Source organism: Gossypium hirsutum, chromosome D07 (assembly GCF_007990345.1).
Source record: "Gossypium hirsutum isolate 1008001.06 chromosome D07, Gossypium_hirsutum_v2.1, whole genome shotgun sequence".
NCBI lineage: Eukaryota > Viridiplantae > Streptophyta > Magnoliopsida > Malvales > Malvaceae > Gossypium > Gossypium hirsutum.
Genome location: NC_053443.1, coordinates 49,525,327 through 49,597,415, shown reverse-complemented (window position 1 = coordinate 49,597,415; position 72,089 = coordinate 49,525,327). Strand labels below are relative to the sequence as shown.

Sequence of the window (72,089 nt, the reverse complement as noted above, 5' to 3'; positions counted from 1 at the left end):
AATTGGGGTTAAAAGAATTAAGGTTCGCATATGAGTCAGTGGTTTCATATAGACTCTTATGTTTTTGTTTGCGTTTTAGAAGTAGATTTAGCTTAGTGGTTTAGTGGTTATCGTCAGTTTCTCTTAGGTCTTGAGTTCAAGTCTTTGTGTGCGCTAAGTGGGAATTATTTTATTTTACTTTTGGTTTTACCTTTAAAATATATATTTATAAAATCTGAAAGGTTTTGATAAATTTGATCTTATTTATTTTTATTTTGGAATTTTAAAAAATATATAATAAAATAAATCCTAAAACTCCTCTCACATTCCCATTTCTTTCTCACGTCAGTAGTTTTTGATTTTTTTTCAATATCTGTTTATTAGAATTTTCTTGCTGCTGTGTTATTTTTGTTTATCATCATTTTCATTTCGTAATTCTTCTTTGATTTTCAATTTCTTTCATTTGATTCACTGTTGATAGTCGCATAAATTTGAGCAATTTTGTGTTGATTCCCCATTGCATTAAAGCTTTCGTATTTGCCGGTTCTTTAGAGTTTGACTGTCTTCTGTGTATTCGCTCGACATAGAATTGAATCGGGTGTACTGTAAGTATTGCTTTTTTAGTTTGAAGATTAATTTTATTCGATTCTTTTTACCGAAATGGTTAAATACTTATAGGTTAGTATGTTGATTAAATTGAGTTTACAGATTGGTGAAGTGGAAGCGAACTTGTTGATCTTTGGTGCTGGAAATTGTGCTTTAAGGTGTGTTTCTTAAACTTATGTAATTTAAGGATCATTTTGGTGTAGAAATTTGTGAGTCAAGCAAATTTTGGGGTGGTTTATGAACCACACGAGTGTGTGCCACACACGGGCAGTTCACACGACCGTGTGTCGCTTAGAGATTAGGTAAATTTACGAGTCACATGGCCTAGGGTGCGTCATACAGGCTACCCACACGGTCGTGTGACCCCTGTTGATCGTGCACGGGCGTGTCTTCCAGTCACACGATCATGTGCCTCTGTCACACAGGCATGTCATTCAACCACACAGCTGTGTCTCCCCTTCTCTTAAATTATGAAATTTTAACAGTCGAAGTTAGAGAGTTACATGGTTTTCCCACACAGCCGCGTACCTCAGTTACACGAGCGTGTTTCTCAGCCACACGGGCGTATGCCCCCAGTCCAGAAATAACAACAATGGCGTCTCTATCCTCACGACGTTTAGTAGCAGAAACCAACGTAGACTGCCTCATCTCAATCTAATTAGCACCACTGCCATGTGCTCTCAGCCCTCTTCCCATACCATTACCACCCTGGGCTGGACCATGACCCCTAGACGGATGTTGAACTACTCGTTGTGGTTGAACATATCCCGAAGCTGAAGCTTGCATCTGATTAGAACATTGTGGGCAATCCTTGATATGGTGATCCATTGACCTACAATGCAAACACACTCCCAACCTCCTCCAACATTCACTCGAATGGCGTCTACCACAATCCCCATACAGCTGAGTCACAGTAGGAGTAACTGAAACCCTAATCCTCGATGTCCTACCAAATCTTGCTCGTTTCTTAAGCCTTTAAGCAAAACTAGAGGGATCTGAATCCCTCTTATTCTTACTCCTCTTACGCTCTCTATTTTCGCTTTCAATGCACTTAACCTCCTCAACGATCTTCGCCTTGTCCATCAAGATGGAAAATTCCCGCTCCCTCTATGGACCTATCAAAACCCTTAGGTTATCCCTTAACCCTTTTTCGAAGCGAATACACTTCTCATACTCAGTTGACACCATCCTACGAGAATAACGACTCAGTCTCAAAAATTTAGCCTCATATTCGGCCACAGTCCTGTCCCCTTGGGTAAGGTTCATAAACTCACGTCTACGAGCATCCAAATAACTCACCCCCACATATTTATTCTAGAAGGCACTCTTGAACTAATCCCAAGTAATCCGATCCAACTAAGTACCCTCCTCAATCATTAACCACCACTGATACGCCTCATCGTGAAGCAGAGATACTGTACCCTTCAATTTCTACTCAGGGGTGCAGTCAATGTTATTCATGATCCTCTCGGTGGCCTCCAACCAATATTCGGCCACAGTCGAGGCAGCTCTAGTGACGCCCCTAAAAAACTTAGCGCTATTAGACCGTAGTCATTTAGTTACTTACCCACGACTCCCAGAACTAGAATGGGGCCCAACAGCCCTCTCCAACACTCTAAGCATGGCTTGGGACAATGCATCATACCTAGTCGAGCAACTTTGAGACCCAATCTCAATAGTAGGTGTAGTTAGTGTCTCACTCTATCAATATTAGGCAACTACCTATCAAGGACAACTCAGCTCGAACCCCTTTACGGCACCCGTGGCACCCACAAGTACCGCGTCCACGTGATCCATGAGTACTTATTGTATTTACAGATTATCTACATTATGAAGTTTTATGTATCAGCTTCAGTATTTATTAGCAAGTATTTTATGCTTCAAATAATTATCAAAAGATATTTCAGGAATCTCAAAAATGTTTCAACCTCTAACTATATTATTAAGAATTTAATCGTTTCAGAGTTTTCTAAACTAAAGTATTTCTAAGTCAGAAGTTCTGACAAGATCAGCGCCGAAGACTTGATATTCCACAAACTTACTTTTCAGATTCATTTAAAAGTAAACTTTACTCAGAAAAATAGTATTTTTCAAATACAATTTTGAACCCAAAATTTTACAGCCCGAGTTTTGCAACCTAGCTCTAATAGCACTAAATGTAACACCCCAAATCCGGCCTAGATGCTATGTTTGTATCTAAAGTGATTACATAAAATGGTTGAAAATTTAGCTTTTTAGAAACGTTAAAAATCAGCACAAATTTCGTTACTAAAGAAAACTCCAATTCAGTAGAAATTATTCTTAGTTAGCTTTTCAATTGAATCCATGTTCAAGTATGTTTTCAAAAAAAAACTCAATTACTTTGCAGCGGAAATTTTTAGACCATTATATTTTAAAAAACCAAATTTGTTTTCTTGAAATCGATTGTTTGTAGAAAAATAAACATTTTTGATAAATCGTTTTATCAGTATCACGCGAAAATCGAAAACAAAATCCAAAACGAAAAATAGTCACAAATGTCCAGAGAGTCCAAAATTTTGAATAAGTCAAATTTAAATAAATTGACTTTACGAAAATATGGGTATAAACGAGCTCTCGTCGCAATGACCGCCTAAGTCTGAGGGTTACCTGAAAGTGACAGACAAATAGAAAATGAGTTTTCGTAACTCAGTGTGTAACTTAAAAGAAAACAGAATCACAGATTTATTACATAGTAGAGCAGATACAGATGTATGTCTCATATAGAATCAGAATCATATGAAAATTTACAATCCTACCCCCATCTGTTACACACCATCTCCGACCATCCCTACACACCATGTAGGGTCTTAAAGACCCATCCAGCCCTACACACCACTTAGTGTCGATATGACACATTTCAAAATTTTCGCAGCAGTGCTGCCAGTATAATGGGTGAGAAATCACCTCTCTAAGAAGCACTTCCTCCACATAATATATATACCACCCCAGAATGAGATATAGACAGAACAAAAATCATGCATAACATTTCAGATGCAAATCATGTACGTATTTAACGTCACACTCAGTTTGAATTATCATATGACATCTCAAATATACTTACTGATATCAAGATTCATAATAAAAGATGATCAAATTTCATGTTTTATAGTATATTTAATCACATACCGACCCCACGGAAGGTTTACGGTTGATTGGGACGACGTGTACGACCCTAGGGAAAAATTCTAAATTTTGGGGCCACACGCCCTAGCACATAGCCCACACATGCCCGTGTGGTCCACACGGTTATCACATGGCCGTGTGTCACACACAGCCTATCACACAGCCTGACACATGGTCGTGTGACATCAACAGTGCCCAATTTTAGCTTTTCTCGTTCGATGTTTTCTGGGTTTCTCGTTACACACCTAATCGATTTTTTATGTGAATCTAAAGACGAATACTCCCGCACTTATAATAACTATTCCAATGAATTAATTAACTGGTAACCACTAAAACCCAAATGCTAATATGTACACCAACAACAGCACTTAAGCCTCAACTCAAAGAATTAACCTTAATAGCAGCGAACCCAATAATTTACCCTAAAAAACAACAACTAATAGCAACTAAAACGCTGCAAGAGCACCTCCCGATTCACTGTTCTCCCTTAATCTAGCATTAAGACGAACAACACTATCAACAAAACTTTTCGTTACAAGAATAACAAAAGCCCCCAAATTATTCCACAACCATAAAAATAAAATAGAACTACACTTACTCCAATTACTTACTGAATCAAACCACAGCTAGAAATTGGAAACCAAAAATAGATTATGAGTGCAACAACAGTGATGATTGAAAGGAAATGATAACACTTGGATTTGGTTTGGAGCAAAAGAATAGAGGGAAAGAAGAAAGAAGGAAAAAAAACACAAGGGAGAATCCAACAAAAAAAAGAATGTGGGAACAAGGGTAGCAGATTTTGGGAAAAACAAATTAAAATTAAAATTTTTAAAAAAATAAAGGATAATTTTTCAAATTAAGAAAAAAAACCAACCCCCACATCTTAAGCAGCCACCCATCTGATAACTCACCCACTTATCCAGAATTTTAATCCAATTCAAACACAATTCCCCGGGTAGCCCAAACATAATTAAAAAATATAATACCCATCCGCTCACGCAAGGACTCAAACACTCAATCTCAACACATTTAGAGCACTTAACCACTAAAGCATACACTTACTTGTGATAGATTTTAACAAATAACAATTCATATTTTGTGGATATTACATACACATTCGTGTGGCTTTATTTTTGCAGTATTGGCACAGTTTTTTCAAATTGATTCGTTTTAGTCCTTGGTTGAATTTTTGCATGTTTAAGCCTCTGTAGACGTGTTTGGAACACCATTATAGCTTGAATTGATTTATGTATGTATGCATGCTTATAAGATTAAATTTTATTTTTTACTTAACTATTTATATGAGGTGATAAATGGAAAATTGTTTGGATGCAATTTACGGTAATTGTTTGCTATTGCTCTGTAATTTGAAAATTGCATACAAGTAAGTCTGATTCTATTTCAGTTAAATTAGAAAAATTTACATATATGGTTATTTAATATGGAAACTAAAAATGAGTAAGTTTATTCTGTGAATCCGTGTGTATTTTTTATATGGTTTGCAATTGCATCTGCATTTGGGATTGGGATTTGTTTTTGAAGAGAATGAAGTTTGTTGTGGCAATTAAACTGGATTGATACTATTGGGCAGTTAAACCACAATAATGTTAGCAGCTTGACTACTTAATAATATCGAGGCAATGACCTCCTCATGGTGTGAATTTTATGGATGAGTCTACCATAACCCAATATAGTTTGTAGAGGTTGGAAAGGGTCTAGTATACCCTTATTGGCGTGTATGTAGGATTGTAGAGATGGTGTGTTGTAGTTGGTAGGGTGGGATTTTGTATCATTCCTTATCTAATTTCGTTATACATATATGTTATGTGTATTACTGATTTATACGTTATCCTGTGATGATTTTTTTTAAGTTTTGGGTTTCGATAATGTAAGTTTGTTTGGTTAGTTAACTTGCAATCAAGGTGTTATTCCATTACTATTTAATTGATCTTGTTTTAGACTCACACTGAGCTTTCATAGTTCACTCCCCTAGTTTCTCCTTTTCAGGTATTTCTCGACGTTAGACTGTGGATCTAACAAGTCGGAGGTCTCAGGATTTTTCTTACTTTGGTTTGGTTTTGAATAAGTTTCATAAGACATAACTAATGGTTTTTATTTGGATTTGTAATTAAGTTTATATGAACTATGGTATGAGTTTTGCTTTTGGAACTTTCGTTAAGTTTTGAGTTTTTGGTTTTGAACAAAAAATTTTGAATTCCATGCAAGGTTTTAGCTAATTGGTTTGCTAATTTCTTCAATAATCACTTGGTTTTTCTTAAGGAATAACTTATGGTTTTCTGTTATGACATGAACAACAGATTTTTTCGTAGTCATATTGATTTTGAAACTTTGATTAACGTAAGCAAGATTTTGAGGAAACTGCAAACCGAACAAGGAAACAATAAATTAGATTATTTTAATTTTAATGGTAATTAAATCACGATTAGCAAAATGAAAATTAAGTTTGTATTGAATTTAGTAAAACTTGAGATGGAAATGCTTTTTGAAAAGGAATTTAGTAATTGAAACGTCGTTTTGTTCTGGGTCATTTCGGTGGCCAATGTGACCTCTAGAATCTGATCAAAAATTTTGGGTTAGGTTTTTGGGTATTACACTGCACCTCTCACTGCGTAAAGCACCCCTGATGTTAAGAGGGATTTTGAGATATGAGATCGTTCAAATCGTATGAGTCTAGTGATCATTAAGCACAACATTCCAGAAGCCTTTAGGGGCACAAAATCTGAAGAGATTACTTAGGCCAAATGTTTCCTTGATGAAATTGAAAAACTTTTTGCCAAAAATGATAAGTTTAAGATGACATCACTTTTGACTTCTTTGATGTCTATAAAGTGTAAAGGTCAAGGAAACATGAGGGAGTGCATTATAGAGATGTTCCATGTTGCTTCAAGACTTAAGGCACTTAAGATCGACCTTTTTGAGGAATTGCTTGGTCTTATGGTTTTAGTATCATTTCCTACACAGTTTAACCAATATAAAATTAGTTACAACTCTCAAAAGGAGAAATGGACTCTAAATAAGCTCATTTTTCATTGTGTGTAAAAGGAAGAAAGGTTGAAACATGATAAGTATGAAATTGCTCATTTGGTCAGTGTCTCTAAAGACAATGCTTACATTTTGAATAAAATACCCACTAAAGCAGTTGCCAAAAAAAACACCTTATGAGCTTTGGACAGGTCGAAAGCCTAGTCTAAAGCTCTTTCAATTTGAGGATGTCCAGTTGAAGTAAGGCCCTATAGGCCATATGAAAAAAAATTGGACACTAAAATAATAAAACAACTACTTTATTAGTTATTCTGAGTGATCTAAGGGCTATGAGTTTTATGATCCCACAATTAGAAATATTTTTGAGATGATAATTGCAACATTTTTTAGGATGTTGAGTTTGGAGGGAGAAATAAGGTTAGATATATTACTTTTGAGGAGGAATTGGATTCTAACGTAGTTCCTGCTATCACTTTTGACAATGCTCAGGTTCTCATACCTATCATTGATCAAGAAGTGAATCCAGAACATCAACAACACAATGTTGAACAACTCCCTATTCAAGATGAGGTAATTGTTCCAGAAGAACAAACTCAACAACCTCAAGAATGAATGCCATTAAAAAGGTCCAATAGAGATAGGGTTATAATGGCTTTAGTGGAATATTTTGACCTTAAGCTGCATCAGATGAATTTTAAGTTAATGGTTTCTCAATGGTAACATTGATCATACATTTATATAGTGAAACTAGAAAAATTTGTGTTTGATGATGCAAAGTTAATGAATTGCAAATTAAAGAACTCCATCTATGGGCTTAAGCAGACTTCTCGTCAATAATAAGATAAGTCTCGACCAGTACCTCAAGAATGATTTTGAGATTAAGGAAATGCATAAGATTCCCTACGTCTCAAGAGTGGAGAGTTTAATTTGTGCTCAAGTATGTACGTGTCCAAACATTGTGTACATTGTTGGGATGTTAGACAAATATTTAAGCAACCCTAGTATGGTTCATTGGATAGCCGCTAAGTGGGTTTTGAGGTATCTTTAGAAAAATGATTACATGTTCACATATCAGATGTTTGATAAGTTAGAGATCATCAGGTATACAAACACCAATTTTGATGGAATATTGATGCAAAATTGTCACTAGGGTGCGAATTGTGACAATAATTGTTAAAGCACATAGAATTTAAGTTCCTAGTTGTTAAAGTAAAAGTTTAGAGTGGTTAAGTGTCTATAAAGCATATTAGGACAAACTTCATGATTGCGGATCCGCTTACTAAGGGACGAAACCCAAGGTTTTTTCATGAGTACACTATTCATATGAGTGTAGTGTCATTTAAGGATATTTTGTTTTAGTGGGAGTTTGTACTTTTAAATGCTTTTACGTTATACCAGACACTGATTTTGGTAAGGTTTGATCTCACTAAGGTTTAAGGAATACCAGTTGGAAATAGATATGTTTAGATCATATTGCATGTAATTTCCATGCTACATATCCATACTTGATCTATGTCATTTGGTTGTTTTAATATATGTGATCAGGGATGGATTTAGTTACGAATATGTAATGAAAATTGCCTTGGTTCTTTGTTAACATAAGTAATGGACGAGATTGTTCGGAATACCTTTTGGATATGATAGTAAAGTTTTGAGCTCATAAGGTTATATAATGACATGTAATTATAGAATTATTAGCATATATATATATGGTCCAAGTGGGAGATTGTTAGAAAATATGGACATCACATATATAATAAGGGTAATTACATGTTATTATTTACTATTATAATAGGTTAGCCCAAATTAAAAGTGATATAATTTGGTTAAAGTTTATTGGGCTTTAATTATTAAATAAAGTATACGTCAAATCTGTGTAGATACTATAGTAATTAATTTCTAATTGATGATGGGCTGATTAGAAATTAAGGCTAATGTGTCACAGTTATATATTAGGGTTATGGTCCCCAAATTACACAACAAGGTAAATTTTCTAAAATCCCTTTTTTAGAAAAGAGAGAGCCACCTTCTCAAGATTTCTTGTATGCTAATTGGAAAGATCAAATCCCCAAGATCCGAAAAATTTCAAGGAACCCATGGATTCAGGTAAGCTTCTGCATCTAGTTTTGTTATCGTTTTGTTCTTGATGATTTGACATGATAAATCCTAATTTATGATTCATTAAGTTTTATATTATATCTTGATTTACGATTCTATCATTTTTATATTTAATTCTTCATTTTAAATTATATCAGCTATAAATTAATTAATAACAAGTTGTTTGTTTAAATTTTGTATATTTATTTAACAAAAATAACATCAACATATCATGGAGAGATGCAAAAAGAAAATGTTTGCATTTTCTCAATTTACCCTTTTTTAAATGTAAGAATTGTAAATATCACCCATTTTTCAATTGTTGAACTCAAATGGATTTATGGATTTGAGATTTTATTTTTTATTATTGAACGAATTGATATATGAGAGTTATTGGATTCCTAAAAAAATTAGAAGTTATATAACTCAAGAAAATGAATAAAAAATATAGAATGAAATTGTAACATCTCAAAATATAGGGGTTGCATTGTAAAAAATAACCAAAAAATAAACTTTAGTCTTTATGGTTAAAAGCTTAGTATATTAATTAAAAAACCAAGGTTCAAGCTACACTTCTTTCATTTTCTTCTATTTGTTTTCAGCAACCAAGGAATAAAATCCAACTACTTTATATATTAAATGTGGTAGAAATAAGTTAAGATTAGCTAGTAGCCCAAATGATAATGCCTTGCATTCCCCTTGATACTTAGGTTTAAGTCACTCCACTCTCTCTCTCCATTTTTATCTTGGACGGCAAGAAGGGCTAATTGCCCAATCAGCCCTTTCAATTTTGAAACCCTAAGTATTTAAGTACATTTCCTAATTATACATTAATTTTAATTCTTTTACAACCCTAAATTGAACTATTTTCTTTTCTCCTATTTCTTCCCTATTCTTCTTCATCTTCCCCTTTGCAATTACTTTTTTTTACGTTGCTGGACATTTTATTTTGACCCTGATTTGAAATCGAGCCCTATTGAGCCGATTTTCTAATTGATTTAGCGTAACATTGTCAAATTTTGTCTCTAACGTGCCAAGATCGGTAAGAACATTCCAAATCTTGATGATTAGATCTCAAATATCTGTAGAATTCCTGTTCTCAACAATTTCAAGATTGATTAAACGATATTTTACGAATCTTGTCGACTTTTCTCGAAATATTGACTTTTCGTGAAAATCGGTATTAATTCTTACGTATTTGTTTGTAACGACCCGAAAGTCAGTGGTGCCAGAAAATATAGTTTTAGGACTCTATTACCGTAAACCGAAGTCGTAAATATTTTTATTAAATATTTACGGAGTTATATTAGAGGTGAATTAAATTTTGGATAAATAATTTTCATGGGTTAGGATTTGTTAGGGTACAGGGACTAAATCGCATTAAATTCAAAAGGTTGAATTATAATTAAATCATAAAGTAAAATAGAAATAAAGGACTTAAAAAGAAATTATACCTTTGCTTAGTTGTAGTGGACGGTCTTTAATGATATGATTTATATATATTATATCTATAAGTTGTATGTATTATGTCAACCTTAATAAATATTATATCAAATTATAATGAAATATAATATAATAAATAAATAAATGAAAAATAAAATAAAGGAAATTGGAAGATAATGGAATGAAAGAGAATTCTTTCATGCAACTATTTTGTTCGAAGCTAAAAAGAAGAAAAGAAAGAAACGCACGGCTTAAGGGATTTAGGTTTAATTTCAAAATTGGTCAGTAAAATTTAGTTTTTTTCTTGTAATTTTTACGTTTTTGGAATCTCGGTATTTAGAGCTAGTCGACCCATATTATAAATTTTAGTATTGTTTAAGATTGAAGATGTTGCCATTGTTTATTAGTTACAGTTTTAGAGATTAAATTCATAGATTTTTAAGTTAGAAGTGAAAAAGGACTAAATTGTGGAGTTAATTATTAATTTTGAGTAATAGGAACAAATTGTGAAAATTTTGAAACTAAGGGGTAGAATTAAGAAATAGGGAGCTAAACTTGGCTTAGAGTGAAATTAGTATAAAAATCTGAGGCTAAATGTAGAGGTTAAATTAGTCTTGGTTTAGGGACTAAACTAAAGTTTAAGCAAATGAGTATAAAATTTGAAATTTAATGAGTATTGAATTGTGTATTATTAATTTATTTTAATTGTTTTATTCAGTAGCCAACGTCATTCTGAAATCCTCGAGTAAGAAGGGGAAAGACTAGGTCGATATCGAGTACCTCAAAATATACGGTTTTGTTTCTATAATCTGAACTAAATTATAAATTGTTGCATAATAATTTAATTGTCATGGTAAGCATTTAAGGCGAGAATTTTATTCAACTAGACTTATTTGAATCGATGGTTGATTATGAAGACTCAATTGTGCATATTTGAGATATATATATATAATTGTATAAATGTATGAGTTAGAGTATATATGTTGGAATAAATAAGGTTGTTACTAAGTTGAATAATGTATATATACATGTAAATATTGAAAATATATGTGAATTTAATATGTTGGTTGGTATTGAGAATACAAAATAAGAACCTTATTAATTGTTTCGGGCTAAGTCGGAAATAGATGGCATGCCACAGGATAGGATGAGTTCAGGGATTACTTCGACTTTGAGTCGATGAGGCATTGGGTGCCAATTTGCTTTGGTTTAACCGATGAGACATCGGATGTCAACTTATTACAACATTGGACACAGTCATGAATTTGAATTTATCTGATGAGGCACTGGGTGCCAACTGGTGTGTTGGTTAGATCCGCATATCCATCTAACTTCGAGTTGTGTTAATAGGGAAATAATTGTGAATGGAGAAATTTAAATATGTGAAATGGAAATGTAATATACGAAATGAAATGAAATGAAATGAAATGGAATCTTTGATTGAGCTATGAACATAGATTATTTATGTTCAATTGGAATATAGATCTATAATGTGAATTGGATTGTGCCATTACATGATTAAATTATCAAATGATTTATGAAAGGCTATTGATATAGTAAGGGTTGTGATTTGATATGTATGTTAAAACCAAATTGGAAATGGATATTTAAATAAAGTAAAATAGGGTTACCATGAAATTGCACATTTAAATTGATAGAAAAATTTAATTTGAGCATTTACATGTATTTATATCTTGTTTTTAAATCTTTGAATTATTTAATTACCACTGTGTTTTATTCAGCGTACGATTTTATATTTCGTACACAGGTTAGGTACATTTTGTTATGGTATGTACCTAAAAGGTCTTTTAGTTGATAGTAACTTAGTAATGGAATGACATTTTGAATACTAAGTGTTTAAATGTATATATTCATATAGTTGAGGTTTTTAGCCGTGTTTTGGAATGTATAATTAAGCTTTTTGTTTTGCATGTGATTAACTCTAAATTTTTGGTAAGCTAAGTAGCTAGAGTAATGGTTTAAGTATGGCAATTTAATATAAATGAGGGTTTGCATGGTTGGTTGTTTGTTTTAGGTTGGTTAAATATTTGAATTGTAGTGTGGTGTCAATTAGGGCTCATTGGTTAGTCATTAGGTGTTTGAATAGGTAATATCATTGTCTTTGATTGGTTGGTAAATTTGGCATGGTATAAACTCTTAAAAGATGATATTTTACCATTTTGAAACTAGGTATCGATATCTTGGCATTTGGTATCGATACCTGACCTTATGAACAGTTTTAAAACAAACAGAATGCCAAAATGGAATCGATTTTTATTTAAGTATCGATACATTTTCATAAAATATCAATACCATAAAATAAATATTGATGCCATTGATTTTCAAGTAAATTGAATTGAATTTTGGTATCGATTTTCAGAAGCTATCGATTTAGTATCGATACCATCTGTGAATTTCTATTATTGACTTTTAGCTTCAAAATTTTACAATCCAATCTTACTATATGCTTGTATTTTGTAATTTGGTCATTGTAGAATTCTAATTATTTAATATATTTCTTTATATCCATAATTTATTGAGAAATAATTGAATTTTCATTAAGTAAGGTATTTATTGAATTGTTGAATTATGTCGATGCATCTTATTACTCGGGTCCAGTGACCGAGACGGGTAAGGGGTGTTACATTGTCGATTGAAAGACTCGATGTAGGTGACCCGGATTAGATTTTTACATGAGGATTGACATTTGAGACCCCGAAACTCAGGTGTGTATTTTTTACGAGAAAATTGGGTAAAATCGAGCCTAGAACAGGGCTACACGGCCAGCCACACGTGTGTGTGGGCCGCCCGATTGGACCACACGGCCCATTCACACGGCCAAGTTCCTCCTGAAACCCTAGGTTTACAGTTTTCACATGAACAATGACCCTCCACATGGCTTGCCACACGGTAGTGTCTCCCTTGCACCTCGATTTTTCAATTTCCATACGGCCTCATTCTATTACATGGCCATGCAACCCCTCCACACGGTCCAGTCACACCGCCATATGCCCCTATTTTTTAAAAATTATAGTTTTAACCCAGAATTTTATATCGTGTTCAGTTTAGTCCATGATTGATTCCAGAACTATTTTTAGTGTTTTATTTTATTCAAATAAGTCCCTATCAGAATGATTTAGGCTAGAATAAATGATTAATAAATTGAAATTATTAATATTATGTAAAATTATGAAGTGTTCAATTTAATCCTTGTACATTCCCTAAATTATTTTTAGAGTTTATCTTTACTCAGTTAGGTCCCTGATATTGGGTGAATTATGAAATTTGGGTTTAATGCCTTAAGTTCCCTTATTACATCGCATGATATGTGAACATTATGTGTTTTCTGATAAAGTGAAACTGTTAAATTTAAAGTGATAATATTGTTACCGTTGTGCGAAGAACATGAAAAACATGTTAAGTGTTAGTGATAAATTGAGTACATGTTACATATCTACTACTAGTGATGATTTCTTACATAGCATGATATAGTGTATTGCATGGGGCGGGACATTGTATGAAGAAAGAGTGACAGTTATTAAATCTGCAAACAAGTGGTGGCTCATCCACAAAATTTAGTGGCAGTTTGTTTAATTTGCGAATATGTTGTGCACTCACAATAAGTGGCAGTAACTGCAAATATGTGGCTCGTCCACAAACCAATGGTAGTTTGTTTAATTGATTGAATTTATTAATATTATTTAGAAGTATGAAATGTTTAGTTTAATCCTTGTACATTCCCTAAATTGTTTTTACAATTTATCCTTGCTCAGTTAGGTCCCTGATATTGGGTGAATTTTGAAATTTGTGTTTAATGCCTAAGTGCCCTTATTACTTCGCATGAATTAATAAAAATCAACATATCATGGTCAAATGCAAAAATATATAAATAAATACCTGTGCTATTGAAATGTATCTCATGTAATTTATTTGAAAATGTTTTTAATTTTCAAATATCAAAAAAGTAAATTCTATCTCTATATGTTTTTTTTGGAACCCCGCCTATTGGTCATGAATATTCTCATAATCCATGTTACAGATTCAAGTTGTGGTTTGTGTGAGAAGACATGTTATTTTTGAGAATTTAAATATGCATCTATTAAATAATAAATAAATTTCAACATAGTTAAAAGTGAAAAATAAAAAAATTTATACAAAAATAAAAACCTTCCAAAATGTTTAAATTATAATCCCATTATTTTTTATATCTAAATAATTAAATTATGAAATTAAATTTAAAGAGTCAGTTTAAAAATATAATTTTAAAATTATTTTAAATTGCTAAATAATTTTATTAATTTATTTTCCTTTTAAATAATATATAAATAAGGTGAAAAAAGGAATTCATAAAAGGAGAGAGACGATGCTATAAAACTAAAATTAAAGTAAAAATGAATTATAAAAACATTCAAGTTTTTTTTGAGTCTTTCTATAAAATAATTTTCTCCTTCCTCACACAAACAACCTTAAATTTTCCTCCGTTTCATTTCATTCTAAAAATTTTATTCTTTGAGCATTAAATTTTTTACCAATATTTTATTTCTATCAAAATTTTTTAATCACATGAACTTTGATTTAATGTGCAATTTGATACATAAAATTCGATCTTGTGTAATTATATACAATGAAGTTTGATTTTAGTTGAAATGTATACATAAAATTTTGATTTTTATTCAATTGTACACATTTAAATAAATGAATACATCAATTTATTTTTATATTAGACAAGTATAATTATTTTGGTATAAAAAGTGTTATATCAATAAGGATGTTAATGATTTGTGATAAATGGATCAAATTAAAATATCAAGTATAAAATTGTACAAAATTAAAATTCATGTATAACAATACACATTGGACCAAAGTTATGTGTAATTTTGAGATTTATCCCTAAAATTTTTAATTTTGATTTTTTTAATTATAGTTTCCCAACAAATTTAGATTAAAGATTTTTTTCCCAAATTATAGGCCGCATTCATTAAGCAATTTCCTTTTTAACTTTTTTATTCTCTTTTGTGTAAAGTTATTAATCTTTAAAATTTTCAATTTCTTTATATATAAATATATATACTATTTTTAACGCACACATATGAGATCTAATATATGGTAGCTCAAGGAGCACTATTGTGGCACTTAGAGTGCAATTAAATGTGAACTCGATAAGCATGTATTGTGTATGAGATTGTGGTGTGATTGGATGAATATGAACAAAGGTTATGTGCATTGAAATAGTAATAAAATATGGGTAATTCTGGATATTCTAGCCTTGTGATATTTTGAAACTGTAGGATGTAATTGACATGTCAATAAAGATTATATGTGCTTTTTGTTTTGGAGGGATGTGGTATGATGCCTTAGGACAACACTTTTGTGCTCTCTAGTGTTTTGGATGGTTTTCGTGTATCTAAGCCATTTTACTAAAGTTTACTAAGGGTTAAATGAATTAAAATATTAATAATGAGACTTGACTATGAGTATTAATAAATTAAAGTGGAATGTGCTAAGAACTATAAGCTAAATAAGTTAAAAAAAATTTGAGTAAATATGTAAGCTAATAAAGAATATGTAAGTTTTCTTCTAAGATAAATAAACATTTTAAAATGACTGCTTTATAAACTCTAATAGTTTACTGGGCCATTTCAGTGGCTAATTTAATCTTCCAAATTCGAGCCTAACGTCTAGGTCAGACTGGAGAGATTACAATATTGGGATGATCCTAAAAAGTTACTTTTTAAGCCTTCAATAAAAATGTGCTCCTTCATTTTTTTGTAAATTCTAATTAATATCGTGCCGTTTTTAATACTAGATCAAATCTCTTAAACAATATCTTAACATTAATTAGTTTTAATAAATTAAATAATAATAATATTAGCAACGCAAGGTTTATAATTTTTTTATGTTCAACTAGATTTATAATTTATGATATGATGGGTTTAGAATTTTAAATTTTAAGAATGATGCTTTTAGAGGAAAGGTTAGATTATGGTAGGGGTTAAGATTTAAGGATGGATAAGATTTAGGGTTTAATATTGAAAGTTTAGGGTTTAGAGGTCTAAAATTGTAAGGTTTTAGGGATTTTGCAATCTTATTAAAAAATAAATTAATTTTTATTAAACTTCAATTTTAAAAATCACACACAAAACATATAAAGTTAAAAAATTGAGTTGTAACTCCTCTTGGGACTTTATGAACCCTGAGGGTTGACAAACCCTTCTGGGCATTTGATTTTGTTTGCTTGTTTATTAGAATTACAAGATAGTAATAAAAGTTAGTTTGGTGCTACTTGATATATTACAGTCTAAAAAATGTTATGGCATGTTATTAATGGGTGTCTAAAATGTTACTTCTTAAGATCATATTAATCTAATTTAAACTATTTTATTGAATCACATTATTAAATCTCCAACACAATATTAGAAATATATAGTTAAAATTTGATTGTGAGTCCTCTTAAGACTTATAGGACTTACAAGCCATGAGGGTAGACAAACCCTTTGGGTATTTAATTTTGTTTATTTTTCTATTTATTAATATGAGTCATTTTTTTGCTTCTTAATTTATTATATTATTCATATACTTTAAAATAATAAGATTTGGTATTTAATTATTGGGTGTCTAAAATATGACCTCTTGGATCATTTTAGTCTAAATCAAACTATTTTTTATTGGTTTTCATGAAGTTGATGATGGTTTGGATCTTAAATAATTACTTTTTTTCGAATCTCAAGATATAATTAGTCATTCAATTAAAATGATTATTATAACTTTTCAAATTTAAAACTTATTATTTATGACTTTGTTAATTGCATAAAATTAAATTTATAATAATTTAATATATAAAATATTTTTTATATTTAAAAATAATTAATTAAATTATTAAAAATCAAACCCTGCAACGCGAAGTTATATTCCTAGTTAAATATAAAACCAATTGTTAAGGGAGTCTTAACAATAAATAGGATTAGTTTGATCTTTTAATTAATTATATAAGGTTAGTTTAGTCTTTTAACTAAATAAAGATAAAAATGGATATTTTAGTGTGTATTCTCATTTAATAAAATAATGTCTGACTAATTAACTCAATTAATTTTGCATGTTTCATCTTCTAGGTTTTTTTCCTATAGATTTTTTAATATATATTTCTTTAAAAAATATTATTTCTTATTTTTCTCCAAACATTTCCTTTTATTTTTTAACCCTTTTTATATAATTCTAATTCATCTACAACTCTCCATATTTAAAAAGTATATTAGCTAATTTATTACAAATTTTTATGCCACTAATTTTTATATTATATTAATAATTTTTAATTGAATTATTATATTTTAATTAATCTATATCTATATATTATATAAAATCAGCTCTTAAGAAGCCCTTAAGAGTTAATAGAAGTATTTTAGGTAGTATAAAAATCAATAAAGGTACTTTAGATTATAAAAAATCAATCAAATTAATTTAGGCATTGAAACTTAGGGAAATTTAAGTATTTTGTAATAAAAGTTAATTAGTCTTATGAGTAAATAGGTATATAATAGCTTTTCCCTTTTTTTTATACTTTTTATTATTAGTCTATATTTATATATATATATATATATATTCAACTCCTTTTTAAGCCATTTAAAGTTATCTAATTAGTTTATTTCATTTAACTCCATTTGAATTTTTAGAAAAATAAGTTATAATAATCATTTCAATTTCTTTCTTAGTTTAAATCTAAATAAAATAACTTTCATTTTCTTTCTTAATTTCATTATAAAAGTAAATTAATATAATTACAATTGAATATTTAATTCTAATAATTTGCCAACATATTACTTCATATTTTAGATTTAATTTAACTATTTATTTAAGTCTTTTAACATTTTTATGTTTTCTTTAAATAAATAATATATTTTTCAGAAAATGTATAATCTAAATCATATATATTATATTACAATATACATAAGTATATATGGTAAGAATTTTAGGAGGACAGTTTCTTTAGTTGAGTTTGACTTCCTATTTGTTTGACACATGTCATATTGATTATATGTATCCAATTTGTTAATTATAAATTTAATCATCTTTAATACTTTTATATTAAATTAATATGACCTATTGTTTCCTTAAACACACCACATTATATCAATTAAATGTCAAACAATATTTTTATCATAATAATATACATAATTGTTATATAATACTCCACAAATCAGAAATCCAGTCCATTTGGGTGATTCGGAATCCGACCCAATCAAGGAATCTCTGCTAGCTCGCTAATTCCTTATTTGTACACCCACAAGGATACCTCTTCAAGGAACCTCTCAGAGGATACATGTCAGGTCTAAGGGGGATTACGTGTCCTCATGCATGGCGCCTTAGTTATCCTCTAACACGTCCCATTAAAGAACCATGCCTTATAAATACAACGAGTAATCCTATGAAAAGGGGAGGAAGAGAGAACCATCAACAGTTGGTACGGTGAGTGTAGAAACATTTTCGACCATCAAAGTAACCAAAAGTCAACATGGCTCACCCAACCATCTTCACACCAAAACATAAGAGATGAGACTGATAACTTCTCGTAAGAGCTTGATATTTTTGCCGGTTGGTTTGCTAACCGGCTAGAAAATTGAGGCAACTCGGGTCAGTAGGATACTTACCAGGATTTTAACCTTAAATTCCTTTCGGATCAAGAAACTTTTAATCCTTTCGACCAAGGGACCTCCCAGCAATGGTTTACAAATTTGCAAGACCAAGTGCGCATATTGAAGGAACAAATGTCGCTATAAAGTGTTAGTTATGAGCAAGAATAACTTTTTCATCAAGAGTAGCTCAGACACAACAAGGAGATGATGTGAAAGATGCAATCAGACCATTCTAGTCATCATGATAACAACATACCCTTGCAGGAGGAGGGCTATAGTGTACATACATGCAAGGTCATGGCAACAGGAAATGGATGCCTTGCGTCGAGACTTCCAGGCGCTACATCCTCACGTCGAGGACATGGATTGGGTCTTTTTTTCTAACAATTGTTTAGCTTCAAAAATTACAATAGTGGGCTTACCTTCGGAGTTTAAAGTGCCAAAAGAGGTCTTCAAGGGAAGAAGGGACCTACAACCACATCTGATGCTACAACACCCCACACCCAGCCTAAACGTTATGGCCAAATCTTGAGGAATTACATGAACTCATTTTAAACCCAAACTTTGAATTCAAGAACGTACGTTTTGACAATGTTAATTTTAGTAAATCGCTTTCTAATTTTTAGAAAAAGATACTTGTTAAAAGTATCTATTTCATTATAGAAAAACACTTAAGTGATTACCTTATTTTGCAGAGAAAATTTTTAAGTTGTTATATTTTTTAAACCGTAACTTGAATTGTAAAAATAAATAGTTTCACTATTTAAAAATAATAATTACTAAATCTGACAGAAGTAAATCAAAAATGAAAAATAAAGTCTAAAATAGTTTACAGTAAAAGAAAACCCGAAAAGTCCAAAATATTTTAAAAGCATAAACCATCTTATTTATAAATTGGAATATCAATCCGAGCTCCCATGTGCCACCCGATCCTATGTTTGTTGATCACCTGAGGAGTCAAAAATAAAGGTGAGCTAACAAGCTTAGTGTGTAACTCAGCCTATAAAAGCAGAATAGATAGCACAATTCATATAGAACTCAGATATTATACAAAATACACAGAATGGCACATGATGCAATGCAATGCAACATAATTATCAAATTAGATATGGATAGCATAGCATATCATACAATGCAGCACTTAATACAGAAAAGATACAGATCCTACCCCCATCCACTACACACCATCTCTATCCATCCTTACACACCAATTAGGGTAATAAATACCCATCCAACCCCACACACCTATAAGTGAGCGTATGTCACTTTTCAGAATAGTGCAGTCATGTTGTCAGAAATCGTGCGATAATCCGCCAGAATCAGATAGTGTGGTTAAGCCACCAAAAAATATATGTGGTTAAAACCACCAGATAAGGCAGATCATTAAACTAACAACACTTCCTCTGTCACATCATAATCCCACCCCAATGCACATGCAAACACTATTCAGATATCCAGATGCACACATATCATACATGTTTTACACATCAAAACATACTAACTTGCTATCAAAAGTTGTACATACAGAGGCAAAGTATCAGATTTCATATACAGATGTCATACATATCACACAATAGACCCTATGAAGTGACTAACCTCGATTCGCACTTTGACAGCGGCCCTAACCCAAATTTACAAAAAAATGGGCCCACATGCCAGTGTAGCCCACAACGTCTGACACACAGCCTAAGACATGCCTATGAGTCCCTCACAGCCATGTGACATCGATAGTGGGTTTTTTGGCTATGCGTTGTACACTATTTTTGAGACAAAAGGTACACACATTGTTGTTTTTTGGTGCCAACACAATAGTTGTAATTTTAGCACCTAAAAACAACATTCAACTTAACAAATTAGTAAACAAAACGAGAATTTATTAAGAGGAAATAACCTTTGCTTCCTAAAATTTTAGCCAAAACAATAGGGCATTTAGCCCTAACAACCAAACAACCCCTAATTTGCATTCGATTACTCACCCTTGAACGAACAATAGCCTGAAGCACCTAATTTGCTAGAGAAACGTCATACGCCTCACAATCTGCTTCCAACATTGCATCAAAAAAATTAGATTAAGTACCAAGAACCAATTGAAAGATTAGTTCTTCACCTTAAAAACTTAATAACCTAAAATACTACATCACTCACAGGAATTCATACTCTTACCCGACACCTCAATAATGCATAGCCAATACCAGAACAAGGAAGAGCGCCCACAACACACTTAAATTAGATTCGAAATCAATTAAAGGGAAAAAGGCCAGAAAAATTATGAAAAGGAAGCAATTTCGGCAAAAGAAAGAAAAAAAATGATGAAAATTGAAACAAGGGAAAAATTGAGGAAGTGGGGAAATGGACAACAAATTGAGAGAGTATGGGAACGTGGGAGAGATTTTTGGGGAAATCTTTTTAATTCTTTTTTAAAAAATAATATACTAACCAAATCGATTTTCTGACAACTTATCAGATTATCCAGAGTTCGAATTTAACTTAACTACTAACACATGATCAACGCATTTAAAGAGGAACAAAAATATTTTTCACTTTGCACATAGGAGGATTCGAACACAAGCCTTCTAGGTAAGTTGAAGCCTTATCACTAAACCAACAAGCTCATTCTTGCCAACAATTAAGAAAAACTAATATATAAGCTAAATGTTCAAAGATAAGGGGTTGGAACAAAATTAATAAAAAATTAAATGGAAGGTATTTAAACACAGGACCTCAAAACTCATAATTAACACTTAACCACTGAACCAAATCAATTCACAGGACATGTTTTAACAATTCAAAAACATGAATTTCGGGACGTTATAGATGCAGTATAACAACTACATAAATGTTCTAGGAGCTTCGGATGTTACGAACTGCAAGGCTTTCTCCACGACTTTGAAGGGAAGAGCTAAGGATTGGTATTTTTCTTTGCCACGGGTCTCTATTAGGAGCTTCGCGTAGCTAGGTCAGTTGTTTCAGGAAAGATTTCGTGCCCACAAAACAATCATGAGTACTCCAAAAAGCTTAATGTTGGTCAAGCAGAAGGAATGAGAGTCTTTGCATGAGTATATAAAATGTTTTCATATGGCGACCTTGAAAACAAAAAACTTAGAAGATTAATAGGAAATTGATGCTTTCATCATAGGGGTGTTGAGTGAGCATGTTCAGTATTCGTTCACAGGTAACAGACCGCAAAACCTGGTAGACCTTTATGAAAGAGCTTACAAGTTCGCTAAAGTGAAGGAAGTCAAAAGGTCAACTCATTCTTTTCACCAAGAAGATAAGCAACCTAGGGAGCGACCAAATACTCGTAGGCAACCAGGGTACGCCTGTAGAGTTTACGAATACAAAGTGGGGAACAATACAAGAACTATTGACAGGGTGGTTCCCCATTAAGTTTTTAAAAGCCTTAGCACGTGTAACACCCTAAAACTGGCCTAAACGTCCAGTCCAAGTTTAGAGAGTTACATCATCGATACTCAAATACCACGCATATAACACAATAATACTAAACCATACTTTGCATAATATTCATCACAAATATTAGTTAAGTATATAATCTTTCAAAGTCCCACAATCATAGTTTACCGAAATTCCTAAAGTAGTAATTAAAAGAAAGATAAAAGCATGTCTGAGCTTCCGTGGTGCCGACCCATACAAGACTAAGAACCACCTAAAATCCAACCAACTATAATGTGAGTTGTAAACTCAATACATAAAGAAGTTTTTCCACATAAACACATTTACCAAATAGTGTTTGTATTCAAAGATTCGATCTGATAACAGAAACACTTCTAGTTCAGATCCAAGACAGAGTGATTTTAGATGCAGAAACAAATTTCAGTTTCGAATACAGAATAGAACAGAGTCAGATGCAGATATTCCTAACCCCCATCCGCTACATACCATCTTCGTCTATCCAACACACCGTTAAGGGCATTCAATGCCCAACCAACCCTACACACCATAGAGTGTCTGCCTGACACGTGTACAGAAACGTAACTTAGCTGCTAGATCTTAATACGATGAAACACCAGAATCAAAGTGATACAGATAGTGGCCTAGCCATTGATTTAGAACAGATCACTTCATTCTTCTTAATGTCCCAACCCATGCATATGCAGAGAACCATTATCAACAATATGTATTAAGTTATTCTAGTTTGTTCCACAAGTAAATAGCATAATTCAATATCAAACTAAGCATCACAGTGCACATACAAGTATAGAACTCATGCAAAGGTCATAGGGTGTCAGAGAGTTATCATTCAGTCAAATTCAAACCATTCATACCATGGGGACATCAAAATCAGTCTTAAGTAATATTTACAGCCTCAAAAACGTTTTTGGGAACTTTTTATATACGCCACATGACCTGGACACATAATCATGTCATTGCCCATATGGTTCACACGGCCTGAGCACACACCCATATGGTCTTATAGCATAAATCAGAGAGTTACACAGCCTGGACACATGGTCGTGTCCTTTCTCGTGTGGTTCACACGGCCTGGGCACACACCCATGTGCTTACTCGTTTTGTCCTAAGTTACAAACAGTGAGTTACACGGCCTAGACACACGCTCGTGTCCCTTACCCATATGAACCTTACACTAATATTGTCACACACGGCCTGGACATACGCCCGCGTACCTTGCTTGTGTGACTCCCAATTGATGAACAGTGAGTTACACGGTGACCTACACAGCTTGCCATATGGTCATGTGGCTCATAAGGCCTGGACACACGCCGGAGTACCTAATCGTATGGCGTCAACAGCCACCATTTTTTGCAATTAAAACTTGCAAAATTTAAGGTTTTTGGTACACATCTAATTTCGCTTTGACGGAAAAATAATGTGGAGACTACCCGAAACCTAATTAACCATTCGACAATCAATCATTTAACTAAAATAACTAAATAACACAACATTAATACACAATCAATTATGTCGAATAAATCGACACGAGAAAACTTTCAACAAACGATTATCGACGATTCAACTGTGCTGAGTCAGCACAACACGCGAAGGATCACTTCCTTCCAAACTCACACCTAAGGGAACAAAACAGCTAGTTATCAGAGAGTTTAAGTAAAACAATTAGAGAATTCCCAATTTAACAATGCAACAGAAATCCTAAAGAATACGATAAGATTTGAGATCGGGACTAGACATAATATAGACAGATGCTTAACCAGTGAACCAACAAGCTCATTCTTGACATAGATTCTTATAGAACTACACTTAACCATATATTGCATGGATAGGGGTTATTCTAAAAGAATAAAACTTTTAACGATACAAATCGAACTCAAGATCTTAAAACAATAGCAGAATACAGAACCACAAATACAATTAATTTTTTTAATTTATGGGACATTACAACTCTCTCCCCTAAAGGAAATTTCGGCTTCAAAATTTACCTAACTCAAACAGATACGGATAAAGCCGTCGGATTGATTCTTTAAGTTCCCATGTGGCCTCCTCAGTACCATGGTCCCGCCACAGAATTTTTACTAGAGGAATAGTTTTCTTCTTCAATACCTAAATATTACGCTCCAAGATTTGGACAGGTTCCTCTTCGAATGTTAAATCTGGTTACAATTCAATCTCGTCGACAGGAAGAATATGTGACGGATCTAATCGATACTATCTCAACATCGAGACATGAAACGTATTATGAATTTTTTTAATTCTAACAGTAATTCTAACTGATACGCAACAGGTTCGACATGCTTCAGAATATGGTAAGGTCTAATGAACATCAGGCTCATCTTGCCTTTGCGTCCAAATTGGAGAACTTTTTTCCACGGTGATACATTTAGAAACACTTGATCGCCTATAGAAAACTCAAGATCCTTTATTTTTAAATCTGCATAAGAGAGGCTACTTTCAAGCGATCACGAATCACTTTTACAGTACTTTTAGTCTCAAAAACTAGCTCAGGGCCCAATATCCAGTGTTCATTTAATTCTGTCCAACATAATGGAGTACGACACTTACGACCATACAAGGCCTCGTAGGGTGCCACCTGAATACTAGACTGGAAGCTATTATTGTATGCAAAATCAGCCAACGGTAGATACTCCTCCCAACTACCTCGAAGTCTAACATATAACTCCAAAGCATATCCTCTAGAATCTAAATGACTCGCTCAGACTGCTCGTTGGTCTGAGGGTGATACTCAATACTGAACTTAAGTCGGGTGCCTAAGGCCTCATGAAGTTTCTTTCATAACCAAGATGTGAATCGTGGGTCTCTATCCAATATAATTGATACTGGGACCCCGTGTAGTATCACAATTTCAATAATATACAGTTTAGCTAACTTTTGTATGGAGTAATTTGTTCGGATAGGAATGAAGTGGGCTGATTTGGCCAATCGATCAACAATGACCCAAGCTGAATCTTTCTTGGTAGAGGTTAAAGGCAACCCGCTAACAAAATCTATAGTTATCCATTTCCATTTCCACTGCTGAATCTTAACTGGCTGAAGTAATCCGGAAGGCAACTGACGTTCAGCCTTAACTTTTTGACGCGTCAGACAGTAGGATACAAAATCGACTACCTCATGTTTCAGTTCGGGCCACTAATAGAGCTCTCGGAGATCTTGATACATTTTGTTCCCACCAGGATGCATAGCCTAGGGGCTACTATGTACCTCCTGTAGGATCGAATGCCTCAACTCCTTATCATTAGGTACACAAATTCGACCTTTGAAGCACAACACATTATCACTGTTCAAGCTAAAATCAGAAGTCTTATTCGAACCAACATGTTGCAATTACTGAACTAAGGACTTATCGCTCAACTATTTAGCTCAAATTTGCTCAACCCAAATTGGTTTAACCCATAATTTTGCTAACATCCACCCATCCCCAACCAAACTCAGACAAGCTAACATTGCTACCAGATCAGTCATCGCTCTATGGCTAAGGGCATCAGCTACCACACTAGCCTTACCCGGGTGGTACTCTATCGTGCAATCATAATATAAGTAATTCAACCTTTTGCGCTATCAAAGATTTAACTTTTTTTGAGTTAACAAATATTTGAGACTCTTGTGATCGGTGTAAATGATACATCTTTCACCATACAGATAGTGTCTCCAAATTTTTAGAGTAAACACTACCGCAGCCAATTCAAGATCGTATGTAGGGTAATTACCCTCATGTGTCTTAAGTTACCGCGATGTGTAAGTGACCACCTTACTATCCTACATAAGTACACGTCCTAACCCGACATGTGACGTATCATTGTATACCACAAATTCCTGACCCGATTCTCGTTAAACTAAAATAGGAGCCTGTGTCAGAATAGACTTGAGCTTATCGAAACTAGACTACTGTGTCTTAGACCACACAAACAGAGCACTTTTCAGTAACAGCTTCGTTCAAGGCAACGCAATCAGGGAAAATCCCTCAACGATCCCGCTACATTTTTTAGTTGCTTCCACTCAACTATAGCTTCTATTTTTTTGAGATCGACTCGGATCCCTTCCACAGTTACCACATAACCTAGAAAAGTAACTTTCTATAACCAAAACCCGCACTTACTGAACTTGGCATACAATTGTTTTTCTTAGAATACTTGAAATACAATACAAAGGTGATTATCATGTTCAATTTCAATTTTGGAGTAAATTAGGATGTCATCGATGAAAACCACTACAAATTGATCCAAGTACAGTTGGGACACCCGATTCATTAAGTTCATGAATGTCGTTGGAGCATTCGTCAAACCGAAAGGCATCACCAGGAACTAGTAACGTCCATAACGAGTCTTGAAGGTGATTTTTTTACACACCAGTCCCCTTGACTTTGAGGTGATGGTAACTAGAGCGCAGATCGATTTTGAAGAAGACGGATGCTCCCTAAAACTGGTCGAACAAGTCGTCAATCCTCAGTAACAGGTACTTATTCTTGATTGTCAACTTGTTTAACTGTCGATAATCTATGCACATCCTCACTGAACCATCTTTCTTCTTAACAAATAATACTGGTGCCCCCACAGAGACACACTCTGCCGGATAAACCCTCTATCGAAAAGTTCCTAAAGTTGTATTTTTAGTTCAGTCAGCTCTTTCAGTGCCATACGATAGGGTACAATAGACATTGGAGTCGTACCTAGTAACAGATCAATTCCAAACTCCACCTCTCTATCCAGAGGTACTCTAGGCAATTCCTCGGAAAAGGCGTCCAGAAATTCCCTCACAGTGCAGATATCTCCCACAAAAAGTTTTACAGAAATCGAATCGAATACTTAAACAAGGTATGCCACACATCCCTTTTGGACTAGCTTATCCGCTACAAGAGCGAGGATTACATTAGAGGTAATCTCGACGCTCACCAACCATGACCACCTCATCTTTCTCATCCGTTTCCAAAGTAACTCTCGTAGTTGTACAATCTAGACTAACCCGATATTCTACAATCCAGTCTATTCTATGAATCAAATCAAACTCATTAAAGGGTAATTCCATCAGGTCAGCTGGAAAATACCATACCTTGGAGCTCTAGAATACTCGTCTGTATACTCTATCAATTCGAATTGACTGAACCAAAGGACTAATCACAAAAAACTTTTTAGCAGTATATTTAGCAATTAAACCCAGATTTACAGAAACCACACTAGCTATATACGAGTGAGTAGAGCCAATATCAATGAGAGTATAGTACGAAATAGAATCAATAAAGAAGGTACCTATAATAACATCATCATTATTGCTCTCCTCGCGACGTCTCTACCCAGTGACGAGCCTCAGTTTAACTTCCACCTCTACCTGGTGCCCTCTATCATCTCTCCAAACTATTATCGCCTCTAACAGTACCGCAACCTCTAGGTGGTTGCTGAACCACTTTCGGAGGCTAAACAAAACTCAGAGTTGAAGTCTGTACCGCAACTAGTACCTAATCTGGTCAACGAGGGAAATCCATAAATCGATGCTCCATCAACCCGCAACGGAGGCACACTCCTAACTTCTTCCAGCACTCATCCGAATGGCACTTCCCACAATCACTGCGCAGCTGAATCTCAGTCACTACAATTGGTACATCAGCCCTCGGGGGCTAGTCATACCTCGCCCGCTTCTTAGGGCACTGACCAGGACTAGGGGGACCTAAATCCCTCTTAATCTTACTCTGATCCTTCTTACGATCACGCCGTTCGCGCTCAGTGTGCTTCACTTCTTCCATTATCTTTGATTTGTCAACCAAAACTGCAAAAATTCGCTCCCTCTTAGAAGTTATCAGAACCCGTAAATCATATCTCAATCTCTCCTCAAATCTCACACACTTATCATAGTTAAACGCTACCAAAGTCTGTGCATACCTACTCAATCACAGAAACTTGGCTTCATATTCAACCACAGATCGGTCACCCTAAACTAGGCTCAAAAACTCGCGTCGATGAACCTTAATATAAGTCGCCCTCACATATTTACCTTGGAAGGCGTTCTTGAAATAATCCCAATTAACCTGTTCGGGCTGAGCACATTGCTCAACTGTCAGCCACCATTGATAAGCTTTGTCCCGGAGTAGGGACACAACACCCTTCAATTTCTGAGTGGGAATACAGTCAATATTAGTCATAATGCGCTCGGTAGCCTTGAGCCAATATTCAGCAACAGTAGGAGCGACTCCAATGATGCCTTTGAACAATTCAGCTCCATTCAACTAGAGTCGTTCAATAACTGACCCTTGGCCTCCTAATCCCGAATGGGTCCCTACAACCCTCTCTAGTGCTCGAATCATAGCTTGGGATAGTGCGTCATCCCCAACTTTCATAGTCTGAGACTCCATCTCATCAGTGTGATTACCAACTATCTCGGTAGTCTCCAGATTGGGCATACTACCCATAGAGGATGACTCTGCTCGAGTTCCTCCTCAGCGTCCTCGGTGCCCCCGAATACCACGTCCATGACTACCGTGCAAACTCATTATGGCAATCTAGCTACAATGTCAGAGTGCACAGATCAGTTCAAATATTCAATAGGATGACTTCACTATTTCACATCAAAACATTTAGCCAAACAACAATTTAGGTATTACAATCTATATAACAAAGCAGAATTACTCACAAGGTCAGCGTCGGAGGCTCGGTCATTACTAATGTTTCAGTTTTTCCATATTAACTCAGATATTAAGTTATCACTAACTTACTGTTCTCACACATTATGAGCCTAAACACAATTAGAGTGTTGACAAACCTGACTCTGATACCACTAAATGTAACACCCTAAATCTAGCCTAGACGTCCAGTCCAAGTTTAGAGAGTTACATCATCGATACTCAAATACCACACATATAACACAATAATACTAAACCATACTTCGCATAATATTCATCACAAAGATTAGTTAAATATATAATCTTTTAAAGTCCTACTATCATAGTTTATCGAAAATTCTAACGTAGTAATTAAAAGAAAAAAGCTTGACCGAGATTCCACGATGTCACTCGTTCAAGACTGAGAACCACCTGAAATCCCACCAACAATAAAGTGAGTTGTAAACTCAGTGCATAAAGAAGTTTGTCCACATAAACACATTTACGAAACAATGTCTGTATTCAAAGATTTGATCTGATAACAGAAACACTTCTAGTTCAGATCTAAGATAGAGTGATTTTAGATGCAGAAACAAATTTCAGTTTCATATATTGAATAGATCAAAGTTAGATGCAGATATTCCTAACCCCCGTCCGCTACACACCATCTTCATCCGTCCCAACACACCATTAAGGTCATTCAATACCTAACCAACACCATAGAGTGTCTGTCTGACACGTGTATAGAAACGTAGTTTAGCTGCTAGATCATAATACGACAAAATGATAGAATCAAAGTTATACATATGGTGGCCTAGCCACTGATTTAGAACAGATCACTTCATTCTTCTTAATGTCCCAACCTATGCATACGTAGAAAATCAATATCAACAATATGTATTCAGTTATTCTCATTTGTTCCGCAAGTAAATAGCATAGTTCAATATCAAACTAAGCATGATAGTGCACATACAGGTATAGAACTCATGCAAAGGTCACAGGGTGTCAGAGAGTTATCATTCTGTCAAATTCAAACCATTCGGGGACATCAAAATTAGTCTTAAGTAACATTTATGACCTCAAAAATATTTTTAGGCCCTTTTTATATACGTCATATGGCCTGGACACACGGTCGTGTCATTGCCCGTGTGGTTCACATGGCCTGGGCAAACGCTCATGTGGTCTTATAGCATAAATCAGAGAGTTATATGGCCTGGACACACGACTGTGTCCTTACCTGTGTGGTTCATACGGCCTGGGTACACACCCATGTGCTTACCTGTTTTGTTCTAAGTCACAAACAATCAGTTACACGACCTAGACACATGTCCGTGTCCCTTGCCCATGTGAACCCTGCACTAATATTGTCACACACGGCCTGGACACACGCCCGTGTGCCTTACCTGTGTGACTCTCAATTGATGAACAGTGAGTTACATGGCCACCCATATGGCATGGATACACGTCCGTGTGCCTGGTCGTGTGGCATTGACAACCACCATTTTTGGTAAATAAAACTTGCAAAATTTAAGGTTTTTGCTACACACCTGATTTCACTTTAACGGGAAAATAATACAGAGATTACCCGAAACCTAATTAACCATTCGGCAATCAATCATTTGACTAAAATGACTAAATAGCTCAACATTAATACATAATTAATTATGTCAAATAAATCGACATAAGAAAACTTTCAACAACTAACGTTTACCGATGATTCAACCGTGCTGAGTTGGCACAACACGCGAAGGATCACTTCCCTCTGTACTCACGCCTAAGGGAACAAAACGACTAGTTCTCAGAGAGTTTAAGTAAAACTATCAGAGAATTCCCAATTTAACAACACAACAAAAATCTAACAAAACTTCGCAGAAGTTGAAAGATTCTGACAGAACTTACGCAAAAGTCTTTCAATAACTTAAAGGTCTTACTAATTTTTGATATTCACTTGTTGAACACAATCGACAAGGAAAAATAAAAGAAGAAAAATAAAAAGAAAAAAGAAGAAGAAAGGACACAGAACGTTAACCAAATTTTAATGAAGTTTTTGTCTTAACCACCAAATACCTCCGACAACAAGCAAAAATTCTTCTAACGCATAAGATAGGATTCAAGCTCGGGACTAGACAGAATACAGACAGATGCTTAACCAGTGAACCAATAGGCTTATTCTTTACATAGATTCTTATAGAACTACACTTAACCATATACCGCATGGATAGGGGTTGTTCTAAAAGAATAAAACTTTTAACGATACAACTCGATCTCCAGACCTTAAACACAATAGTAGAACATAGAACCACAGATACAAAAATTTAATTACTGTAGACTCTCACAATTAAATTCTTTAAATTTTGGGGGGTTATAGCACTAGTCCATGAGAAGGTATGTATCCATAACTTGATTTAATATATCAAGCTTGCTTTTGTTGGTTATTATAATTCCACATTTTTAGTAGACTGTAACCATGTATGTTACGGGCTAGAATGTGAAGTGGTGAATTGTAAAATGATGAGTTAGCGATGAGTGTTAGAAGTAGCGAGGAGATTTAGTGAAACCGTTTTAGGGTTTCTCTCTCTTTTATTTTGGCAGATTTGTTAGTAGAACGGTTAAGAATGAAATTGTCACGATTTTTTCTCATTCCCTTAATTTGTTCCACGATTTTCTTCTTCCCTCAATTCACTACTTACAAGATTTTTTGAATCTTACGGCTTGCCGATTTAAGATTGCAGCCTTATACTTACAAGATTTTTCCAATCTTGCGACTCATCGATTTAAAATCGCAGCCTTACACTTATAAGATCTTCCGAATATTGCAGTTTGCCGATTTAAGATTGTAACCTTATACTTACAAGATTTTTTGAGTCTTGCGGCTCACCGGTTTAAGTCGTAGCCTTATACTTACAGGATTTTTCAAATCTTATGACTCGCCAATTTAAGATTGCAACCTTATACTTACAAGATTTTTCGAATATTGTGGCTCGCCAATTTAAGATTGCAAGATTTTTCAAATCTTGTAGTTTACCAATTTAAGATCCCAACCTTATACTTACAAGAGTTTTAAAATCTTGCAGCTCGCCGATTTAAGATAACAGTCTTATACTTACAAGATTTCCATAATCTTGTAGTTGTCGATTTAAGATCGCAACTTTCTCATGCAATTGATTTCAATTTTAAAGTTGCAAAACCCAAAGAAAATTGACTTAGTGTTTCAGTACAGTTCGCAGTACTTTTACAATGCAGTCTGCAGTACTTTTGCAACATTGTTAATGTTATTTTTACAATACAATTTGCAGTATTTTCACAATACAACACGTAGTATTTTGCAGTACCAATGGCACTATTTTTAAAACACAACTCGCTAAATTTTCGTTGTACAGTTTGTCGTATTTTCAAAGTATAGCTCTTTGTATTTTCACGATTTAGTTCGCCGAATTTTTGCTGAACAACTCGCTAATTTTTTGATATACAGTTCTCCATATTTCCATTATACTGCATGTATTTTTTCCATACAGTTCACTGTATTTTTGCTATGTTGCTCACTATACACACTGTTGTTATCCCCAATGTTACATGCTAAATTAAGTGGCAGTTTTAATGGGAAAAGAAACCAAATCAGCATCAATGACACCACTCAAAGAATCGAAGTTTACATGTTGTTGTCACGTAACAAAGTTTACTCAGTAAGTTTCAATTAAAATTTATGTAACAAGCCCTCAATTACACGAGTAAAGCATGTAAACCTGTCTTAGAAGAGTCACTTTATAACTCTTTTTCGACAAGGTGAGGGACAAATTATTATATAATACTTCACAAACCTGAAATCCGGTTCGCCCGGGTGATCCGGAATCTGACCCGATCAAGGAACCTTCTCTAGCTTGCCACCTTCTCATTTGTACACCTGCAAGGATACCTCTTTGAGGAACTCCTCAGAGAATACGTTTCAGGTCTAAGGGGGATAACGTGTCTCATGCATGGCATCTAGTTATCCTCTAACACGTCCCATCAAAGAATCACACCTTATAAATACGAAGAGTAATACCAATAAGAAGGAAGGAGGAGAGAACCATCAACAATAATAATTAAAGAAATCTGAAATTTTATCCTTTAACCTTTAAATTATTTCCATTATTAAGATTTTATTATAATAATATTAAGATTTAAAAAAGACAAAATATTTAATATGCTCAAAAATAGAAAATTTACCAATGACGTGATGTACGAAATTATAGCCTAAATTATTTAAATCATAATTAATCAATTCTTGAAATGTAGTTTTGCAAAATGTGAGAATTCAATTTTTATTCTTTATCCAAGGAAGAAACAAATTTGTTCAAAAGAAAAAAAAGAGTTTAAAAACAAAGCAACTTTGTATTTCAAATAAGTCAAATATTTAAGAAAAGATAAATGTAATTAATTTTCGTAAAAAAATGTAATTTATTTTTTAACGTGTTCTACAGACATAAAAAAATATTTATTTACTAATTATATGATATTGATAATTATAAGAGTTAAGCAATAAAGTTACTTCAAATAGGGTTTTGAGATTGAACGTGACAAAGTTGATAATTATAGTTGATTGAGTCTTGACTCGATTGGTATCGATATTATTGTCAATGTCGACACTGATTTTTGTAAGTTTTAAAAAAAACGGGGATCGACTTTTAAAAATAGAAATGGGAGTCGCCACAGATCTTTTATTAAGGTGTGACCGGGTCACCATTAAAATAAATTTTAGGTCTACGAATTTTGAGAAAACAGGTCCGGGAGTCGGTTACGCACGAGGAAGGGTTAGCACCCTCGTAACGCCCAAAATTGGTACCGAATTGATTGTTTAATGTCTTAATGTCGAAATTTTGAAAAGATTTTAAAATACGATCCTTTTCTTTTGGATAAAATGAATTAGACGATGAGATTCACTTATTTCAATGAAATAAATCGTCACACTCAGTAAGTTAGAGTGCAACATTTTAAATCTTTGGAATTAAATGTGTACCCCTTTTTTGAGAAAATCATGTATTCGAAGGAGGATATTTGATTATTTAAGTCGATCGGGAAATCCAAACCCAATAAGTTAGGGATCAATTTTCCCGAAATTCTTAAACATCAAACGTTGCCTTTACTCTAAAATTGAGATAACAAAATGTCGTATCCAGTAAGTTAGAATCCAACATTTTGAAATCTTAAGAATTTTATTGTAGAAACCATGAGGTTTTTTTATTACCCAAGAGATGCTTAATTACCCGAATTCATCAGAAAAATTGAAGCCCAGTAAGTTAGGACACAATTCTCTCGTGAATTATGAATGTCGAGTATTATAACATCTAAAAGGGATTTCGATACTTAAACCATGTTAAACGCAAGATTTAATGAAAGAAACTCGACGGAATGATATACAATATTCAGCAATCATTTGTAAACAAATTGCAATCTAATGATCTACGAATAATTAACAAATGCAAACAATCAATACAATGCACCCAAGAACAATTCTCACATCATATATATTATGTTAACACTTAAAAACTAAAGAATTTAAAGTTCATCAAAATACTAAATAAATTAATGTGCATGAAAAATGTATGAATTTAAAATGATTTAAGATGTACGTATAAGAGAAATTATAATTCGAATAAATTGAAAATAAATATTATATGTAAGAATTTGAAATAAATCACAATTATGGTTAAAAAGGAATTGTCAAATGGAATAATAATACCCGAATAAATAAAAAAGATCATAATTTAAAAACATATATTTGTTAATTTAAATAAATAATATTTATAAAGAAGGGAATGACATATGATATATAAAATAAAAAAATGAGATACACCAAGGAGTTTTTTTCATTATGTATGTTTTAAGTATAAGTGGGAAATACAATAATAAAATCAATAATATACATTCATATGCAAAATAAACCCATTTGATATAAATTATATATACATATGTGTTTAAGATAGTATTATAAACGCAAAAGTATATGGATAAACATTTAAAAAAATATTATGAAATGTATAAATAATAATTTACACCAAATATATGCTAATATATTAGACTAGAAAAATAAAATAATAATGTGTAATGAAATAAAATAATGTATGTGCGTATATATGTGAAAATAAGCAACTATGTATGTTAAAATAATATTAATAATAATAACAATAGTAAAAGCAACAAATAAAATGATTTTTAGCAATAATAATAAACAGAGGACGAAATTGTCAAAAAAAGCCATAATGTAGGGTAAAAATCTAAAATAAATAAAAAAGGGGTCCAAATCGCGGAACGTGTAACAACCCGATCTTGACCCTAATCAGACAAAGTGGTTTGGGGACCACAAATCCAAATCAAAAAAATATTTTAAAATTAATTTTGACATTTGCAGTATGTGAATTACTATGTGTAAAAATTTTGTATAAAAATTTGATCGTTTGAGTGCACAATTTGATAAAAAGGGCTTAATCGCGTAAAATAAAAATTTAAGGGTTAAATTTAAAAGCAACCAATTGTTGTTGTCTTTTAAAAATAAGGTTTATAAATGGAAATTAGGCCATTTAATAGTTAGTGGGCTGCAATGGTCTAAATTACCCTTAAGTTATATGTTTTATAATTAATTAAACTAAGGTTAAAGTAGTCATTAAGTAATTAAAATATATATTAGTTACAATAACTTAAGAAAAGATGATTTTATCATCTTCTCCAAGCCGAATGTTAAGCAAAAGAAGCTCAACTATGGCTTTCTAAAGTTCGGCCATATCCTTGCTTAATTAAAGATCAAGAACGAAAGAAATCGGAGTTAGATCGAGGAAAAGTTAAAGTCATCGACTAATCGTCCGGTTTTGATTTTACACTGTCCGAGGTAAGTCTATTAGCTATTTAATGTCATAAAAATCAGTATATAGGTATGTATATGTGATGTATTTTGATGAATTATAATTTAAAATATGTTGGTTGAAATAATTAAAAGCATGAGTGAATTATATGCATTATTGTTACATGTTCGAATCATAGTTATATACTTATATGGTCATTTGAATTTAGTTGAAGTATGAAGGTATATAAGGATATACAATTATAAATGTTATCAAATTTAGTTGGAGTATAAAAGTTTTATATTTTTATATGTACAAGTTTTGAATTTATACATGTATATACAAGTATAAAGTATTGGTTTAATAAAAAGTATATATATATGTGTGTGTGTGTGTGTACTTAAGATTCGGAAATAAACGTAGGTTTATATTAGTATAAAACTTTGTATTGGATCTATAATATGCAAATATACATGTATATGTCATTGTATTGAATTCAGGTATGCCATTTATACAAGTTTATATGACGTTCAATTATGCAAATATGCATGTATATATATGTTCTGTAATGAGTTTAAGTATGGAATTTATATATGTATAAGGGAGGTTCGATTATGTATGTATATTCATGTAAAAATTCTTGAATGGAATTGAAGATATGAAATTATTAGTTTGGAATATCATAAGGTGTTCGAATGCATGATATTAGGTAGTAGGCTTTAATGTATTAAGTTATATATATATATATATATGTTCGGATGTATAATTAAGTTATTGAGCTGAATTTGATGTCTGAACTTTATATACCTATGTGGATTAAAGATATAGTTTATAAATTATTGAGTTGAATTTTTATGTGGATAATATATACAAATATGCGATATAACTTCTGTGAATTGAGATTTTAGGCTCAGTGCCTATCAGGCTTAAGCCCGGTGAAATAATTTCAGACTTTACGTCTAGCAGGCTTAATGCCGGTGAAACAATATTAGACTTTACGTCTAGCAGGCTTAATGCCGGTGAAACATTTCAGACTATATGTCTAGCAGGCTAAATGCCAGTGTACTGAATCAGGCTTTAAGTCTAGCAGGCTAAGTGCCAATGAATCTATTTAAAGAATGTGATTAAGTGTACAGTTATATGATTTTGGTTATCTTTAATTGATGAGCATATATACCTTCGGCTAAGTGTGTTTAATGAATATGTACATATTCGGTCTATGCATTAGTAAAAATATACATATATGCTTTCGATTTATGCAGTCGATAAATGTATATGTATAAATATTTGGTATATGTATTTGATAAGTATCTACATATGCATTTGAAATGTATACACCTCTATTTATAATTATTTGATGAAGATGAATGCATTTGGTCACATGTATTAGATTTGTATTTGGTTATAAGTTTATTATGAGTATACATACACAGTTGGATATGATATGTGTATAACATACATATATGCTCGGTTATATTCATTTGGTTGTAATGTTGTTTGGTATAAATATATATATTCAATTAAACGCATTTCGACAGGTACATAAATTTGACTATAAATAAAATGGTCTGAGTACAGTAAATGTATAAATATTAATTATTTGTGTTAATTGCAATCTCAGTAAATTAAATTAAAAAGTTATATTATTTCTATATATATATTTCATTATGCAATAGACTTACTAAGCTATAAAAGCTTACTTTGTTTGTTTATGTCTTTCTGTTTTATATACTTAAAGATCAAGCTTCAAGCTCAGGGATCGTCAACAAGATCATCACTCTATCTACTATCTCGGTATTAAACTGTTTAAATTTTAATTATGGCATGTACAGGCTAGATAAATGTTTTGGAAAATCGTACTTTGATATATCGTATATGAAATTAATAGTCATACGAAAATTACTTATATTCTTATGCTTTAACTGGATTGTAATTTTAAAGAGAAGTTTAAAATTTTACATGTTTAATATTAGACCTAGCAATTTATATGTAACCGTTAAAATTATTGAACTATACTGAATGTCTGTTCTAAGTTTTGTTTTGATTAGTAATGCCTCTTAACCTTAATTCGATTACGGATACGGGTTAAGGGTGTTACAGAACGCGCATAACATGAGGGACCAAAAGGGGAATATTCCCCACCCTCCAAAACGCGGAGTTGCAAGCTGGACCAAAATGAAAATTGCAGGAAAATAGGCAGCCCAATTTAAAAGAACGATAGAGACTAGATTGAACCCAAACGAAAAAGTGGAGGACCTGACGCGCAAATAGTCCTCCCTACCAAAACATGCGGGTTACAGGGACAATACGTCGCCGTTTTGGAGCCACTGATCAGACTCCAAACGGCATCGTTTCATAAATCAGATAAGGGCCTAAAATAAAACCCTAATCTGATAGCCTCCATGCCATTTTTTAAACAAAAAAGAAAAAAATAAAAAATAAAAGAAACATAAAAGAAAACAGAGAGCCAAATGCTCTCTCCTCTGCGCCGCTCCAACAACAGGCCACTCGAGAGCCCCCTCGCCTTTGCCTGTTCAACTCCGATTAGCCCGGAGGAGAAGAAGGCTTCATCGGCGCCGTTAACAGGTAATTTCCCACCCCCTTTTTAGATCTATCCTTATATATATAGCTGATGAAAAAAGGAAAAGGAAAGAAAGATGAATCGGAAAAAGAACCGAATGGAAAAGAGAAGGAGAAAATACCTTCTTTTCAATTTTTCTCTATTGATTTCATGTTTTTTTTATACAATATCCGTGTATGTGTGTGTGTGTATCCGTCCCCTTACAGATTCTAAAAAATGGCTTTTTATAGCTGAATCGAGAATAAAAATTAAGAAATACATCATTTTTTCTCCTATTTTTCTGCTATTCTGCTTTTTCTTTTTGCGTTCTGCTTTTGTTTTTGTTGTTCGTTTTGCTGCTGTTTTCTGTGCGTTTTGCGTTCGTTGTGTGCAGGGGGCTACTTGTGCTCTTTGCGTGTTGATTTTCTGCAGGCGTACGGAGGCCGTACAATGACGTGGAGGGTGGTGTACTTGCGGAGCTGCGCGTGCGAGGAGGGGCTGATTGCGGCGCAAGGGCGGAAGGCTACTGCTAGGGTTTCTGATTTTACTTGGCATTGGGCCGTCGGGCTAGGGATAGCCAATGGGCTGGTATTGGGTATTTGGAACTTGGGTTTGAGCCATGTTTGGCCTAGAATTTTTGTAATTTAGACTACTATTTTATTGGACTCTTTTTTGGTGTTAATTTGGTTTTATTTTACTAACGGGCCGGGCAAAAATGGGCTCTTACAGTTAATATAGGAAAATATGAGTTCGAATATACTAAAGCATATTGTCATTCTATTTAAGGGTTGGAGAGAGATTTTGGATAATTCTAGGTATAAAAAAAAGCTGATATGATAAGAACTTTTAATGAGATTAATATTAAAATAAATAATGATTAGATAGCCTATGGGTATAAAACATAGTCACTATAGAACATATTGAAACTTTATTGCAAAAAACATGTAAACATGAAGATTTGTTACTTTTATTCTCAACTTATTTTCAATCAACATATCTTCTATCTTTCCCACACTAATTATGTTTATATATTTATGGCTTATTTTGTTCTTCTTTATTTTTCCTTATGTTTTCTTTTAGGAGGAATGGATGATTAGTATTTCCTTCACTACTCTATCATTTTTGCTTAGGTGCTTCACCAAATTGTAAAGCTTGGTTTAACAACAAATGAAAGTGGAGGACTGAGTAGGAATATATATAAATATTAAAATTCAATCTTTGAATAAATATATTAAGCAAAGTACTTAAAACAATAAGATCAACACTTCTATTGATCCTAATAGAAAAAAAAACCAAATAATAATATCATATATAATTCAAAATAAAATGACTATTGAAGAGAAAATCTCCAAAGAGCCATATCATTAAGGATTTCATTTGGTAACAAATTCTTAATTCTTTGCACGTCCTTAAAGTATTAATATCTTATTAATTAAGTATTTTCATTAGCCTAACTATTAATTTGAACTTTAAAGGCCAGCTCAGATATGATATAGAACATATTTAAAACATATTAATTATTTTGTAAACACGTCTGCACCAATCGCATGGATAATTTAAATTAAAAAGAAGATTACATTGACATTTTCTATTTTCTTGGTTAAAACATTAGATCGAAATTGCCCATATTACACGCTTTGCTTTAGATTAGAGTAGATATTTAATGGACATAATTGATATAATGTTAAAATTGTAAGGACTCAACAGAAAAAATGAAAGAAGAAATTATGCAGAAGCGTGTGGGAATGGCGTTTGGTCCAATCCAAGTCTACCCATACAAGTAAAGTTTATTAATACGTTTAACATTTCTAAAGGATAATGTCTTAACAATTCTAAGTTTCATTTTCTGGTGAGTTGAGTTGTATGGATGTATATCGATTATATAGGCTTCAACCATTAATTGCAGTTTTAGTCCTTTCTAAAATCTTAATACTTCATTTTAATCTTGTTATGTACTTATGATCACCAACCCGAAAATTAAATAAGATTCAGGTCGCCTACCGCGACTCGACTAGGGCCCACTAGTTGGATACGTGCAAGCCTTACAATACGAAGTCAACAAGGGGTGCTTGCAAGGAGAGTTCACGGGCTCAGCTTGCATATGCCTAAGGAGTATCCAGCAAGCAGCCCAGAATAATATACATATCCAACATGCATAGAGTCTACTAAGAACGTCAATTCTATGAATAGTAGCTATGTATAAAAATATTCAGTTAGCCCTTTTTATTGGACAAAACGAAAAATTACTTAACAAATCTCTTTCTAAATTTAAAAATTCAATTTAATCCATTTTTAAGTACAAAATTTTAGTTTTGATTTCATTTTTTTAATTTAACTTATTCTATAATTATATATATTTATAATTTTGTATATATATACTTTCAAGGGATCCATTTGCATTAATATAACACATTATAATAATGAATTTAAAAATATTTCATTTACATCCACCAAAAAGAATTTCACCCTTTTTTTGTTTTTTGTTTTCTTATACTACGTATTGACTTATTGTAATAATAACAGTAAAAAATCAGACATTTTTTCAGACAACTATTTTGACCATTCCCTTTTTTTTTTTCCATTTATTTAAATAAGCAAAGCTTGATACGATTAGAAAACGTTTCTAACTTCAGCTGAGAAGATCGAACGAACTATTCAATCCTACATCAACAAGTTCCCAAAGTTGTTCAATTTTTTTATTCTGGGTATTCTCTATTTACAATTTGTTTTTTTGGATTTTATGTGGCTATGGCTATGGCAATGGCTGTTTTTTGTTTTTGTTCTCACAGTTATGTTCATTCCCTTGCTCCTGTCTTACTTGGATGACTCGTTCTCTGCTTGGTTGCTGAGAAAATGGAAGAAAAAAAAAGATAATTATAGGAAATTCATTGTTAATTTGGAATTGTTTTTGTTTAGTATAGACTTCTCCCAATCCATTTCAGCTGAGAGTTATAAGCATCACAGTTAAATGATCCTACCCCTTTTTTAATCTATCATATGCTTATATGGAATATAAGAAGAGCTATTCTAGGAACCATTATTTTGCCTTTTATTTTCTGGGTTTTTTAGGGTATGGGTATTTCTAACATACCCATTGAGCATCTGGATAACTTGGATTTTTAAGCCACGGTTTTAGGGATTTCTTTTTTACTTTTGAGGATTTGCTGTTAAGCTTTTAGGATCATGGATGATTGTTAGCTTTTGATTGATGTTCTTATGTTTGATATTGTGTTTGCTTGATTTGGAGGGTTATCAACCTTTTCCTATCAGTATAATTGATGGCCTAAATTCTTGCAATCTCATGTTTTCTTGGCTGAATATTTTTATTGAGACAGTATGAGTGAAGGGCAGCACAATAATGCAAGTGCAAGCTCCAGCTCGAGTTTGAATAGCAGTTTCCAAGATACAGAGGATGACCAAGCCATAGCAAGCATCTTAGCAGAAGAGGAAAACTTGCACTACAATGCCAAGCTTGGAAAACGACTCTCTCATCTGGATTCCATTCCGGTATAATCATCTCTTATCTCTTATTTGTTAGTTGGTCACTTTGTTGAAAAACTATTTGCAATTGTTTTAAAACTGTACGGCATTGCATTGCCGTAGTAGTTTATTTCCTAAAATGCAATCTATTTTCTTCTCTTTAATTCCACAAGGACAATGTTCTGCTGAATGAAATGCTTTAATTTGGAAACTTTAGGAATTATATGTCTCCTACAATAGGTGCCCATAATTGTTCAACATTGTGTTATTTTCATCACTTCTGAGATCCCAGCAATATTTCTTTCTTTGCTTCATTCTAAAGTTTTCTTTTCCCATTATAGTTTGTTTTCTCGGTCCTTGAGTCATATGCATTATTATTGCATAATTGCCATTGCCTGAAGCAGACATTCTCATAATATGAAATAGATCATTGATCATTAGAATTGGTTAAAACATGTTCTTTGTGCATCTTCTGTTTCTGTTGTAATTTTATGACAACTCAAAGTACAAGTGCAGCATGACTAGGAAGAGTGGTATGGTCCTTTTGTCTTTAACGTCTCTTACCATAGATATAGGAGTCTACCAAAGAGTAAGTTAGTGCCATAGTACTACCTTTTTGTCTTTCTTGCACTTGATTAGGAAATTGTGAATTCAATCTAACATGGTTTTCAAAAGACTATTAAGCCTATTTTGGGCTACTATAATGATTAATTCAATGTCCGTCCTCACCTGCATTACTTTCTATTTGTCTGATTATCGTTGACATGATCATTTTGTTGACAGCACACTCCTCGTGTCAATGGGGAAATACCTGATGTGAATGATGCAACCTTAGATCATGAGCGACTGTCTGAAAGGTTGCGATCTTATCATAATCACTATATCAATTTCTCATTGATAATCTCATTTTAGGTTGTTCAGTACTTGTAGTCTGCCCCACTTTAGGGTTTTAGAAAAATAAAATGGTTTGGACTGCAGTTTAGTCTTCGATTCTGTGCTTGCTATGATGTTTAATTTGTCTGTTTCTTTTGAGGGAGGGAGGGAGATTGATTGACTTCAAGTTTGGAAAATCCTCTCGAGAAATAATTTTTAATAATTTGATGTATTATATGGCTCCTAAAAGGCTAAAACCAACCGCCTTCCTTATCAGGTTTGTTTTTATTAATTTTGTGGTTAACAAGAGCACAAAATGAGCTGTTGGTTGGTCTCGGCATTTTCGGTGGACTACCAATGCTGCTTTCTTTTCAATATTTGAAACCATAACATAACGAATACATATTCTTTTCATAAAAAAAATGTTAAAACTACTGGAAGAGTAACATACGAGTCAATTTAATAAAATAATTTGGATGAACCCCTGCTCTTGCATTCTCATTTCAGATCCTTTATAGCCTTATCCTATCCTTGTGTGTTTGATTCCTTATAGTTGATATGTCAGACACACAGATACATGCCCATACCTGACACTTGTACTCGAGTTCTGGCAACATAGCAAATACGACATTAACCTGAAGAGACAATTCCTGACATGATGGTTGCGATTTATATGATATCCAGCCTTTCACACTCTACATTTCAGATATCCATTTAAATTGGTTTGTGTTTATTTAGTTATCATATGTTTTTTCTTGTTCAGGTTGGCTACTTATGGTTTAGCTGAATTGCAAATGGAGGGCGATGGAAATTGCCAGGTCTTTCTTTTTTGCTAGGATTAATCCTTTCTCTATCCTCACTTTTTATACCCACATCTATCATGAATATTATACCTATAAATATTTCCATGCACAGATGCACACATATGCAACAATGAGATTTCAATGTGAAGTCAATGATTATTTGCATTATTTTGTCTCCGTTTTCCTTGATAAATCTTTCTTGATGTTGTGTTATTTATTTATTTATTTTTTCTTTATAGTTTCGAGCATTAGCAGATCAGCTGTTCCGGAATCCGGACTACCACAAACATGTTAGGAGGCAGATTGTCAAGCAGGTAAGGTTTTTCTACTCCGCAAATGCAAACATCTCCTCTCAACTTACTTTGAGATATTATCCTAATAGATAAAGAAGCTTCTTTCCCTTAGCAACTTCTCTGACTTGTTATTTCTCCTTGTTTAAATAGGTGGTTTTCATTGCTTTTATTTTAGGCATCTTTTTCTTTTGTTTGTGAGATTTATTAGGTCTCTGCTTATATGGGATATGGTGAAGACATTATATAAAAGATTTAGTCTGACAATTTGATATATGCATTTTCTGAAATTGTCTCAGGAACAAAATATTTTTACCAACCTGAATTATAAAACACACGTTAATACAAGTTCTTAATCTCAAAGATTTCCATGTATGTTTTGTATGTTGATACCTAATTACCTACACATGTATGATGTCTATGTTCCTATTGAAAGAACAAAGCACTATCTTTTTGGTAATATATAAGGGTTAAGTTCATATTTGATATACCTAACTATAGTCAAATTTTCAATTTGGTACCTTACCCTATTTTTATTTCAACTCTGTTATCCTCTCTCTCTCTGAAAACTGTCATGCCATTTCATAATGTTGGTTAAATAAAAAATAAGTGAGAATAGAATTTGTTAGAGTTGTGACCTGAATCCTTGGATCTGTGGAGAGCTTAAGGCCGAGGGCCGAAGGCCGAAGGCCCGAGACTATAGCCCAACAGATCCCCGACGGATCATGCAGTATAAGTAGAATCCGTATAGAACTACACTTATTCTAACTCCTCTTGTATCATTCAGTTCTCAACATTATTGAATTTTTTCTTCTCTTCCCGTGGTTTTTTTTCCAAAAGGTTTCCACGTAAAATCGGTGTGTTTTATTTTTATTTTCTTATTGCTTTGTGATCGTTCTCTATTGTCATTATGTTAGTTTTAACAGAATTCTTGTTCTTATGTTTATATTATTGACTCTCTATTATTCTTTTCTGTTTACATTTAATTTCTTATTCCTCAGCTAAAGCATTCCAAAAAGTTGTATGAAGGCTATGTTCCAATGAAGTACAAAGGCTACCTGAAGAAGATGAAAAAGTTAGATATTGATTCTTTTTAATTTCCTCTGGATGCGTAGAAAAGAATTTTTTTAATAATTTAAAATGTGTGAATACTAACTCATTTAGTGCAAAATTTTGTGTTCCACTAGATCCGGGGAATGGGGAGATCATGTCACTTTACAAGCAGCTGCTGACCGAGTAAGTTGAAATTTTCTCCTCTTGACTCCTTAGAATGACTTCTTGTTACTACCCCGTAGAAACGTGTTTTTTGCAAGCTACTGTATATTGTTTGTTTCATCTAAAAAATGAGTTGCTTGGATCTTCCATTATATCTGAAATTTGAAGAGTTATGTTGAGCCTGAAGTAGCTAAGTTAAGCCCACACAAGCTATGTAATGAAACACTACTTTGTCTGCAACCATTTTAGAAGAAGTCCATGTCCACCACGTTAAACTTGCACATTATGCTCTTATATTAGATTTGTAAAAACATGTTGCATTAGTATATTAAATGGAATTTTTGTTTTTTTATCCTTGACACTGAATTAATTTCGGAGAAATTTACATCATTAACATCCTCTTTGTGGACATGACAGACTTTCTCTGCTACTTGCATTCCAATTGCCATTGACTAGGGAACATGTTCGTGAACAAATAAAAAATATGTTCATAAATAATAAACAAACAAACAATAAATAATCATATATCTTATTACTTAGATATAAAATAATCAAAATATTAATATTAATAATTATATTATAAATAAATAAAATAAGCTCACAAACAATCATATTATTAATTATCTAATAATTGAACAATTAACGAGGTCTATACAAGCTTTAAATAATTTATTAGATGAGTTTTAAATGAACATAAAGAGCTTGTTTATGAATATAAATGAACTAAACAAGCTTTGTTTATGTTCTGTTCGTTTAATAAACAAACCTCAAAATCTACAATCTTATTAATGCTTGTTTATTTAGCTTGATAATCAACATAAATCAAACTGTTCACTGAATGTTCTATTCATTTACAACCTTAGTAAAGTGTTCCATCTTTTTTCCCCCCTTGCTTGTTTCACTTTATTTCTCTACTTATCCTCCATTTTCTTTCTATTTTATCTCCTCAAACATATTCTTCATCAAGTAGTTTGTGGAGATTGGATAAAAATTAGTTGGAGAGCTACAAGGTTATAGCATTTAATCTGTCTTTTGCAGGAGATGCATAAGATAATCCATGCTAATGAAATTGAATGAAAAGGCATTTCCATTTGTGTATTAGTTCCATAATCTTACCATGCAACTTTTTCAAGTGCTTGTATGTGGTTGTCTAAAGTTTATTAAGTTAAGCTTATGCAGAAATGCTCAAACCTCTTTGCAATAAGCTTATTTTGTTGTTCTATCTATTAGCTGCTTCATTGGGTTTCTATGTATCAACTGCAGTTCGGAGCCAAAATTTGTCTGGTCACCTCTTTTCGTGACACTTGCTACATCGAGATCATGCCCAAACAAGCAAGTCCTACTAGAGGTACATATTATTTGTCTTGCCTGATGTATTATGCGACGAACCAATGATGCCTTCTCTCTTTCTCCTTTATTTTACCAGCTAATGGTAATGTAATTATTGAAGAAAACCCTAATAAAAAGTTGCTTATTATTGTGTATTCTAGAAATTTGGCTGAGCTTCTGGAGTGAAGTACATTACAATTCATTGTATGCAAGTGGAGGTGAGACCAACTTTAGTAGTTTTCATTTCTTGTTCTTGTATCTTTCACCCAATTCTTGCTATTTCATCGGCCAGATGAATGAAGTCCATATACTTATGTATGTTTACAGATGTTCCTACCAGAGCACCAAGAAGAAAGCATTGGCTTTTTTAGGATTGATATAATATGACACATTCCCAGTTTATTATATCTATTATATGTATATTTTTACTCACCTTTATGTGCCATTCAGAAATAGTTTGCTATTACAAAACTTATTAGTTATTTGATCATTTAACTTTATTTTGTATACAAATAATTAACATTCAGAAAACATAGAAAGTATTGACTGTGCAGCCACTTGTACATTTGCATAAGTTCTTTGTACTCTAATTTGATTCGTTTTAGTTCTAGTTTTGAAATTTTAGTCGTGTGTAGTTAAAGTTAATTTGGTTATATTCGGCTACTAGTTTTTGTATTGTCCATAAGTTGTTGAGTTAATCACCATTCTTCAATTTTTGATATTTTTAGTTCATATATTTTTTAAATATTGAAATTTCAGTCCATATCCAAATGATGATTGTTAAATTCGTTAACTAAAATAATCAATGATATTTGAACTAAATCTAAATTCAAAGAATGGTATCGGATTGATTGAATTGCAAAATTGAGAATTGATTATTATTATTATTATTATTATTTCTTTGGTTTTAAAAAATAGAAAATAATGATGGTTTTTTAAGTTTTTTCTGAAAATAATAAGTTAACATGATATATTTTTTTCATATAAGATGCTAAGATGCTAAAATTAAAAATGAAAATTTAGAATATAGAGTTTAAATTTGCTCATACACTAATAAAAGTCAAATTATAAAATAGAAAAACCACAAATTATAAAAAGTATCAAAATCTATTACAAAATGTGCATCAAACATCTCATGTAACCAAGTTTAAACATATCACGCCATGTTCATTGTTTTTTTTTATTGCGAAACACTTGAAAGGGAGGGCTAGAGAGAACAAAAAAAGAAGATCAAACTAACAAACCACAGCCATTGATGAATGTTGAAGAACAGATAAAATGTTATATACGAATATAAAAGAATATTAAAATATGAAACAATTGTAATGCAAAGAAAAGCAGTTAGATCAGGAAGCGTAGATAGAAGCACGACAAAGCGGGCAATGGGAGTGCTTAAGCAACCATCGATCGATGCAAGAAAGATGGTAAACATGTCGGCATTTGCTTAACATCCTGCAACGATCCCCTTCTTTCAGTTCTTCCAGGCATATTGCACAATCCTTGCTTCCACTCTCTTCTTCTTTGGCTGTTGTTTCTTGCGTGCTAATGATATTGTTCTTCTTGTATATTACAACGGTCCCTGCCGGTTGCCGCATGGATTGACGGCCGGCCTCAATGTCTTGAGTCGGATGTCGGAGCTGTCTCCTGGCTTTTTCATAACAAGTCCTTATGATGTAAATTATAAATACTGTCATGGGGAAAGAAGCGACAACACTTAGAATTCCGACCAGATTAAGTGGTGTTTTAACGTCAATCTCAGCCGCTGCTGGTGGCACTGCCATGCTTCCTCCAATGATGAAACACGAGTTCAGTATTGAGTGAATCATAATATGTATACCCAAGTTTTCCCTTCTCAATTTGTTTGAAATTTCACTGAAGATTCTTCCTTAGAGAGCAAGTTAAATCTTTCTAACTATATAATTAGTTTATTTCATTCCATCATGTTTAATACAAGAATTAAAAAATAATTGCATTTTTATTTATATACATAAAAACTAAAGTCACATAAGTAATTAACTTTTTTAATTAAAAATATGAAACTATATCTCTTATTGATTCACTTCACTATTGCTATTTTTACTCTTTTAAAAGATACTCCTACAGTATTCTTTATTTTTCAATCACGAGAACTAGTATTTTTATTAAAATTTTAAACTTTATTATTTATTTAGCTTTTATTGATTAACAGAGTTTGATATGGGTTTCTGATCGACTATTGTAGATGACAATGGAATCAAGGGTGGCTGTCTTTGCACATCTGATTTTCTATTGGTAGGCAGCTCAGTTTCAGTATCTTGACGACGGCTCCAACGTAGAAATAGACCTCTCCCAACGCTCTATAATACCATAGGAAACTCGCAGAGAAGACCAGGATTTCACAAGATGTAGATGGCATGATTAGAATTTAGAACAAAGCCAAGACGAGCAACAAATCTTGATTTGCATTTAGAATTAAAAGCAAAGTCTGATCATATAAAACATTTGTTTTTCTATTTTTACAGGTTGATTTGAATTGCTCTCAGAAGCCAGCCCTTCATCCCCCACCCCCCTTCAATAACTCAAGTAGACTAGAAAAGCCACAAACCCACCCAATTTGGACATCATCGGACTCCCTCAGAGCTACTGTAATTGGAACAGTATAGAAAAGGAGTGTTCCCAAGGTTCAGTAAGCGACCAACTGTACATTCATTTTCATTCCAACCCACTAATACTACGACTCCCCTTGGTATCGGAGTGTCTCAAAGCAGAGCACCAAAATAAAGCTCCCCACAAGCTACACTAACAATTTCCAATCACCAACTCTCCCCCATCACACCACACATTCATCTGCGTTGCTAGAATAAATTCGATCAACTTTCATGATCTTAGGAAAAGGGAAGAAGAGAGGAAGGAGGACAATAATGCATGCCTCTTCCCCTCTGTTCTCTCATTCTACATCCTATCAACTGCATTGTTCACATCATTTGCATGCTACCCTTCCCTTCTTTATTAGACCCTTACCGATTCAGAGTTGATTCGGCTAGTACTCCCAGCAGGCGAATTGGATCCGTTCATGGGCACCGAACGCTGAGAAAAGTCTATCAAAAGCTTCTTCTGGGATTCATTAGTGTGAGGAAGACTAGCTCGTAGAAGTTCACAAGGCATTTCACGCCTTATAGCCTCTGAACCGATGACTTCTGTGGTGGGCTGAGGCTGGTTATGTATTGATTGGATTATTGTCTCATATTTACTAACACAGTACTTGGTAAGAAGGGCGAAAAATTCATCGAATGAAGCCCTCCAGAGAGTATAATTAGGCATGCTGCAATTTCCAGAGGGATGACTTAGAAGTTGACTGGCCCTTTCAAGAACTGATTTTATGATAACAGAAGCACCATCCCCAGCAGGGCTTCCAAGAGGCCTAAGTGGTGGTTGCTCTGAAGAACAAACAACTGCAACAAGGCATGCACTAAGTGCACGAAGATCCATGCCATTAACACACACGGAAACTGTCTTTGCAAGGTCATTAGTTGTCTCAGCTGCTTCCAGATCAGCAGAAAGACCACCAAACAAGAATCTCAAGTAACGGAAAATGGTCATGCACACTATTCGCATAAGCTCACTACCAGGGATGAGAACCTGAAGGAGCCTAGTGATGAGCTTCCGGCCTTTTGCAAGGGAGACTAATCTTAGGAACACGATGTCGTCTTTGGGAGCACAGCTAACTGCATGCCCACCTTTGCTAAGCGGATCAACAAGCTGAAGTGATGCTGCCATACCTTCAAGCAGGATCTGCCGCCTCCTTTTGAGCTGAGCCCCACCATCTTGGGGCTGACTGAATTGTATGAGCCGGTCAATATCATCTATTTCAAGAAGAAGGTAGAGACCATCTTCAATGGTGATTCTAGCTGCAAGCATAGGTTCCTGCTCCAGAGGCCTCTCAGTTTTCTGATCAGAACCATCACCTGAGCCCAAGGGAGGATCAACTTCAAGTAGAGGACGGGGTCTACGAATGGAAGAGAGGGGGACCTTCCCGAGTGCATCAACATGGTGATGCAAATGCTGCTCTCCACTGTTACGGGTTCGAGAATGTGATTCTTTTGGGTGAGATGGGTAAAAATGATGTTTAGCCCTGGATCCAGAAGATCTTTTGGCAACACAAGCTTGGTGGTAATAATCATCTACATAAGGATCGTTACCATGCGTGGCGGCATGCTGCATCTTGAGAATACTCTCTATCTCTTCACCAGTCATATACTTGGATCTGAATTGAACCAACCCACTCTCACTTTTCTGGCTACCAGCATCAGAACTTTGCTGAGACAAACGCATGCTCTGCCTGTTTCTTTGTGATGATTTAGTCCGATGTTCCCTAAGATCAGCCAGTCCAAGCATCATTTTATGTGAAGGATGAGATTTATACACTTGAGATTGCAATGCAGCAAAATGTGCCAAAGATGGTTGAACTGAATGGTGTATTCTCTGCTGTTGAGGTGACATTAACTGTGGGAACAATAGGCCATTTTGACGAGGTATTTGCTGTTGCAACATAAGATGCAAAAGACCAGCACGTTCTCCATGTAGTAGACCAGACTGGTTAACCCAATGGTTTAGCGACATACTACTAAAAGATGGGCCAGGAGATGTTAACTGGGACAAATTACCACCAAAATGTAATCCATGAGATAGACCAGCCAGATGAAGACTGGAGTTGGACAATGAAGAGAGGCTTGCTGCAGAGAAGGGTGATGGAGATCCACTAGTAAGAACTGGAACTTTTAGGTTGCCAGGTGAAGATTGTTGGCATCTGCTACCAGGAGGAGGGAAAGATGTGAAGATTGATGGTTTGGGCTCAACAATTGGTTCAATTGAGAAGTGAGGCTCTGGCAGCTGCTGGGGATATGACGAAGTTCTATACAATGGCTTTGATTCTGTAAAACGAGCAGAAGTCAGTTGTGGCTGTGAGGACCATCTTTTGCTTTCTTGGGAATCTTCTGTTTCGAACATATGCTGATCCATCCAGTTTAAATGCTCTCCATCTACAGCCCAGTCAGTAGCAGATGAACCTGAAAAGAATTTTTCACAATATGAAACATACTTATACTGATATTCTTGGGTTAACAATGAGGGATGCTTGACACCGAGATTTTCAAGTTTTTTTTTTTTTCAAATTGCAACTGATATTACTTTGTACATTCATCAATAGAGATTGTAACTGCAACATAAAGGCATAAAATATGGCATAATTCTACTTACTTTCCCTTGAAAAAGAACCGGATCTATCACCAATAACTCCTGGATGTCTTGGTCCTGTGACAACCCTATTCAACTGCAGAGAAAAAAAAAACTTTTAAAATCCAATCATAATGAAAGGAGTAATTCTGAACTCCTCTCTTTCTCATTTCACTATCATATAAGGTAAAAGTGGGTCTCACATCTAAACCCAAAATTGTTGGGAAGAGTCAGGATTCAATTTCTCTAAAGTAGTCATAGGAACAGATCTAGCATAGACAAGGTGAGACTCAAAAGGATCGGATCATCTAAAAAGAACTCCCAAAGATATTTTTGTTTAGCCAATTACCCTTAAATTACAACTGCTTACAGGACCCAATGCTCTAACTAATTATCCAAAGCAAAGTTATTTCTATGTCATATGTCTCTGCCTAAGAACATGTCGGTTTTGGTAATGATTATTTTAATTAGACAACCTTTATCAAATCATACAAGCTTCTTCCAAAGCATGTGGCTTTTTGGATATAGATGATGAAATGTAATGGTTAAAAAAATGTCATAAGAGACACAATATTTGAACTCCATTTCCTAATTTGTAACATACGCATGTTAATCTCTAAGATACCATCAAGCCATTCCTCAAATTTACTTTAAACAACTATAACTTAGGTGATTGATTTAATTAACTGAATTAGACCATGCACAAAAGCACAACCTTGATTATTCCCAAAAGAAACCTAAGTGGACAGCATCTTGAAAATATATATGCAGTGTTTATCAACTTAGATGAATGCTGAAGTACAATAATAATAATAATAATAATAATAATAATAAAGGTAAAGCATGCTTGGTACCAGCATACAAGCCTGATAATAAGTGGTGTGCCACATATGGAGAGACAAAACAGTTTCGGTCCATCTTTCCTTGACATTTTTCTAATAAAATTCCTAGCCATATACAAATGCAATTTGAAATGTAAAACAGTTACAGACATAATAAGACAATAGTTTACTAATCTAATTTCTCTCACATTCATTTCATATATCAAAAAAGTCCCATTAGTTATGAGGTCATCAGAAAGAAAATGCATCAAAGAATCTCCTGCTTTTTTCCCCTTATGCCGAGGGTCCATATCATGATAGGCTGTAGATCCATTCCTTATGCCAAACCTACCCATAATTAGCATCCTTGACCACAAGTTAAATCATCATCTTTTACACAAAGTCCTCTACATGATACAGCACAAGTCAATGTTAACATAACTATCTTCATATATGTTAACATCAGTAGAACATGAAAAATAATCCAAATTCTTTAGAAAAACGAATCGATTAACCATAAAGGCCCAAAGGAACTCAGGAAACAAGCATATTAAGTCTTATAGACAACTGTTAGTGAGAAAGGTTAACCATTGACATTCATCACAGTGCAACACTTATAAATGAAAAGAACATACCTTTGCAAAAGTACTAGCCAAATCATCCATGTCAGATAGTGACCCTAAACTTCCAACCTACAAATTAAATAACACGTATATTAGAGCTGAAATAGTCATATTTCAAAATCAAGAAACACCACAAGTTGAAACCATGATTTGAGTTTAGCACATGATTGATTACTGCATATAGGAGAAGGGACAGGCAGCAAAATCAATAACTAAAAATTAAAAAATATACAAGGCAAAAAGCAAAATGAATTAGCATGAATGCAGAAGACAATGGCATTATTGTTTCATAACATGAACAAAGTTCAACAGAAAGATAATACAATAACTGCTTCACTTGAAGCATGACAACACAAACATAGTAAGGAATCAAATGTTCCATTAAAGCTTTGTTTTATGAGCCCATCCTCCTGCTTTCAGGTGTTCCTGAAAGTGTTAATTTGGCACATGTTAAGTTATGAAACAACATTGCTACAGCTCCAAGTGACAAAAAAGAACTTAAGGACCAACAAACTCTATGACATATTTTAGGGTCAGAAATATAATGGAAGGAAAAGGTAGAAGTAGCTACAAAACAATGCAGAAGGATCAGTGCAAATAAAACATGGATTCACAGCACAATTCGTAATCAAAGGAATGAAATCTCACATCTCCTCTATCAAACAAATGGTATTCGTCATCTTCAATGGATGCAAAAACAGGAGCTTCCACTTCACCATCTTCCAAACCTCCCAACTCCACTTCTTCCATGGCATTTTGACCAAAAAATTCGTACCGGGAAGCATCAAAATGCGCATTATCTGCAAAATTATTAACTAATTAGCTATTCAACAATACCATGAAAGCCGATCAATCAAATAGCTTAACAAACCATCCAATTATAATAAACAGAAGAAAAAAAAATCTCTAAAAGCAACAAGAAAGAAAAATAAAAGAGAGAGAGACTGTTTGTTAGAAGGTAAACAAGTAACCAAGCAAAGGCAACAAAAAGAAAGCGGGTTTAACGGTTAAGACCCCTTTGGTAGCTAAGAAAATGGATAAAGATCCAAAGTGTACAAAAAAATTTAATTTCTTTAGATCAAAATAAGCAAGTGAAAGGATTGAAAACAGAAAAAAGAAGAAACCTGAGGAAGTTTGAAAGAAGTTGATAGGAAGTTTGCCATCCGATCTCTCCATATTACAAACCCAACCTACAAGGAAAACCCTAGACACAGCAGCAGCAGCAGCAAGAAGAAGGAGAAGGAGAAGGAGGAGGAGGGCAAGAGGCGTAAATTAAGGGGGATTAGGAGGGTTTTTATTTAGGTAGAAATAGAATGAAGGAAAGAATGAAATCCCATTGTCTCTCAGTCTCAGAGAAGGAGAGAGACGAAGGAGATAATACTAATAAAATTGAAAGAAAAGTGACGAGGGGATTAAAAATTAATTTGTTATATTTAACATTTAAACATATTTCTTAAATTATTCTTAAATCTTTTCGAATTTTTAATTAAATTAGAAAATACTATTTGCATGTGGAGTATAATCGAGTCGAGCCCAGTTTGAATACTATCAAGCTTGATCTCGACTTGATATTTGACTGCATCTCAATCGAACATCTATTTTTAAGCTCAAACTCGGTTCAAGATAAAATCTTGTTATTTGAACTCAGGTTTGATTAAGCTCATTTATCGATTTTTGTACTCAAGCTCGACTAGCTTGACTAAATAATTAAGCTTAAGGTTAATAATATTAAAGGAAATAACGTAATTGAATAATATAAAAATATAAAAAGCTCAATAAAGTTCAGGAGTTGTTCAAATCAAGTATCACTAAATTCAAATTCGGTTTGACTGATAGCTTGAGCTGCTTGAACTCAAGCTCAGCTCAATTATTACATATTCGAGTTTGAATTTTGTTCAAGTCCAACTCAAGTAATTTGCTAGCACTATTATCTCATTTACACTCTTATAATTGCCATCGATTTTTTAAGGGTGAGTTTGGATGGCGGTAGGGTGCAGTAGGATGAGTTTAGCTTACTTTTTGTCTCATGCTACAGTATCTAATCTCATTGTCACTGTTGTTTTTACACTAACCGCAGGTAAACGCACCGCCCATCCAAACTCGCGGTGCGTTTACCTGCGATTAGTATAAAAACAACAGTGACGGTAAGATTAGATATAGTAGTGTGAGAGAAAAGGTAAACTAAAAGTACCGCATCGCACTCTACCATCCATCCAAACTCACATTAAATTTTAAACAAGGAAAAAAAAAACATGTTTAAACTCACATTTCCTTTATTATTACAATAGCTCGGTATTCACAATCGTTATTTTATTAATATACTAAATTAGAACGGTTATTAATGATAGTGGTGGTAAACTTTTTCCCTTCTCTTCGTTGTAAGTAATTGTTGACTTATATATTTTATACAAATTTAATTATCAATAATCTATAAGGGTAATGAATTTATGTTTTTTTTTTTAGTTTCTTTTATGGAACTTTAGTTAGTTATTTTGTGGTTAAATTAACTGTGTTTATGAAAACAAAAATTTTAAAAATAAAAGAAATGAGAAACATTTAAATATATAATTAAGAAAATAAGAGTGGGATTTGATTGGATTAAAAAGGTGTGTGTTTTGGAGATTGAAGACAGACACTGACACAACTGCACTCTCGCTCCTGCAAAATTGACTGATAAGATGGAAACCAATTAATTAGCCCCACTTTCTTTTATTATATTTTAAATAATTAAAGTTCAACAAAAAAACAAAAATTAAAAGCATATTTTAAAGTAAAGATTCTGCACCATAATAAAAGTTATATTCCTTCTTTTTTCCCCCTTTTGTTTCTCTTCATTAAAAAATAGATATTTTGTTTTTTTTTAATTTAATTATACAATATATTTTTATTTAAAAATTATTATAAAATGTTGTTGATAATTCTGGACCATGATAATTAGTCGATATTGATTTGTAATGATAAATTTTTTTAAAAAAATGCATGAAATAATGTAATATATTTTTATAAGATTTAATTAATTGAATATTCAAAATAAAAATATAGGAAAAGTATAATGCTTATTTAAATGATTATTATTATACCATTATTTTCCCCTTAATTATCAACTAATGGCTAACTCTTGACTCTACATGTTAATAAAACAAAAAATGCTAATAAAACTCCATCCCATCGATGCTTTACTTGTTAATTTTATACTTCAAAATTTTTCAAGTTACTGCTCTAAAAACAAGAAATGGGTTTGAATGAGTGATTTGTATAAAAAAAAGATAATAATAAAATTAGATATTATAATAATATTATAAAATAAGACAAAAAATAAGTTAAATATATTACACTGTATCGTTGATCTAAATTTACCTTAAAGTATTTGACATAAATTAAGAAGTTAATTTTCTTGTGATAAAAAAATCATATTATATTAAGTATGAATATGGTAAAAACGAGAAAGAGGGAGGATGCATGTTATGAGGAACAAACATGTAGGTGTGTGTTAATGGACATATATACGTGTTAAGCTGGCTAAGCACATGTGAGCATTGATGAAATGTTTGACTGAGAGGAAGGAAGAAGTGGTGCGCCAATTCCATTTAGATTTAGTAAAAGATGGAATATGAACAAATTGGGAATTTATTTTCAAAAATAAAAACAAACTTGCAACATGGGTTGTTTCAGTCATCTCTCTTTATGCATTCATTCATTCATGAATACGTTAGATTGGATTAGTATATAATTTTATCTTGGATGTAACAACCAATCGGTGATCGACGCTTCAAAATTTCAACTATCACGGTATGTAAAATAATTTAATAACTATTCAGCAGTTTCATAATATTTTGCCGTTAAATCATAATATTTATAAATCAAATTTCTTATAATATTAATCTTTTTTTATAGAAAGCTACCAATTTAGCCTCATGCGTCTAATTACAATTTTAACTAAATTTAAAAAGTTCTTATCCATGTACAAACCAAATGTTTAAGACGGTAAGTTGCCCTAATATCTACACATGTTACAAAACGAAAGATGACATACTCACGCTAGACTTTGAAGACTCTGGCTTAGTTCCCTTTTTCCACCGAACAACAATGTGGAATACTTGAAATAAAGGAGAGAAACATGGTAAGTTCATAAGGAACTTAGTGAGTCCTACAATAAAGTTGCTTCCCTTTTGATTTCAAAATTAAGAATGTCACTGATTTTGCTTAGAAAAAAACTTGTGCATTCATATTTCACAGCTTATGCTTGGGCTTGAACAACATAGAGGTGCAATACATAATGCATGAGTATTCTTCCTATGAAAGATCATGGAGCATAGACTCTTTTTATACAAACTTGTTGCATATAATCTTAGCACAAAACCCATAGAGTGGAAAGAGTCTTTTCGGATTAACTTGACAGACATTCCTACAAACTCTTACATGCGAATTTCTAAATGTGGATTCTTATATGCTAACTCATACATGCGAACTTGTAGAAATGGATTCATAGATATGGCTAACTCATACATGCGAATTCATAATAGAAGATTCATAGATATAGTAAACTCATACATGCAAATTCATAGAAGAATATTCATAAATATGGCGAACTCATACATGCGGATTCATAGTAGAAGATTCATAGATATGACAAACTCATACATGCGGATTCATAGAAGAAGATTCATAGATATGGTGAACTCATAATGCAGATTCATAGATATGGCGAAATCATACATGCGGATTCATAATAGAAAATTCATAGATATGGCGAACTCATACATGTGGATTGTGTCGCAGACTTTATATGGTGAAGTCTCACATATACTTTGACCTAAAACTTAGACGACAAGTCCGACGAACTTTCATAACTTTCATATGTCATGGCTATGGACTTGTTTATAAACATGAGGATTTTAAGCCTTAGACTCCGCAAAGTCTCAAACTTGAAAAAGCCCACGTAGAGTTATCATAAACATGTGCGCATCTTATTGGAAAAAACAGGTTTGGAAAACGCAATGGAAATTAAATTTAGGGAAAATAAGAGTTTTAAATTTTTTTCAAAACAAGATCTTGGTTGTGATATCTAAAGTAATAAACACTTAATCGAAATTGTTCCTTTTCAATTCATTTAGGATAAGTGTTTCGACCGAATAATCTTCTCCGCTATCCTCAAGCTAATTTCTACTGAGTGTGGGCTCGCTTCGAACCAAAAAAATTCTTCACAAATAATACCAATAGGGTAATTTCGTAATTTCTCTAAAATTTTGGGTCAAGTTAATCTGAAAAATATCTCTAGAAATTTTTTAAAATAATCTCTTCAGATAATTTTCTCTCTACAACTTTCTCTTGAATTCAATTGTGTGTAAAATAATGACCCAATACTCTCTTTATACAGGGAGAGTTTAAAGAGTTCAACTATAATTAAACTTCACTTTAATATTAAATTTAATATAATATTTATCAAATATTAAATCTTATTAAAATAATAGAATGTATATCTACAAGATAAACATTAAATTAAAATTTAATATCAAGATAATCACTTTAATATTAAATTAATAAAATACTATTAAGATAAGTATTAAATTTAATTTAATATTAAACTATAAAAATAATATTAGTTTTGAAATAGTTAATCTAAAATCAAATTCTCTGGTAGAGTCCCAGTAGGAGTGTAACTCTTCCACTACTCCGAAGACCAACTGTAACACCCCTAACCCGTCTCCGTCGTCGGATTAGGGTTACGGAGCATTATTGTACAATTAGAAAACATTTATCAATAAATCATTAATTAAATAAATCACATTCAAAAACATATCAAACATAAGCATATCATCCCTAAATCGAGCCTTTGTAGCCCTAAAAATAGCTTTGAGGTAATTTGGGACCAATTTGAAACAAAAACAAAAGTTTTAAGAAAAATATGAAAAATTTCAAAATAGGGGACACACGGCCGTGTAACTTTTGAAATAGGGACACACAATCGTGTCTCAACTATGTCCCTACTCGTGTAACTCATTGAGTTGGGCCACACGGCCGTGTGCTAGACCGTGTAACTCTATGACTTGTGACGCATAGCCGTGTCGCAGGCTGTGTTAAGCTTTGTAACACACTAAGTTAAAACACACGGTCATGCCTCAGACCGTGTGAGGCACACGGCCAAGTAACACAAGCGTGTCCCAGGTCGTGTGTACCTAATTGAACCTTAAATGTCAAGTTTACCATTTCAAGCTTATTTGGACCCTAAATAATCCATTTACCAGCCAAAAGACCTATTCAAAATGACATTAAAAAAGCTCAAAACATGCTAAATCAACCATCCTAAGTGCCTAACCAATGTACCCTCATTGGTACCACAAGTATATACAATTTTACAACAATATGAACTATCACCCAAATCATGTTAATTCACACAATTTAACATTCAACCAATATGCCTATCTTAGGCACCTGAATCACAACATTCCAATAACACATACCATAATTTTGCACTAAAAACATCTTCCTTAGTTCACTTATATCATAATAATTTAACTACTTTCATTTAAGATCATACTTTAAAGTTTTACATATCAAAACAATAACAATGACAAACAAGCCTATTACATGCCATATAATCCAAAATAATGTTCCAAGAACTACCGAAAATGGATAGATAGTGTAACTTGAGTGCCAATCCGACTGTCCAACCTTCAAAAGTATTTATAAGAACAGAAAATAACACAAGTAAGCTCATTAAAACTTAGTAAATTCGATATACAAAAAAAATAAATCTTACCGAAGTAAATACAATATTTCAATCAATAATAACTCAACTACAAGTGTTTTCTGTCATCTAAAATTTCAACTCGGTGAATTGCATAGTTCAATTCAAAGCTCAAATACATGTCATAACTTTCAAAATCATTAAACAAGTTATAATACAGAGATTTACGATCTGATGAACGACTTACGAATATGAGTACATAGATATTCCAACCGAAACATACCAATTGCTCATAAGAGCTAATCCACCCAATAACATGCCAGATGCTCATAAGAGCTAATCCACCCGATATCATGCCAATTGCTCCGAAGAGCTAGTCCAACTGAAAACACACCAAAACAGGGAGTATAACACGAGAGTTCGCAACAAATGCTGAACCTCGACCTACTCAGGAAAGATATATATATCATACCTCATCAATCTCTACTCTATTCCCCTACATAACACGCCGTAAATCGATTGTACTCTATCTCGCGTTCATCCAATCTAAGTATTGAAATTCAATAACATTTCTCAAACAACTTTACATCATCTATAAATAATTATATCTATTATATCATATTATATCATCAAAAATTTCATATAGAAGTTAAATTATAAACCGTACGAACTTACCTGGACTCAGTTATAATAGTTGTAGAAGTTTAGGGACTATTCTGTAATTTTTCCTTGTCTACGTAAATCAATAGGGTCTTGATCTAAAATGTAAAATTCCTAACTGTTAGCTTACATTTCTTATTCCAATTTAATTTACATTTTATACCCTTTACTTTTTAAATTTACATAATTGCCCCTAACTTTCACAACTTTTACAATTTAGCCCTTTAACCCGAAAATCATCAAATTGACCATTTATTAAGAATCAAATTACAACCAAATATTCTAGGCCCTTAAACATTCCATATTAAACATCAAATTCACCATCAAATCTTGAAAATTACACATTTTAACAATTTAATCCTTAAATCAAAATCTAACAAAAATCACTTCACAAAACAATCAAATACCACAACCAAAGCTTCAAACACAAGCTTATTGTCAAAAACATTCAAGATTCATCAATGGAAACTTCTAAAATTTTTAACAGATTCAAAAACGAAGGTACGAGCTAGCTGGAACTAGTTGCAACGATCTTAAAAACATAAAAATTACAAGAAACGGTTATCAATTTCACTTACATGCAAGGAAAATCACACATCCGAAACTTCTTCTCCTTAGCTATTGTGTTCGATTATAGAAATAGAAGAAAGAAGATGATGAATGACCTTTTTTTTTCTTTCTTTTTGTTTTATTTGTTTTAATTTTATCATATAATTAACTAATAATAATATTATAACATACATATATATTATAATTCAACATTTAACCGTCCACTACCAATAATAAGGCCAAATTGCCTTATTAGACCTTCTATATTTATTAGTTAAGCAATTAAATCATCTAAATGCAATAATTACTAAGTATTGCATCGTTTACAATTATTACTTTTTCTTTAATTAGCTATCAAAACGTTAAAATTTCTTAATCAAATTTTAATACAACCCTAATGACTCCATAAATATTCTATAAATAAAATATAAAGGTCAACACGATGGAAATTCGTGGTCTCGAAACCACAGTTCCATCACCACTGAAAAATAGGCTGTTACTCCAACCACCGTCGGCTGCCAGAACGTCGTTGTTGCAGCTAATGACACCGCCATATCCGGTGGTATAGGTGCGACACCTTTACAACACTCCAATACGGTTTGACTGATGCCGATTCGGTCTGGGACAGTGACAACCCAATCGATCCGGTCTAGCCACAGGTTGGACCATTGGCCTAATTTCAGATACTGGGCCTGATTCGACCAATTTTTGGGTCTTGGTTTTGGGCTCCTGAGCCTAATTTACGATCTCAAGTCCAATTTTCAAGTTCAATCACCCATTGGGCCAATTTTCTGACTTGAAAATTAATTTTCAAAAATATCATATTAATTGTAATTAATTTGATTAATTTAATTTTACTTGATCAAAATTAATTTTCCCAAAAATCACCTAGATTTTCCAAATTAATTTTACAAGAAAATTTTTTTAATCAAATTCTCTAGTTGAACAATTTTCACGACCACATAATTTAATTCCACATTGAATAAACTGACTCAATTAAATTATTTCCAAAGTTGTAGAATTTTCTTTTGATCCAAATGCAGTTTGATCAAGCTTTTGTTGAGTTAGCGGAAGGACCAATCAAACATATACAATTAGGTTCTAGTAATTGCAATTATGTCCAGAAGCATCGTTCTGATAATTTCCAATTACTTAATCATGGAGTCAATCCAATAGAAGTATTATGATTGAAAACTCCTTATTTTATACTCTTTACGAAAGTAATTCATCCAACTACTTTATCATCTGTGTATTACCCTTATATGATATCCTTGATTCCTTTGAGTTAAATCTGTTCACTTAATACAATACTATTTTATCTCATTGTCACCATTGTGTCTTCTTAATGATTAATATGATCACTGTCAACAAATGACTGTGATAAATTGCTCATTCGAGAACAAGCAACTCGTGGTCATGTTCCATATTTATCAACCCACACAATGCCAATGAAAGGAGATCATTGACTCTTTAATTGAGCTATGAATTCCACTATTGCTAGTAAAGCCATGACATACACAAGTAGTGTACCCAACATACTGGTTATGGGCTCAATCATCTTTAGAGCATAAGCATCTACTTATATCAAAGCACATGAGTTGTATATTCATGGTCAGTGACTAACTCATGATTTAGGTAAATCACATCATGAACGTCACAAGTGAATTAATTCACAAACGGATTCAGAATTAATTCATCTTGGGTCTAGTTCAATGTATGATTCTACCAATGAATACATCTATGTCACTACCCATGGAGTCAACTGCTCCAATAGCCAAGACTAGCCATCTCCCTAATTGGAATTATAGATGGCATAATAATCCTTCTCAGTATTTGAATCAAATGATCACTTTGATTCTTTTACAGGATTATGAACTTATTTAGATTATCTACTGAAGTAAGTTGCCTCTCTTACAATGTAAATGTTCTTACAATGCCACTTATCTTCGGTTTAAACTTAGACAATGAATGAGCTAATATTTGCTTGTCACAATTTTGCTATGCATGCAAAATATAAAAAAAAATACAAATGACATAATAGTGAAATGTGAAATTAAATTTATTTATTTTTCATCATTTAAATAAGTAGAAAACAATTACATGTTTATTACAATATGGACACATTTTCCAACAATCTCCCACTTCCCTTGTGAAGTAAATACGTCATGTTTCGCATTGCCCTATTCTCGACGTGTTTGATAAAACTCCTAGTTACAAGAGTCTTAGTAAGCGGATCCGTAAGGTTATCTTCATAAGCTACTTTTATCACATCTATAATTCCTTCAACTATTGCCTCTCGTATCAAGTAATACTTCCGATTAATGTGTTCCGTCCTATTGTGACTTATCATTTCCTTGGTATTAGCTATTGCAATACTATTATCTTAATATAATGTTATAGCTTTTTCCATACCAAGAATAACTTCAAGATCGATTAAGAACTTTAAAAGCCATATTGCTTCTTTTGTTGCCTCAGAAGTAACCATAAACTCGGCCTAAATAATAGAGTCAGTAGTGGAAGTTTCTTTTACACTTCTCTATACTATGGTTCCACGGCTTAAAACGAATCATTTCTCGATGTCGATTTCCTTGAATCTTTATAGGTTTGGAAGTCTGAGTCTGTGTATCCAACGGGAGTAAGGTTCTCCACAGAATACACAAGCATATAATCCTTGGTTCTTGTGAGATACCTTAATATATGCTTTATAGTTTGCCAATACCTGAAACCTAGATTTGTCTGATATCAATTAACCATTCCTACTGTTAAACATATATCTAGACGTATGCAAAACATCACATACATAAGGCTTCCAACTACCGAAACATATGGAATCTTACTCATATACTCTCTTTATTCTGCTATTTTAGGACAATCATCTAAAGAAATATGAAACCTGATGCAGTCAGCTGAACGCTTGGCTTCGTATCGATCATTACAAAACGTTCTAGTACCTTATCGATGTATGAAGCTTGAGATAGAACTATCATTTTATTATTTCGATCCCTAAAGATTCAAATTCCAGGAATATAAATAATTCACCCGAGTCTTTCATGCTAAACTATTGAGCTAACCACATTTTAATCGATGATAATTCTCCTACATCATTTTCGATAAGTAAAATATCATTGACATACAAAACGAGGAAGATCATTTTTTATCCTTTATATGTTTATAAACACAAAGTTCATCATGTTTTTCTAAAATCCAAAAGTTTTAATCGTTTGATCAAATCTTTTATTCTATGAGTGAGACGCTTGCTTAAGTCCATAAATGGATCTTAGCAGTTTGCAAACTTTCTGCTCATTTCCTTTGACAACATAGCCAATGGGTTGAGCCATGTAAATAGTCTTTTCAAGATAGTCATTCAAGAATATTGTCTTGACATCCATTTTCCAGATCTTGTAATCGAGAGTAGTGGTAATGGATAAGAGTATGCAGATAGACTTGAGCATGGCTACCGAAGAGAAGGTCTCATCATAATCGATGCCTTCTTTTTATATGTGCCTTTCCCTATAAGTCTAGCTTTGTGTGTTCCTACTTTCCCTTCTACATTTCTCTTCTTCTTATAGATCCACTTACACTCTATGGGTTTAATCCCAATTGGTAAGTCTACAAGTTGTCACAGAGTATTAGATTTCATAGAACCAATCTCGGCATCCATGGCCTATTTTCAGAGCCTGGAATCAACGTCATGCATAGCCTCCTCGTAAGTGAGTGGATCATCATCCTCATGATTGGCTTCTATATTATAAATACTATCATCATAGATGAAGAAGTCTGGTTTCTTAGAAACTCTCATACTACAACAGATTCCTCTATGCTATTGATCGTTTGCAGGTCTTTCTACAACTTTCTCGAGAATTGAACTTGGTGATTATTCTACCACTTCCGAAAGTTCCTTGAGTACCACTTTACTCTGAGGCTTAAAGTTATCCATGTAGTTTTTCTTAAGAAAAGTAGCATTAGTAGAAACTTTAATCGTATTATCTTTCAGATTGAAGAATAATCCTTTTTTTGTTCCTTTCAGATATCCTACAAACGTGCACAATTCTATCTGTGCATCCAACTTCTTTGCATCCTTATCCAGAACGTGTGTTGGACAACCCCATATTCTAAAGTGGTTTAGAGCGGTTTTCTTTTCATGCCACAGTTTATAAGGTATCTTACAAGTAGACTTGGTCAGCATATTATTCAGAATATAACAAGCCGTTTGTATCGCATATCTCAGAAGGAAGTTGGAAGTTGTGAATAGCTTAACATTGGATGAACCATGTTAAGCAAGGTTCTATTCCTTCTCTCAGCTATGCCACTCTGCTGTGGAGTGCTTGGCACAGTGGGATAAAATCCCATTCTCTATAAAGTATCCTAAGAACTCGTCGGACAAGTATTCTCCACCTCATTCAAACAATACAAAACTCTCGAAATTTAACAAAAGTTTCGCTTTTGCGGTGCATTAGATACACTTATCCATATCGAGAATATTCATCAATAAAAGTCATGTACTAATCGTAACTTCCTCAAGAACTGATGCTCATGGGACCACATACATTAGTGTGCATAAGTTCTAAAGGTTGGTTAGCCCTTGTACGTTTCGCATTAAAAGACCTCTTAGTCATTTTTCCTTCCAAGCAAGATTCACGTTGTGGAAGACTAGCTTTTTTAAGCATACTTAAATGACCATCTTTCATGAGTCTTGTGATTCTTTCTTAATTAATATGACCAAGTCTTAAGTTCCATAGGTACCCCTTATTAGAGTGAGAATATTTAAGCTTTTTATTCACTATTTCAGTTTGAAGCATCGAGTATTTATTTGGTTTGATAAAGTAGATATTGTTTTCTATCCATCCATTACAAATTAAAGAACAATTTCTGTTAATAGTAATCATTTTATTGAATGTCATGGTATAACAGTCATAAAATAAGTATGCTATAGAAATTAAATTCCTTTTAAAATAAGGTACATAAAACACATTCTTTAAAATAATTTTCCTAAAATTATCAAAGTGTAAAATAACTTCTCACACTACTTCGGCTGAAACATAGCTCCCATCTCTAGTCCGCAATGAGAGGCTCCTATCACGGAAACTTCTTGTTTCGCTAAACCCTTGTAAAGAAACACACACATGGTTAGTGGCTCTAGAATTAATAACCCAGTTGTCAATTGATTATTCCACTAAGCAAGCTTCAACCACGAAGAGTTCCATACATTTTTCCTTTTTAGTTAGGTAATCTAAATACTCCTTGCAGTTTGATTTGAAATGCCCTTTCGTGTTGCAAAAGAAACATTTGATCTTTTTAGGATTTTTTGACTTCTTAGCCTTCTTCCTATCCACACGAGGTAGAACCAAAGACTTAGTCAGTTTATTCTTTCCCTTAGCTTTCTACTTCCCCTTAGAAGACGAGAGGCCTACAACTAATTTTGCTTTAGGTTTCTCCTGAACTGACTTACCAACATTCAACATCAACTCATATCAGAAAAAAATTTCACAAATATTGCCAGTTGGGTAATTTTATAATTTCTCTAAACTTTTGGGTTAAGTTATAAATCAGAAAAATATCTCTAGAAATTTATGAAATAATTTATCAAGAAATTTTTGTATTTCGTAATTTTCTCTCTACAACATTCTCTTCAATTCAAGTGTGTGTAAAATGATGACCCAAGACTCTTTATATAGGGAGAGTTTAGAGAGTTCAACTATGATCAAACTTAATCACTTGAATATTAAATTAATATAATATTTATCAAGATAAATATTAGATTAAATTTAATATTAAATATTATTAAAATAATAGAATGTTTATCTACAATATAAACATTAAACTTAATTTGATATTAAGATAATTACTTTAATATTAAATTAATAAAATACTATTAAGATAAGTATTAAATTTAATTTAATATTAAACTATTAAAATAATATTATTTTTAGAATAATTAATTTGAAATCAAATTCTCTAATAGTGTCCCACTAATAATGTAACTCTTCCACTGCTCAACCACTGAAGACCAACCACTGCCGGCCACCGCAACACCGCTGTCGCAGCCACCTGCACCGCCGTGTCTAGTGATGCAGGTACGACACCTTGACGGCACCTCGAGTCGATTCGGCTACTACCAGTTTGGTCAGGGTCAGTGTTGACCTGACCTGTTCGGTCTAGCCACCCGTTTGACTGTCAGTCCGGTTTCTCATACTTGGCCCGATTCGACCAATTTTTGGGTCTTGGTTTCAATTTTGGGCTCCCGAGCCCAATTTACGATCTCAAGTCCAATTTTTAAGTCTGATTTTCAAGTTCAATTATCCATTGGGCCAATTGTCTGACTTGAAAATAAATTTTCAAAAATATCATATTATTTTTAATTAATTTGGTTAATTTAATTTTACTTGATCAAACATAATTTTCCCATAAATCACCTAGATTTTCCAAATTAAATTTTCAAGAAAATTCTTTAATCAAATTCTCTAGTTGAACAATTATAATGACCACATAATTTAATTCCACATTGAATAAACTGACTCAATTAAATTATTTCCAAAGTCATACAATTTTCTTTTGATCAAATGCAGTTCGATCAAGCTTTTGTTGAGCTAGCAGATGGACCAATCAAACATATACAATTAGGCTCTAGTAATTGCAATTATGTCCAGAAGCATTGTTTCGATAATTTGCAATTACTTAATCATGGAGTGAGTCAATTAGAAGTACCATGATTGAAAACTCCTTATTTTATACTCTTTACGAAAGTAATTTATCCAACTACTTGATATCCTCATATGATAACCTTGATTCCTTTGAGTTAAACCCGTTCATTCAATACAATCCTATTTTATCTCATTGTCACCATTATGTCTGCTTAATGATTAATATGACCATTGTCAACAAATGATTGTGATAAATTGCTCGTTCGAGAACAATCAACTCGTGGTCATGTTCCATATTTATCAATCCACACAATGCCAATGAGAGGAGATCATTGACTCTTTAATTGAGTTATGAATTCCACTATTGCTAGTAAAGCCATGACATACACAAGTCGTGTACCCAACATACTGGCTATGGGCTCGATCATCTTTAGAGCATAAGCCTCCACTTATATCAAAGCACATGAGTTGTATATTCATAGTCAGAGACTAACTCAGGATTTAGGTAAATCACACCATGAACGTCAAAAGTGAATTAATTCACAAACAAATTCAGAATTAATTCATCATGTGTCCAGTCCAATGTATCATTCTACCAATGAATACATCTATGTCACTACCTGTGGAGTCAACTGCTCCGATAGCCAAGACTAGCCATCTCCTCAATTCGAGTTGTAGACAACATAATAATCATTTACAGTATTTGAATCAAATGTTTACTTCGATTCTTTTATGGGATTACAGACTTATTTAGATTATTTACTAAAGTAAGTTGTTTTTCTCATAATGTAAGCGTTCTTACAATGTCACTTATCTTAAGTTTGAACTTAGACAATCAATAAGCTAATATTTGTTTGTCACAATTTTGCTATGCACGCAAAATATAAAAGACATAAATACGAAAAACATAATAGTGAAATATAAAATTAACTTTATTTATTTATTCATCGTTCAAATAAATAGAAAATAGTTATATGTTTATTACAATATGAGCACATTTCCCAACATCATATGCATACATTCTTCGTACAACCTACCCGAATCTTTGCAAAACCAATAACATGTGGCACATAGTGCACAACATGACAGTTCTTCATCTTCCATCCGCCATTACATACCTTCACACTCCGTATATCATTTATTTTCATGACTGACACAAAACAATAATTGGAATAAACATACTAGATCATACCAAACATATCACCTATTGGACCATTTCAATGATAATCTTTTCAGTAATTACTTTATCGATAACAGTTCATCAAAACAACAAACTTATACATACAACCAAACATGCATTTGTAGATCAACACTTTGCATACTTCAACAGTACGACAAACATCCCACAACAACACAATACTAATATATATAAAACAAACACTAAGGATTTGTGTTCAAAAACTCACCAACAAAATACCTGGAGTTGACACAACTTACACCTGCTTAGCCTTCCCTTTATCACTTGGGCCTCATCCTTTTTGGTTAGCTAAGCATAACAATCATATAAAGATCAAAATGAATACATACATATGTAAGAAAACCTTAATTCATATACATACAGAAGAGTTTTAGATGCTAACAACGACTTAAATCTTCACAGTTCAAAATAAATTATGCTGAAATCCTCAGTTTTTCCTTCCTTTTCTTTAATCAAAAGGTACAAAAGAGTTAGAAAGATTACCAGATTGCTCAATTCATAATTATTTAGGCTAACACCCTAGTTTCTTCCCTTCATTCAAACTGCTCCTTAATTTCCTTTCTTACAAAATAAACCAGAAAAGAAGATGGAAGAAAGAATCCCCCAATTGAGAATGACATCTCTCCATTATATAATCTTTTCACTTTTGTTCATCCAACCCCAAGTCAGTTAGTACTATTTAATACCCTTAATCATAATGTTTTCAACTAAAAGACACATTTAGTTCTAAAGTAACATAACTAAGGTTAAAATCTTAACCTTTCACAAAACTGAGTGCGACATTCGAAATATTGTAGATGGATTCTAACTATTGATATCATGATTTATCTTCAATATACTTTGTTTAATCATGATTTTTATTATGGTTTCAAAGTCTATTGATTAGCGTCGTTAACTTGAGTTGGAAGATCATCTTCTGTTGGTTGGTTTTTAAGGATTTTCTTAAAGAAGTTTGAGGGTGTTGATCTTGCAATAAAAAAGCGTTGGTTCTTGTAATCAAGATGTGGAGCATGTGAGATTTAAGTACAGACAATGATACAACAAATAATATAGGTTCTAATACTTAAGAAAACACCTATTCAACTGATTTATCATTAGTGATTCAAAATTTCTCAATCAGAAAGATCAAAGTAATTCTTGATGAAGTTAATTACCTTCTTTGGTGATAATACGCTCAATTTATATGTTTATTATGCTTAATTTTGATAAATTATTGAATGAGTGATTTTTTGTAATTTGATATGTCACATTAAGCTCTCTCGTGTACTTAATGGTTTTGTTTTCAAATAGTTTACGAGCCTTTTAATGTTTTTTATTGATTATTAGATTTTAGTGTTAATGATAGCTTTTCTTATATTTTACTTCTTTTGAGACTCAAATTGCAAAATTATGTCATTGGGAGTCTAAGAATTGATTTGAGTTTGTGTTGGGACACAACGATGGCCAAACCTTGAGGAGAACTATATTTGACATAGGTATCGCGACATTGGTGCTAGAATGCCGTGACATTGAGCCTCCATTACCTCGAGGGTGCAAGAATTCAACAAGAAATAAACCTGGAGCTGACTGTTGAGATTGTCGCGACACTAAGGGTGTTGTGTCACCACACCAAGCCTCCAAGGTTGCGATATGACTAAAGGTCGTTGAAGTGAAGAAGCCATGACCATTGCTGAGGATGTCGCGACCCTAGCTAGTCAATGTCAGAAATTGAGAACCCCCTAAAGCCAAGATCGTGCTCATTGCCACGGATGTCGAGACAGTAAAGCTTGGGTGTCGTGACACTGAAGTCTGACAGGTGAAAAACTGCAGGAGAAAATTTGTGTCCAAACAAGCTTAAGTCACTTTTCATTTAAAGGACATAATTGTAAATGTTATGTTAAATATTTTTTGTAGCACCTTATACCCGACCCGATCGTCGATTTCAAGTTGCAATGTGTCACATTCATTTCGAAGTAATCATGATCAAAATAAACACGATTCAATCCATTCTAACGTTTAAATATGAATATTATAAGCAAACAACATGATAAATAAACATCCTCGAGTATTACATAAGCTTACAAAAGCTCATAAGCTAACTTGAAATCGAATTAGGACTGAATTATAAAGAATACAAATTTCAAGGTTAACGTCGTGACATGAGGGAGTTCCTCGTCGTGATGTGACATTAATTTGGCCTCATCAGGACGACGAGGTTCCTCATCGTGACATCACATAGCATTTCTGCAATTTCTCATTAAATCATAACATGCAATTTACCAATTCAATTTCTATACACATTCAATCCAAAACCAACCAATAAATATCATCACAAGGCATCAAAACATACAAATTCAATGTTTTAACCATACTATACTAATACTTTATTACACATTTGCGAACCAACAAATGCAATTTATTTAAACATATACCTATGCACATCCACACATAAGCTTCATTCCATATCAATCTAAACATACCAATTACCTTAAATAAACTAGGCTAATACCTTATCATTCATAACCTATAAAACCATTACATAAAATTAAAAAAATTATGCAAATATACCTATGATAAATATACCTACTAACCATCCATACCAGTTTAAACATATTTATATATTAAGGACTTATTTACAACATATGGTCATTTAGCCAATTTATACTTTAATACACACACCAACTTGAATAGATACAAGGGTTTAACATCAAAATAACTTGACTCCACTTTGATAGATACATGTCAAAATATTAACAAAACCAAAAAATGCATAAACATTGTTGAGTCGGGTTCAATTTTCTGGATATTGAAATGACCTCCCTTTGATCTACTGAAATTCTACTTTACCTGCGCATGGAGAAAATAAAACTGTACGCTGAGTAAATTGCTCAGTGATAAGTCTATGATTCAAAGCAACATAATTAAGATTATGCAAATGCATACATTCAATTTGTATTCAAATCTCATGCCATTTATATCAAACACCTTCTATTCTAAATAGTCATTCCTTTACTAATCTTAAAAGCCTACTGAAATGCACATACAAGTTAACTTCTTTTATTTTATAGCCTTTACATATTCATTTACAAACCTATTCATCACATAGGTGATTAAACTTACCATTCACATCACAAACATAAATTTATCATTTAGTATACATTTCACATACATATATGCCCAATTCCATATTATCATTTCAACAATTTCCAAGTCTATAAACTTATTCATGTTCGAATAACCCTCGGGGCTCATTTACAATTCTATTCACATGATATCATATATCATATATCACATTTCCATTTCCATTTCCATTTCATATTCATATTCATTTAACCAATTCATTTATTTTTAACCTTATTAACCATACACAGACTTAGTACAGATCCATAGATCTGTCACCCTGGGTTGCCCGAAAA

General features: G+C 33.1%; 3 protein-coding genes across 4 annotated transcripts; 1 reads left to right on the top strand and 2 right to left on the bottom strand.

The window, feature by feature from the left end:
* The first annotated feature begins 40,850 nt into the window (after positions 1-40,850).
* On the top strand, positions 40,851-46,877 carry LOC107954861 (OVARIAN TUMOR DOMAIN-containing deubiquitinating enzyme 11). Its single transcript, XM_016890547.2, has 10 exons — positions 40,851-41,018; positions 41,649-41,820; positions 42,577-42,650; positions 43,430-43,484; positions 43,709-43,783; positions 44,761-44,834; positions 44,947-44,995; positions 46,238-46,322; positions 46,465-46,521; positions 46,631-46,877. The coding sequence occupies exons 2-10, from the start codon at positions 41,650-41,652 to the stop codon at positions 46,672-46,674; spliced, it is 684 nt and encodes a 227-aa protein (XP_016746036.2). The 5' UTR covers positions 40,851-41,018; position 41,649; the 3' UTR covers positions 46,675-46,877.
* Positions 46,878-47,649: 772 nt separating this feature from the next.
* On the bottom strand, positions 47,650-48,084 carry LOC107956211 (RING-H2 finger protein ATL39). The gene has a single exon (XM_016891934.1). It carries the CDS (start codon positions 48,082-48,084, stop codon positions 47,650-47,652), a length of 435 nt encoding a protein of 144 aa, XP_016747423.1.
* Positions 48,085-48,726: 642 nt separating this feature from the next.
* LOC107954859 (protein PAT1 homolog 1) lies at positions 48,727-54,364 on the bottom strand. 2 transcript variants are annotated; one of them, XM_016890545.2, is made up of 5 exons: positions 54,083-54,364; positions 53,607-53,758; positions 52,971-53,027; positions 51,539-51,611; positions 48,727-51,348 (listed from the first exon to the last, which is right to left on the bottom strand). In XM_016890545.2, exons 1-5 carry the CDS (start codon positions 54,132-54,134, stop codon positions 49,292-49,294), a joined length of 2,391 nt encoding a protein of 796 aa, XP_016746034.2. In that variant the 5' UTR covers positions 54,135-54,364; the 3' UTR covers positions 48,727-49,291. The 2 variants fall into 2 exon arrangements, with proteins under 2 accessions (XP_016746034.2, XP_016746035.2); XM_016890546.2 differs by lacking the exons at positions 52,971-53,027; positions 53,607-53,758; positions 54,083-54,364 and adding an exon at positions 52,369-52,949.
* Positions 54,365-72,089: the final 17,725 nt, after the last annotated feature.

Bases quoted from the DNA above. Each gene is read 5' to 3' on its own strand.
- LOC107956211 (XM_016891934.1), bottom strand. From the start codon at position 48,084: ATGGCAGTGCCACCAGCAGCGGCTGAGATTGACGTTAAAACACCACTT.
- LOC107954861 (XM_016890547.2), top strand. From the start codon at position 41,650: ATGAGTGAAGGGCAGCACAATAATGCAAGTGCAAGCTCCAGCTCGAGT. The intron at 46,323-46,464 runs GTACATATTATT...TGTGTATTCTAG, and splicing joins ACAAGCAAGTCCTACTAGAG to AAATTTGGCTGAGCTTCTGG. The intron at 46,522-46,630 runs GTGAGACCAACT...GTATGTTTACAG, and splicing joins TTCATTGTATGCAAGTGGAG to ATGTTCCTACCAGAGCACCA.
- LOC107954859 (XM_016890545.2), bottom strand. From the start codon at position 54,134: ATGGAGAGATCGGATGGCAAACTTCCTATCAACTTCTTTCAAACTTCC. The intron at 53,028-53,606 runs GTGAGATTTCAT...TTTAATTTGTAG, and splicing joins ATTTGTTTGATAGAGGAGAT to GTTGGAAGTTTAGGGTCACT. The intron at 51,612-52,970 runs GTATGTTCTTTT...TTTTCTCTGCAG, and splicing joins TGGCTAGTACTTTTGCAAAG to TTGAATAGGGTTGTCACAGG.